General features: G+C 37.9%; 1 protein-coding gene, 1 long non-coding RNA gene and 1 pseudogene across 5 annotated transcripts; 1 reads left to right on the top strand and 2 right to left on the bottom strand.

Annotated features, from left to right (window-relative positions):
* Nucleotides 1–14,101: 14,101 nt before the first annotated feature.
* LOC311616666 (guanylate-binding protein 6-like) lies at nucleotides 14,102–59,948 on the bottom strand. Of its 3 annotated transcripts, XM_084872332.1 has the most exons (12): nucleotides 54,176–54,352; nucleotides 49,980–50,059; nucleotides 45,817–46,020; nucleotides 44,725–44,852; nucleotides 41,405–41,514; nucleotides 41,003–41,199; nucleotides 19,678–19,923; nucleotides 18,014–18,294; nucleotides 17,024–17,236; nucleotides 15,985–16,087; nucleotides 15,473–15,666; nucleotides 14,102–14,348 (listed from the first exon to the last, which is right to left on the bottom strand). In XM_084872332.1, the coding sequence occupies exons 2-12, from the start codon at nucleotides 50,053–50,055 to the stop codon at nucleotides 14,142–14,144; spliced, it is 1,959 nt and encodes a 652-aa protein (XP_084728458.1). In that variant the 5' UTR covers nucleotides 50,056–50,059; nucleotides 54,176–54,352; the 3' UTR covers nucleotides 14,102–14,141. The 3 variants fall into 3 exon arrangements, with proteins under 3 accessions (XP_084728458.1, XP_084728460.1, XP_084728459.1); XM_084872334.1 differs by lacking the exons at nucleotides 49,980–50,059; nucleotides 54,176–54,352 and adding an exon at nucleotides 59,527–59,948; XM_084872333.1 differs by lacking the exon at nucleotides 49,980–50,059 and having other exon boundaries at nucleotides 54,176–54,400.
* LOC311615692 (E3 ubiquitin-protein ligase RBX1-like) lies at nucleotides 56,455–56,810 on the top strand (annotated as a pseudogene). Its single transcript has one exon. The product of its transcript is annotated as an E3 ubiquitin-protein ligase RBX1-like (transcript).
* Nucleotides 59,949–68,643: 8,695 nt separating the features above from the next.
* On the bottom strand, nucleotides 68,644–70,697 carry LOC311616448. Its single transcript, XR_014793899.1, has 3 exons — nucleotides 70,628–70,697; nucleotides 70,476–70,528; nucleotides 68,644–69,497 (listed from the first exon to the last, which is right to left on the bottom strand). It is a non-coding gene; the product is annotated as an uncharacterized lncRNA (long non-coding RNA).
* Between the last annotated feature and the right edge of the window lie 1,392 nt (nucleotides 70,698–72,089).

Here is a 72,089-nt window from a genome sequence, read left to right as displayed (position 1 = left end):
ACCATCACTATTTGTCTTAGGTTTGCCTTTGATTGTTCTGTCATTCAAACAAAACCACTGTCTCTAAGTAAGAAATGTATATTGTAAACCCAAGGAACTTTTTAGGTTGTGCTAAAATTTGCTTTGTGTTTACATTAAGGATTTGGATTGTATTCTGAATTAAATTATTTACTTACTGTCATCCTATCTAATAAAAGAATAATGTGCAAATTAGCCATACCTCCGCAACACCCGCAAGTCAATCAGGAGCAAATATGAAAATAAACCCAACCGCTGTAGGTTCCTGGAAGATGGCAGCCAGGTAAACACTTGTATGGGCTGCCTCCCACAACCATATCAGTGCTGCCACAGGGGTTCTTACCTGAGACCTGAAAGGACCACAGCTGTGGAGCCCTGACCAGCGCGGACACACAGATTCCACAGAAAGGTTGGATTTTGCAGGGGATAATTTGGGGTGTCTGTGTCCCAACAGTGAAAGTGAAAGCGGCAGCTGCAGCAGCTACGGCAGCCGCAGAAGCAGCGGCTGCTGGGGCGGCAGAGAAAAAAGCGCACGCTGGGACCCCGGAAATCTGCGTCCACAGAAGCCCCCCACGGTTGGATCTGGCGTGATTCAACAGAATGGACGGGGGTCCCCAAGGTTGCTTCTGGTGGGGTTCTCTTGGGAGCAACCCATTCTGATCCGACATGGTGGGAGAACATAGGGGTTGGAAAGCAGTCTGTTTGTAAGTGCATGCAGACTTGCCCATCGCGCATCTAGGCTGGTTCCCCTGCAACCCTTTGCTTCTGATTACAAAGGAGAGATCACCCAGATCAGCTGGCCCTAAGAGACAGCAGGGGGAAACTGCTTTTCTGGAAACTGAGAAGCAGAGCAGGGACAAATCATCCAGGATTCAGCTCCGAGGCAAAAAAAAAAAAAAAAAATAATGAAACAAACAAACAAAAAAACCGATATTGAGTGCCACAGGAAAAAAAGGCCAGAACAGCCAAAAAGACAGGACATCAATCCACATACACTGCCACCTAGGGTCTGGAGTACAAATTGACTGTTTTTATTATTAGTTTTATTTGATCAAAAACCAAGATACTAAGGAATGCCACTGAGGTGCAGCAAAACTCAGGGAACTGCAATATGGTCTGGACTGAGAAACGGGTGTGTCAAGTAGAATAACAGAAGTGAATGGCCTTCACAACTGCACACTTTTTTTGCTAATTTTTTTTTTCATTTTTTGCATCTTTTCTTAAGAAAAATTTTTTTTCCTTTTTTCCTCACTAGATTTTAACTTTTTAATTATTACATTTTTAGGTTCAATAAGCATTTTTACTACTGCTATTTTAATTTTTTAAGTGCCATTTTATTTTCTCTTTATTTTACATTGGAATTATTGTTCTTAATTTTATTTTCATTTCTCCTTTAACATTGTTTAACCCTATCTCAACACAACCTTTACACCATCATTCTCTTTCTACCCTTCCCCCTTTTGCTATCTGTTTATCTTAACCCTTTCCTGCTTTAGATTCCCTTACTCTTTCTGTATCCCCCCTGCTAAAATTTCTATCCTACTCATTTATCTAATTTCCAATCCCCGGTGCCAAGAGCATACACACCCCTCTCTGAGCTGTATTAACTAGCAAAAAAAAAAAAAAAAAAAAAAAAAAAAAAAAAAAAAAATTGTTTTCCTCACTGTTCTTTTGATGCTGTTTGGGGGAATGATGATTATATTACATTTTTATGCTATTTAGTGAGAGTATTTTACTTATTCTTTTGTTGTTGCTGTTGCTTGGTATTTTCTTATTTGATTGGTTTTTGTTCGTTGTTATTTTATTACTTCTGTTTCCCTTCCTGTGCTGGAAATTAGGGGATGTTGTAGATTGTATTATTCTCCAGGTACTGCTGACAGCATTTGTTGGGGTTAGCGGTTGTTCAATTGAAATTCTCTCCCCATATATATAGTTTATTCCCCTTTTATCTCTTACTCTCTTTCTCCTCTCTCTCTCTTTCTCTCTCTCTTTCTCTCTCTCTCTCTCTCTCTCTCTCTCTCTCTCTCTCTCTCTCTCTCTGTCTCTCTCTCTCTCTCTCTTTCTCTCTCTATCTTTTCTTCTCCCTGTTTCCCAAATTCATTTTGACACTCTTTTTCCTATATTTTTCTTTTGCTCCCTCCCTCTTCTCTTTTTACTCTTCCTCTTTCTCTCCTATCCCCTAATTTGCCTTTCCCTAGTGGTTACCTTTATTGGAGGTTCTTAATATTGCAAATACATTTCTATTCAGTGCCTGTGTGTTGTACCTGGTTGTGTTGTATTTTGTGCCTTTAAATCAATGCAGGAGAGAGAAATCAACGCAAGAGAGAGACATCCTGAAAAGAGAGACCATGGAGAGACAAAGAGACAGCCCACAAATGAAGGAAAAGCAGGCATCACCAGAAAAGGAAGTAAAGGAGTTAGAGGCAAGCAACCTACCAGAGCAAGAATTCAGAGTAACGATCATCAGATGACTAAAAAGAATGGAAGACAAATATGACAATATAAGTAAGACCCAAGAGGAAATGAAGATGACTCAAGAAGAAATGAAAAATGACATCTCTACTATGAAAAACTCAATAGAAAGCATCAAGAGCAGACTAGAAGAAGCAGAGGACCGCATCAGTGAGCTAGAAGACAAGATGGAAAAAAATACCCAATTAGAACAGCTTCTAGAAAAAAAAAAACTTAAAAAGCAGGAGGAGAGCCTACGGGAGCTTTGACACAATACAAAACAAAACAATATTCGAATAATAGGGGTTCCCGAAGGAAAGGAAACTGAGGTAGACATGGAAAACGTATTTCAAGAAATAGTGACAGAAAACTTTCCCGAGATAGAGAAGAAAAAAACCCCCACACAAATCCAAGATGCTCGCAGAGTCCCAAGCAAAATGAATCCCAGAAGACCAACGCCAAGACACATTATAATTAAATTGGCAAACACCAATGACAAAGTAAGAAACTTAAAAGCAGCCAGAGAGAAAATTACATATAAAGGAACCCCCATCAGATTAACAACTGATTTCTCAACATAAACTTATCAGGCCAGAAGGAAATGGGATGAAATATACAAAGTCATGCAAAGGAAGGGTCTGAATCCAAGAATACTGTACCCAGCAAGGCTATCAATCAAAATTGAAGGTGAAATCAGGGGCATCACAGACAAAAAAAGACTAAAGGAATTTATCTCCACCAAACCAGCAATGCAAGAAATGCTAAAGGGTCTACTGTAAAAATAAAGAAATAGGAAGTGAAGAAGGAACACAGGGGTATAGAATAAAAATGGCGTCAAATGAGTACCTATCATTAATAAATTTAAAAGTAAATGGTTTAAATCCTCCAATCAAAAGACATAGGGTAACAGATTGGATAAGACAACAAGACCCATACATCTGTTGTCTACAAGAAACCCACCTCAGAAAAAAAGATGCACACAGACTGAGGGTGAAGGGATGAAAAAAGCTTTTCCAGGCAAATGGAAATGAAAAAAAAGCTGCGATAGCAGTACTTATATCTAACAAATTAGATCTCAGAGTGAAGGACATAACAAGAGATAATGAAGGCAACTTCATAATACTAAAGGGAACAATCCAAAAAGAAGAAATAACCCTGGTAAATATATATGCACCCAATATGGGAGCACCCAAATAAATTAAAAAAAAAAAAAAAAATTCTGCTGGAGGACATTAAGTGAGAGATTAATAGCAATACAATCATAGTAAGAGATTTTATTACCCCACTGTCATCCTTTGACAAATCATCAAAACAAAAAATCAGCAAAGAAATATTAATCCAAAATGACTCACTAGACCAGTTGTAATTAATTCACATCTTCAGAACATTCCACCCCAAAGCCACAGAATATACATTCTTCTCAAGTGCACATGGGACATTCTCAAATATAGACCACATTTTGGGACATAGGCAAAGTCTCTTCAAATTCAAGAAGATAGAAATCATATCAAGCATCTTCTCAGATCATAATGGCATAAAACTGGAAATCAACTACAATAAAAATAATCCAAAGAAATCAAACACATGGAGACTAAACAACATGCTATTAAAAAAGAACTGGGTTACCAGAAAAATCAAGAAAGAAATTAAAAACATCCTGGAAACAAATTACTATGAAAACACAACAATCCAAAATCTATGGGACACAGTAAAAAGCAGTTTTGAAAGGGAAGTTCATATCCCTACAAGCCAATTGCAAAAAAACTGGAAAAAATGGTAACAAATGATCTAACTCTACAACTCAAAGAGTTAGAAAAAGAGCAACAAGAAAAGCCCAGTGTGAGCAGAAGGAAGGAAATAACAAAAATTAAAGCAGAGATAAATGACATAGAGACCAAAGAAACAATAAACAAGATCAACAAAACCAAGAGCTGGTTCTTTGAAAGGATAAACAAGATAGATTAACCTCTATCCAGGCTAACCAAAAAACAAAGAGAGAGGACCCAAATAAACAAAATCAGAAACGAAAGAGGTGAAATAACAACAGACTCTGCCGAAATACAAAGGATTGTTAAAAATACTACGAACAACTCTATTCCAACAAACTGAACAACCTGGAGGAAATGGACATATTCCTAGAGAAATACAACCTTCCAAAACTCAATCAGGAAGAATCTATAAATCTCAATAGAACAGTAACTAGGGAAGAAATTGAAATAGTCATCAAAAAGCTTCCAGCAAACAAAAGCCCAGGGCCATATGGCTTCACAGGAGAGTTTTACCAAACATTCAAGGAAGAACTAAAACCTATCCTCCTCAGACTATTCCAAAAAATCCAAGAGGAAGGAACACTTCCAAACTCCTTCTATGAAGCCAGCATCACCCTAATACCAAAATCATATAAAGACAACTTAGTGAAAGAGAATTACAGTCCAATCCAATATCCCTCATGAACATAGATGACAAAATCCTCAACAAAATTCTAGCAAATCGGCTCCAGCAGAGCATCACAAAGATCATACACCACGACCAAGTAGGATTTATTCCAGGAATGCAAGGATGCTACAATATCCACAAATCAATAAACGTGATACATCACATAAACAAATTGAAAGATAAAAATCATATAATCATATCAATTGATGCAGAAAAAGCATTTGATAAAATCCAACACCCTTTCCTGATAAAAACTCTCAACAAGGTGGGAATACAAGGATCATACCTCAACATACTAAAAGCTATATATAATAAACCCACAGCCAACATCATACTCAATGGGCAAAAACTAAAACCATTCTCTCTAAGAACAGGAACAAGACAGGGTTGCCCACTCTCGCCACTCTTGTTTGACATAGTACTGGAAGTACGAGCCATTGCAATTAGGCAAGAAGAGGATATAAAAGGCATCCAAATTGGAAAAGAAGAAGTAAAGTTATCCTTATTTGCAGATGACATGATATTGTACATAAAAAAAAACCAAAAGACTCCATTAAAAAACTAATTGACTTAATAAATGAATTTGGCAATGTAGCAGGATACAAAATTAATGCCAAGAAATCTATGGCATTTCTATACACCAATAGTGAACTTGCAGAAACAGAGACAAAAAAGGCAATCCCATTTACCATAGCACCAAAAAAATTAAGATACCTTGGAATAAACTTAACTAAGGAGGTAAAATACATATTCATGGAAAACTATGCGACACTGAAAAAATGACAGAAATAATGACAGAAAACTTTCCCGAGATAGAGAAGAAAAAAACCCCCACACAAAAAAGAGATAGATGAAGATGTAAACAGATGGAAGAACATACCATGTTCATGGATTGGTAGAATCAACATCATCAAAATGTCCATACTTCCCAAAGCAATCTATAGGTTCAATGCACTCCCAATTAAAATACCAACGGCATACTTCACTGACCTAGAAAAAACTCTTCAAAGGTTCATTTGAAACAACAAAAGACCCAGAATTGCCACAGCAATCCTGAGAAAGAAGAGTAAAGTAGGAGGGATCTCAATACCAGACTTCAAGCTGTATTACAAAGCCACTGTTCTCAAAACAGCCTGGTACTGGCACAAGAACAGATATATAGGTCAATGGAATAGAATTGAGAACCCAGAAATCAACCCACATCACTATGTTCAGTTAATATTTGACAAAGGAGGCATGAACATACAATGGAGTCAAGACAGTCTCTTCAAATGGTGTTGGAAAAATTGGACAGATACAAGCAAAAGAATAAAACTGGATGACCAACTAATACCACACAAAAAATAAACTCAAAATGGATACAGGACTTAAACATCAGATGGGAAACCATAAAAATACTAGCGGCATCCACAGGCAGCAAAATCTCAGACATGCCAAAAGAACTTCTTCACTGATACTTCCCTTAGGGTAATGGAAGCTAAAGAGAAAATAAACAATTGGGATTACATCAAAATAAAAAGCTTTTTTACAGCAAAGGAAACCATCAATAAAACAACAAGAAAGCCCTCTGTATGGGAGAATATATTTGCAAATGTTATCACTGATAAAAGTTTAATATCCAACATCTACAGACAGCTTATACAACTTAATAAAAGGAAGATACATGACACAATTAAAAAATGGGCAATGGATCTAAATAGAAGCTAGAAACATCAATCAGAAAGGATATATGCACCCCTATGTTCATAGCAGCACAATTTACAATAGCTAGGATTTGGAAACAGCCTAGGTGCCCATCAGCAGATGATTGGATCCAAAAACAATGGTATATTTACACAATGGAATATTATGCTGCCATAAAAAAGAAAAAATTCTCATCGTTTGCAGCAACCTGGATGGAACTGGAGAGCATCATGCTGAGTGAAACAAGCCAGTCAATGAAAGAGAGACACCACATGACCTCACTTATTTATGGATGATAAAAAACATTTCAAACTGAAGAATCAAAAGATAGATAGAGAGAAAGTAAAGCAACAAGCAGACTGTCAAATTACAGAGGGTAGGTTGGGGAGATCTGGGAGAGATAAGAGATCAACCAAAGGACTTGTATACATGCATATAAGTACAACCAATGGACACAAAACTCTGGGGAGGGACGGTATGGACAGAAAGGGGGGGGGGGCATTAAGATATGTACAAAAAGAATAATTTAATAAAAAATATATATTAAAAAGAAAATAAACCCAACCAAGATGGTTGTGGCCACAGAGAGCAGGAGGGAGGAGTGGATTTCCCTGGGAAAGGAGGAAGCCAAGCTTTCTGACTGCCCTTCCTTGCCTAGGCCTCCACTTAATGCTACAAAGTTTCAATTATAGATCCAAACAGAAATGGCGGCAGCCAGGGAGCTAGAAGAGCAGGAGGCTAGGGTTGCCCTCAGCAATGGAGGAAGCCAAGCTTTTGCATCCCAGGCTTCCCTAGCCTCCACTCCAGGCTACAAAGTTTCAATTATTGAAGATACATATATTCCAACAGAAATGGCTGCTGCAACACAGCAAGCTGAAGACTTGGCTCCACTCCAGGCTACAAAGTTTTAATTGTGGAAGATAAATAAATCCCAAATACCAAGGCCTCTGCTCGGGTCCCCATGGGGCATGACCAGCCTGCAAACTACCACAGGCTCCTTGCCAAGACAGCCTCACAACTCAAGGGAACAATCCCTACCCTGATCCAAGACACCCTTGAGGGAAAACCAGATGGCCTCCACCCATGGACCAGGCCTCTATCCTATCTAATAAAAGAATTATATGCAGATAACAATCACTCCAACACACAAGATGGCTGCCCCATGTTATCAAAGATCCTGCCCCCAAGTGGACACAAAATGGCCACCATAAGATCTCCAGCAGAGGAGGGCAGTTGGGAGGGATCAGGCCTGCAAGGGAGGGCAGTTGGGGGCAATCAAGCCTGCAGAGGAGGGCAGTTTGGGGTGACCAGGCTGGCAGAGGGGAGAAGTGGGGGATAACCATGCCTTCAGGGAAGGAAAGTTGGAGGGGACCCATATCTGAAGGGGAGAGAAGTTGGGGGAACCACGCCTATAGGAAAGGGCAGTTAGGGGTGACCAGGCCTGCTGGGGAGGCCAGTTAAGGGGCACCAGGCCTGCAGGGAAGGGGAGTTACAGGGGACCAGGGCTGAAGGGGAGGGCATTTAGGGGCAAACAGGCTGACAGGGAGCAGTTAGCTATCAATCAGGTTGGCAGAGAGTGATTAGGGGGTGAACAGGCTGGCAGGCAGAAGCCATTAGGGGCAATCATGACGGCAGGCAGATGAGCAGTTGGAAGTCAGTAGTCCTGTATTCTGAGAGGGATGTCCGACTAAACAGGCAGTCAGACATCCTTCAAGGGGTCTCAGATTGGAGAGGATGCAGGCTGGGCTGAGGGACATCCCCTAACGTAAACCAGGCCTCTAATTCTAAATACAAAATTTTTTTTTTAAATGCCTTTGGCAGTTTTGCCTAGTGGATAGAACATTGGCCTGTAGACCAAAGGACCAGTTATTTTTCCAATTAAAGGCATTTGCTGGTTTGCATGCTCCTTCTTGGTGTGGGTTCTGGTCAGGGCTTGTGCAGAAGGAAGCAACCAATCAATGTGTTTCTCTCACATCAATGTTTCTTTCTGTCTTTCCCTCTCTCTAATACTCTCCATAAAATTTAATAGAAAAAAAATAGCCTCAAGTGAGGATTAACAACAAAAAACAATCATTAAAAATTTTAATGAAATAGCACATACTTCCTTACTCATTGATAAAGCCACAACAAAAACAGAACTGAGACCTGTTAAACTATAAGTGAGTCAGTGGTTTGGATGATGCTGCGTCTAGATTCTCCACAGAGAGTCAGGCAAGATAAACGTATTTTGAGATAAAAAGACATCTTCCTCAGGCATTGTTAAGTGGTCCCTTCTTCCATAGTTTTCTCAGTCCTTATGTCTATTTAGACTTTGGAATACCTATTATGAGACTGGAATGTGATTGAATAGAGACAGTTTTAATGATTCCAATCAATAGGTTCTAAAGGTGGTGATCTGACCCCAGCAGAAATTTAGTAATGACTAGAACATATTTGGTTATCACAACTGGGTTGTTTAGAAGTACAGATGCTGTGGCATCTTGTGGTTAGAGGCCAGGACTGCCTGTTAAACATCCTACAACGCCAGCTCCCTCACATTATTATATATGATATATATATAAAATCACATATATCATATATAATAATAGACAAGCATGTAAATTGACCATACCTCTGCAATGCCCACAGCCAATCAGAGTGAGTATGCAAATTAACCCAACAAAGATTGAGGTTAATTTGCAAACGTAGGTGCCCAGCAGCCTGGGTCCTAGGAACTTTCTCAGCACCCAGAGCACTTCGAGGTAGGCCTCACCTGGGTCCTAAGCAACATGGGAAGGGGCTCATGGGCAGGGTGTAGCCAGGTGATCAGAGGGAGCTGGGGGTCCCCTGTCCACGCCTCAAGCCCAGGCCAGAAGCTTGGGCTTGGGCAGGGCCAGACCCGGGAGATCAAAGGTGTTGGGCAGCCCCTGCCCAGGCCCAGAGGCTTTAGGGCTTGGCAGGGATGGAGCTGGCGATCAGAGGGAGCTGGAAAGCCCTGCCCAGATCTGGAGGCTTTAGGCCTTGGCAGAGGTGGACTCTGAGATCAGAAGTGATCAGTGTGAACTACAGAGGAAGCCACTTTTCTGACAGCTCATTGGCTAAGCACTCTATATGCCACTGGTAATATTAGTAACTTTGGTATAAGAAGCCAAAAAGATGTTCTAGGGTTTTTCCACCACACTCGTGGAGAAAAAATGAAGGTCTGCTGCTGGAGGGCTAAGAGATGTCATATCCTGCCCTAGCCAGTTTGGCTCAGTGGATAATGCCTTGGCCTGCTGACCACAGGGTTTGGTTCAATTCTGGTCAAGGGCATGTACCTAGGTTACAGAATCCTCCCTGGTGGGGGCCCAGTTCAGAACTCATTCAGGAGGCAACCAATCAAAGTGTTCCTCTCACTTGGATGATTCTGTCTTTCCCTTTCTCTTCCACATTCTCTAAAAATCAATGGAAACATATCCTCAGATTGGGGATTACAAAAAGAGAGAGAGAAAGAAAGAAATGTCATATCCTATGAAAGCCACATCTTGAAAATGCCTAAAGTTGTCATTTTTCCATAGGAAAGGGACTGGGGTCTGTATTGATGAAAACACCTCGATGTCAATGTTGACTAGCATTGGCTGCAGCAGCAGGGTGATGGGAATGGTGCCTTCCGCTGATCAGCCATGTCGCCTCAGTAGGACATCCACTGAGGGCTTCCAGTATGTGAGAGGGGCAGGCTGGGCTGAGAGACCCCTTACCAGTGCATGAATTTCGTGCACCAGGCCCCGTGTGTGTGTGTGTGTGTGTGTGTGTGTGTGTGTGTGTGTGTGTGTTTGTGTGTGTGTGTGTGTGTGTGCGCATGTGTGTGTGTATTTCCAGCCCAAAATGTCAAGAGTGCTAAGGTTGAGAAATGTTTGTGGAGCAATGAAGAGAATGAACTTCTGTTTGCAACAAGGATGACTGTCACAAACAAAACATTGAGCAAAAAACTCAGAAAAGAGTTTATGAAGTTGTGTTATATGAAGTAAAGACAGACTAAACTTTGCTTGGTGATAAAAGTCACAGTAGTAGTTAATTGTGGGTAAGAAGAAGTAGAAACATTACTGGGATTAAATTAATGCTTTATATTTTTATCATGATGGGAGTTTCAAGGATGCATTTATGTGTAAGTTATATTTTAGGTACCTCTATACTAAACTCTACAGTAGACTTAGAACTTCATCTGCAACTTTGGCTCTGCCTGGCCTTCAGACTAGAAATGGAACATCAGCTCTTCTGGGCTTGCTGGCCCACCTTGCAGGTTTTGTACTTGATAACCTCCATAATAATTTGAGCCAATTCCTTTCAATAAATTTCTTTCTACATATACACACATCCTATTGGTTCTCGGGGTTTTTTGTTTGTTTTGTTTGTTTCTTTGTAGAACCCTAACTACAACACATGGTCAAATTTTGGAATTAACAATAACATTTCTGCCCATGAAACTTGCCAATACAAATTTAATTCTTTGCTCATGACATTCTTTTTTGTATTGTGAGCCCTTCTTCTACAACCCTACATGAATGCTCTTGAACGTCAGTGGAGTATATATATCCATTGTTCTCACCACTTTTCACCTCTCCCATGTCCCTTAACTTTCTAAGATTCCTTGCTTCTAAATTTTATCCTCTTCTACAAACACATGTAATTCAGTGTTCAGTTCCATTGCCCAAAGTCTTGACTCTTCTTAGGGTGTTCATCATTCCATGACTGATCTCTTAAAAACATGGGAAAAGAAAGAACTACTGATTACCAGAGTTCTCCATTGAAATGGGTGAAGCAATTGTTAAGAATGTGGCTAATTTTCCCTTCCTTCCTTCCTAGTCTCATTTCAGTCCACATCCTTTCATAAATGCTCAACGGAGTAGTGTTCCATACAAATATTTTTCATACAAATTTCAGTTGTAGAATTTGCTTTCTACGGAATTCAACCAGCAGTAGATTGTACCCACAGAGGTCTGAAAAATAAGTTCCTATAAAGGGATTCTAGAACTAGGTAACTGCCTGCCTAGATGACAGGACCCCACCAGTAGTGGTTAGTGTGGCATACATAGACCATGGCACAAGGAAGGTATGCATATATTAATCTTTATACGGGTACTGTTTGCTGTTAGTGCCTCAGTTAGATCATCTTACAAGTCATTGTGCGTGTTTGTTGCTAAAAAGCTCACAGCTGCTCTTTTCTTTGGAAAATTTTCCTTAGCAGCACGGTGGCTGCTCTGCTCAAGATGGATAGCACCCACATAATGCCTGATGGGGTACAAGTATCTAGCATTTTGTTTCAAGGAAGAACAATTTCTCATGCTATTTGTGCTATGGAAACCCCAGTGTATTAGCTTGAAGCCATTTTTTGCCTGCAATCATAGCCTCCTTTCATTTCTATCTTCCTGCCCTCTCTTGCTTCCCTTAGGCCCCTTCTATTGAAAGCACACCGTCAAAAATCACATGATTTTGACCAGGGCTCGCCTTCTAGAGAATCTGACATAAGACAACTAATCCTGCTTTATGGTTTGGTACAGGTAAAATTCATCTGATGTTTCTTAGTGTGTTTTACAAAAAAATCATATTACACTATTGTTGGCTTTAGGGTTCTACATTCATACATTAGGCTTAGTTGATCATCATGTTTTCAAAATATTTTCTAACTTTACTTAACATTTTTCTTATTTTTCATTTTTTGTGGTTTCTTTTTTTTACTTATTGAGATGTATGAAAAACATTTTTATGTCTCCTAGTATAGAAAATGGAAACTTTCTCTGTTCTCTGATTACTGTATAAATGGCCGTCTTTAGACTTAAATCATGAAACCCAAAATTACTCACATTAGGCTTTAGTCTCTTCAAAAAAATTCAAGGTTCAAGTAATACTTGATTTATATCCAGACTCTTTGGGAATTATTTTATGTTAATTTTATCTGCTCTCTTTTAATCCCAGAGTACATTATTATTTTTTTTACACATTCAATATTTATTGTTTCACATATAGATTACAGTTTTGGATCTGCATCCACTTTTATAATGCAGACATTTTATTTAGGCTATCTTTATTTTTGCCTGAACTAAAATATTTAAAACATTTCAGACTTTTTCAAGAAAAATTATCCTCCAAATATATATTTTGCACCCATTTTTGAAAGTTATTTTTTGAAACCATAGGTTGACAACTATATTTCACTAATTTATTCCCTAGTTCTTGCCCTGCAGTTTGACTACCCTAATTATAAAGATCATGAAAACTCCTCGTGACCCTTTCCACCATGTGAAGACACAACAAGAAAGCAGCCCTCTGCAAATCAAGACGAGAATTCAGACCAAGCACACCCAATGCTGGCACACTGATTTCTAACAGCCTCCAGAACTAGAAGAAAGAAATGTTTGCTTTCAAAGACACACAATACATGGTAACTTTTTCTAGCAGCCTGAGCTAAGGCAAACCATGATACTGATGGCATATACTGCAAAATCTGGCTTCCATGTGACAAGGTTTATCCCCAACACCAGCAGACCAGCCAGTTCTGCAGTAGCGCATGTCTCTTTGGACCTTGACTAGAGCATAGAGGCCACCACTGCACTTTTTAGGATGACAGGATCTCTCTCACCAGACCATAGTCTTATGTTTGGTAATTTGTTTCTAACACCTTAGAAGTATAATTCAGGATGGAAATAGAAGTTACTCTAGCTGAGATTTCCAAGTGAAACTGGCAAGTGTATGTCTTCGTTTTGAAGCAAATATAATGATTGAGAACCAGACCTAAAAGGAAACAAGATGAGGATGCAAATTTTATACTTTGTATACTTTGACTTAAGATGAAACCCCTATTTTTGCAGGCTGGTGTCATTTCTAGAAGCAGTGAGAACTTTCATGATTCAATAGCCATTTTTTACATTTTCTTGTTATTATAATCATTATTTGTATTGTACTTTACATTTCTTTGTTATTTATTTATTTATGATTTTTTTTACATGATTCCAAAGAAAGAGTATATGCTGAAAAGCAAGGGACATGTTTATATTGATCCCACCCACTTCTCTTGAGTAGAAACTGATATTACTTCTATGAGGACTCCCATAGGTATTCAATGTGTGCACATACCTATGATTGCACACAGTATTTACATTTTTTCCAGTAAACACATTATACACTCCTTGTGTACCTCCTTTTTTCACTTTACAATGTATTTTCAACATTGTTGTATATTTATAAAAAATAGAGCTGAATTTAATGGCTGCATGTTATTCCAGCATGTGCACATGTTAAATTATATTACCAATTTATATAGATAAATGTTTTAGTAGTTTCCAATCTCTTGTCACTTAAAGTGGTAAGTCGATGAATTGTTTGTAAATATATTTATTTCGACATGCATATTTCATAAAGTAAACATACTATATCAAAGCATAGGAGCATTAATTCTGTCTAATGAGGGCTAGGAGTTGATATTCTTTAGTAGGCACTTTTTTTTTGTTTAAGACTTGGATGAATGAAATTAAAAAGAATACTCACTAAAAACAATCCATAGCATATATCCATAGTCTATAATTTATTTCAAAGGAGAATTATTTCTTTTTTCTAATGAGTGATTCAATGCCTCTCACAATAGGGTTACCAGGAATACACATTACTGAAAAGACTTCTAAGGCTTTTCCAATCCAGTGAGAAGCATCTTTTTTAGCATTATTAATCATATTTTTTAAATTACTGATCTCTGCATTCATCTCGTCTGCTTTCTTTTTAAATCCTTCATTAAGTAGATCTTCTTGAACCTAAAAAAAAGTGAGAAGGGATATAAAACATTTTAAATTCCCGTGTTTTTCAAGAATTTAATTTTTGCCTGAACCGGTTTAGCTCAGTGGATAGAGCGTCGGCCTGCGGACTTAAAGGTCCTGGGTTCGATTCCGGTCAAGGACATGTACCTTGGTTGCGGGCACATCCCCAGTGGGGGGTGTGCAAGAGGCAGCTGACCGATGATTCTTTCTCATCGATGTTTCTAACTCTCTGTCCCTCTCAATTCCTCTCTCTGTAAAATCAATAAAATATATTTTTAAAAAATAAAAAATAAAAAATAAAATTGTTCTCTCTTACACAATCAAGGATAATTTTCCAAAAAGGAATAATTCTGTCTTAGACCTAAACTTTGAAAGAAAGATTAGTTTACATTCTTACAAATATTCACACATATATAGGGTTTTGATAGGATGCTAAGACTAGCCTGTGTGCTAGTCACGATATCAGTTGAGCAGTAACCTTGGTCTGCTGGCATTAATTCTCAATCCCGCTTAGGATAATATTGCCAACCAAATGTAGAAATAATGGGAAATTATACATTGCTCTAGAAAGCTATTATAAACATGATCAGATAGTCAATCAGGAATTTTTCCTTTGCCATCAGATCTCTTGGGTAGATTCTCCATATATGGGAACCAGCAAGTTTGAAGCTGTCATACCCCTATATTTTTAATCTGGACATTTCTGATAGTTTATTGTCAGCATAGATCTACCTTAGAGTCTTTGGGTGGTAGCAGGGTTTCTAATAATAGGCAATGATCTTGGTAAAATAAGCCAGTTGGTAGTCACAATAAATACATGTGTTTCAAAATAAGTCATTTTAAAATGACCTAAAATCACAGCTCAGAACCTATTTATATTGTCTAAGTATTCAGAGATGAGATGCTTGTCCTGACCACTCAAGAGTCTATGCCCAGAGTGTATTTCAAAATTAATTTTTTTACAAAGAAAGGGAACAAGGGGAAGATTCAATACTTTAGCAAATCACAAGTAGTAAATGGCAATGGTATTGGCTCCATGGTCTTGATGTAACATTCTCCATCCCACCTGACGTTCCAGGACAATGACGATGGAGCACTACTGAGGCCATGGCAGGACTTACCTTCAATTTATGCTCCAACATCATAGTCTGCTCTTTTATTATATTCTCTCTTTCCTTCTCCATCTTCTCCTTCAGTTGCAATATATTTTCCTCGAGACTTTTCTTCTGTGCCTCCATCTGTTGCTGCTGCTCCTGTAGTTTCTGTTTCATCAGCTCCTGTTCCTTCTCAGCTGCCTCCTTCTTGGCCCGCTCCGCTACCCCAGGGAGGTTTGAGAGAGGCAAGAAAATTAGGTGAGGACTGACCTCAACCCTCCTGAGCTCTGAGAACAAGCCAAACTGGAAGGGGAGGTGGAAGAATCTGAATTGCTTCCTTTGCCACACCATCAGGAGGACATTTCAGAATGTGATGGGAAAGGCCCTGACTAGCTGAGGTGCCTTGGTGTTTTCAGAGTTAGAGAGTATGTCCCACAGAAGGACAGAAAGCTTCTTGTTTCCGAAGGTTTTGTTCTCACAACTGTCAAAGGACACTGCAGGTTCCTGCCACCCATTGTGAGCCCAGCCATGCCACTTACCTGCCATGGCCTTCTCCCCATCTGTGAGCGCTTTGTCTGCCTGCAGGATGGAATTCTCTATTGCTGCCTGCGACTGCAGGAACCTCTGGAGAACCTCATTTGCCTAAGGAGACAAGAAGGAACAAAGAACTTTGATTTCCACTGGGAAGAACAGGCTTCAAAATAACTGTGTCTATGTAATTTTTCCTGCCTGATTAAAACTGAATCATATCTCCATGGTTTCCAATCTCATTAGAGAGATCAGAAGCTCTTCATACCCCCTGAACTCTCTCTCCTAGTGCTCCATTCTTCTATTCATTCTACATTCCAGCCAGTGAGAACCATTTTCAGTGCTGCAAAACGACTGGCTCTGGTGCTTTTGTATATTTACCTTCCAGGGAGATATGTTTTCTCCAATTAGTGTTGCTGTTCTCCTCTGACACTTGCTGGATGTACCTTTAAGCAAGTCATTTTAATCCGTCTCTGCCTCTCAGTTCAGATGTGTGAAATGTTTACAAAATGTATAGATGCCTGTTAATGCTACTTGAAGGATAAAATTAAAATTCTAGGAAAAGTACTCAACATTAGGTCTTAACATTAAGATTTCAATAAACATTAATTGCATTATTATCATTATTATTTTAATATTATTAATTGGTACCACCATCTATATAGACAACTATCTCAGATTCATAAGTATTTGAATGCTGTATGCAATTATGTGCATGATTGAATTCCTTTCTTCTTTTGATAAGTTTTGAATACAAAAATCTAATTTTAACTTGTAAATTGTTTGCCCTTGACTCACTGAATGTTATATTGTTGATGGAAAATGATTATTTCTCTTTCGAATTTTATGGATTTCAGAAATCCATATTCTTTTTTGAGATTTGACACTGTGGATTTCCTTAGGAAGAAAGACCAAATTATGGGCCTTTAACGTTAAAACAGTCATGATATCCCCATGCTCTCATTTTACCCACAACCAGTGCTGTGACCAATTTCCAGGAGACCCTCTTGACTTTAATCTATAGGATCCTATGCTCCCCTTATTCCTCACCTTCACTCCTTTCTTGGGCACTTGCCAGTAGTCCTGTTCAATCTTTCCCTTTGTTTCCATGTAGAGCTTGTGACCACCAGGAACAGAGAACATGCCTGCTGAAATAGCTTCCATTAGGGACTTGGAAAGCTGCTCAAGTTGATCCTGACAGTATTTAACAGATGCATCTTCATTCTGCAGCAAGAACTTGTCCTGCTTATCCTTTATGATTTCCTGCAAGGGAAATATAGAGGGCTGTCACCAGGAGAAAGGACCAGAAGATAAAAAATTCCAAAGAATCTGGTGGAAGCAAGTCTAGCTGTAGTCCTCATGAGAAAAGCATTCTGTTGGGGAAGGACGTGGAATAAAGCAGGAATTACAAGGCTTCCTTTACCCACATGGTAGGTAATTCCATGTGAGCCAGGGAAAAGCTTCCAACCTTCTTGGATCTCAGGTTCCTCATAAAAAATATTGGTGTTGAACTTTCTTATCTCTATAGCTCCCTGCAGCTATAACTTTTGTTAATTCCATCTTCAATGGCAGTTAGTTAGATATTAACAAGAGACTAGGTGCCTAATGGAATAAAACACCTGCTAAACCCTGATTAAATAGATACATCAAGGAGCCAAAGGAGTTGAAAATAGCCTCGTATGGAGGGTCTGTTTAGAGACATTTGGTTCCTGAGAGTAGGAGAGTTCCTCACGAAAGTGACTAGCTGCGGAATGACTTTTGGGTGTTCAGGGCAGGCTTGAATTCAATATAAGTATTCATTTCTGAAAGACATCTATACTGAATATGCATCAGGGACCAGAGAAATTTTTACATAAAGTGCCTGAGGTTTGGTGAAGAGAGGAAGAAGAAAATGCAGTCCCTTGAAACTCTGTCCTTCATAAGAATCCAGACCACTCAATCAATGGAGTGAGAGAGGAGGACTCAGGTCAGAAAAGCTCTTCTAGGCTTCATTTTTCAAGGAAAAGACACAAAGGGTAAATGAATACTAAGACAAAGTACCATAAGATGCTTCAGGAACTCCTGGTTTTCATCCTTGAAGGAGTTCTCCATGAAGATCGCAATGGCTTCTCTCTCACAGGCTGCATGCAGGTTCAGCAGCTCCTGCAGGGTTTCTGTGGGGAAGCTCACTCTCTGGGCCATCTGCTCACTGTAGTGGTCGGCTGCCTTCTGCACAGCCGCTGAGTTCTCAAGCTGGGCCAGAGTTGTCACAGCATTCTCCAAACAAGGCACTGCTCCACTATTGATGGCATCCACATAAGTCACCACTAGAGTCCTTAGACCTAATAAGCCAGGAAATTTAAGGGATATCACTAAACGTGATCTATGATTCAAAGACTACATTTCTAAATCTCTCTGTCTGTCTGTCTGTCTTTCACAACCAAACACATACATATGTGCACACATATACACACGCACAAATGCACGTGCATGTGCGTGCGTGCACACACACACACACACACACACACACACACACACACTACTTCCATCTACTATGATTGTTCTACGCAGATAAGTAAATATTAACAAGAGACTAGGGGCCTAATGGAATGAGTCATCTGATAAAACCTGATTAAATAGGAAAAAATAGTCTTACAAACATCTTGGGGAGTCCACCCAACTAACGAGGATGGGAGAAAATGATGCAGAAAAAATTCCTCTACTAAGTACCTGCACAATAGGAGCCAAATGACCAAGCAGAAGTATGAAGCATGTGCAATAGGAGCTAAATTTGGACCATATGTGGGGGAGGGTACAAGCCTGAAAAAATCTAGGGGAAAAGATTGCATAGGGGAAGGGCACAAGCCTTAAAGAAAACAGGAAAGAGATTGGATCATTTTAAAAATAAAACCCTGCTCTTTCCCAAACCCAAATATGGGGAAGCTTAACAAAAATGTCAGGGCAGTAGCTGCTCTCTAGTCTGCCATCTCCCTATCTTCCTAAGAGTGTACATTGCTTTTCCCTTTAATAACCCTTGCTATTATCACATAAAATTCCTCCTACATCAAGGGTCCCTTAAATTCCTTTCACACAACACCACAGGAGAACATATTTCCTCCAGTAACACTAGTGTCCCATTGACTATTAATTTTTATGTTTCTTTAGACCACAAGGTTAACATAATTCAATATATTCCTTTATCCAACATACAAAAGGGTATCTGGAAAACATAATTTCCCATTGAAAATCTTAGAAACAAATTGTTCACATAGGTAGACAAGATGAGGCAGCGTAAATGTGATGCTATATTTTTCTGAATTCTGAAGCTTCCAGTAAATTATCAGAGCTTTATGTGCTTAGGTGCATTGTTAAATTTCTCTAAACCTCCAAAATATCTTTTGTATTCTTCTTGCAAATCTCATTCATTATAAATGACTTCAATTAAAGAAATAGGATATTCTGCTTTTACACCCAGTTAGTGATTCATTATTAGTAGAACACTTTTTACATGTATAGATGTTATAGATTTTTGCTGTCAATGGTTGTAATTTTGGAGAGAAATTTATAAACATCCAAAAGCAGGATAAGTATGCCTGTGTATTCGTGGAGTATGAATATCTGTGGACCCATAATTCTATGTAGAATCAAAAATAAATCCTGGAGAACACATCCTATAATATAGTCAACAATTATTAGGCCCCACAAAATGTGAAATTGAGACTCACGTTTCCCAGTGATTGTGATTCTCTCCCTGAGGGTCTTGGCCCTCGCCTGGGTGAGGATGTAAGAACAGAAATTCTTTGTTTGTTCCTGGAATTTAGGATCCAGTTGGTATTCTGCAACCTTCTCAATATTGGCTAGGAGTTCTTTGTCATTTATTGGTCGGTCAAAGACAAAACACTTTCGTTTTGGAAAGAAATTCCGGATGCACTCTCTGGGGAGATTGGATATTTGGGCTTTGGGATTCCTGCCTGAAAGATAAGACAAACAAAAACAGGTATTACAGTAGGTGCAGTCTGAGGACAAGGGATCTGAAGATTTTTATGACAGAGAATTGTGTATCTTTGCCATATATAACTTCTGGTTATAACTCCTTTGGATGGACATACAAATGCTTCTTTAACATCAAATTTACGGATGATACAACTTTGGGGAAAATTTTGGAAGTGATTAAATATGCTTAAAAAACAACTACAGCAACCTATTACTGTTGTCGGACCTAAAATGGTAGAGTAATGTTTATATTGTCAATATTAACTGCTGAATGAATAACAGAAAGTTGGATCAAATATAAGTTTTTGGTCTACTTGATCCCATGGGAAAATGAAGCTGTGGATCAAAATGAAGAGCTCAAACAATACTTAATGAAGCAATGTTGGAAATAACACCAGATTATCTAAACTGTTAACCATATCTAACTGTTAACCGTATTTTCTGGTGTATAAGATAACTTTTAAAATGAAAAAAAGACAACTGAAAATCAGGGGTTGTTTTATACACCAAGTATATCCCGAAAAACGTCTCCATATGCCACTGAACGAATTTTCCAACTCGATCCCGCACCAATCACTGCAAGGCTGCTCGGACTGCCTCTCTAACTCAGCCAATCCAAGCAGGCTTTTTATGCATGCAAATTATACACGTTCTGTACCCGAAGCTACAATGTGTTCTAGTAAAAAGCCTGCTCAGATTGGCCTGAGTCAGAGAGGCTGTGATTATAAACTTTGAACCTTTGCTTATTGTGATTGGCTCACCGTGGTACATACAGTTGCAGCATAGGAACGTTCTGTGTAGCCAAAGCTGCTGTATCAGGACACATACAGTGAGTTAAAAGGTACCGTAATAGAACATTCTGTGTGTAGCTGAAGCTACAGTACTGTATAACCCCTGCCTAAAAGATTAGTGGGTGTACAACAAATGGCTGGTAGAAAAGGACCCATCATGGCTCCAGCAAGAAGAAGGAAATTTGAAGCCAGTTTCAAACTGAAAGTTGTAAACTTTGCCAAGGAACACAATAACTGTGCTGCGGCAAGACAATATGGAGTAACAGAAAAGATAGTCCGAGACTGGAAAGCAAATGAAGTTGCATTAAAAAGTAGACCAAGGAGTAAGTGTGCATTAAGAAGAGGCACCCCTTATTGGCCAGAACTCAAAAAACATGTAGCAGACATGGTTCTTGAGCATCATCAAAATGGTTATATAGTGACACGAAACAAAATATGTATGTTTGCACTTCAGTGGGCCAAATCTAACCCAGATTTAAGACCACCATATCCTGGAGTACTAGGTTCTTGGAAAGGCACAATCTGGTTCTGAGACAAAAGACCAAAATTGCACAAAAATTACCTGCAGATCTTGATGGCAAAGTAAGTCTTTTCCATCAATATGTAATACAACAGCGCAAGAAACATGGCTATGCATTAAGTCAGATTGGAAATATGAATGAAACTTCTATGAATTTCGATATGGTTGGAAATAAAACTGTTAATCCGAAAGGTGCAAAACAGTGTTAATTAAAACAACAGGACATGAGAAGTCCAGTTTTGCAGTGGTACTAGCATGTACAGCTTGATGGTGCCAAACTAAGATCAATGATTATTTTTAAAAGAAAAACAATGCCGAAAATCAAGTTCCCTGTTGGAGTTTTTGTACATGTGAATGAAAAATGGATGGATGGATGAAGAAGGGGTAAAGCTATGGCTTGGTAATATATGGAGTAGGTGACCAGGTGGACTTCGTCAAGAACGTAGCCTACTGGTGTGGGATATGTTCAGGGCTCATTTAACTACCAGCACAAAGAACAGGCTGGCAAGAATAAACACAGATGTGGCAGTTATTCCTGGAGGATTGACATCATTGGTACAGCCACTGGATGTGTGCCTAAACAAGCCATTAAAGATCGCATTAGAGAACAGTGGAATGAGTGGATGATTAGCGGCGAAAAGTTATTCACAAAAGGAGGAAACATGCGTGCGCCACAATTGGATGTTTTGTGCAACTTTATCATAAAAGCCTGGAATGATATTACTGAAGAAACAGTAGTCAGGTCTTTCAAGATGTGTGGCATATCAAATTCTTTGGACTGTATGGAGGATGACTTCCTGTGGCAAGATGAAGAGGAAGCCGAAGCTGAAGCCACACCATCTGATTCGGAATTTGATCCATATGATGACTGTCTTACAAATGTACCACAAGAGGCCATTGATGAACTTATGATGTCAGAAGAAGAACACGATGAGGATTTTGAAGGATTTTAAGCTCACAATGCTCCTCTGCCTAGAAAAACCCCTTATCATCCCAGTCAGTCATAAACAAGCGTTTTCTGCGAGTTCTTCATGTAATTTTCTTTCCAGATGACGCCATCATTGTTAATGGTCTCTTTTGGATTTCTTGTTTCTCGGTCAAGTTCATGGCATTGCCATTTGTGAAGAGACCTTCCATTTATCGTATCAATGTACGGTATATTACCGTATGTTCGAAAAATGTCATTCATTAAAAATTTAATTAAAAAAAGAACTGGTGTTGCCTCGGAAGTGGGAAATAGTCTTATACAGCGAATATAGGCATAAACCTATGTTTTAACTGTAAAATTAGGGGGACGTCTTATACGCCGGAAAATATAGTAGATGCTAAAAATAATGTGTACAGCATTAGCTTTAAAAAAAAAATACTCTGAAGAGTGAAGTGCAAATGTAGTTAAAACATAATTTTAAGATATCACCATTAGTCTCTAAACTCTTTAAGGTAAAGAATATTTATTTCATAGTTTTGCTGTTCTATGTAGCCCATTGCTCATTGTTTTGAGAAATTATAAATACAAACATGAAATCAAGAGTGTATAAATCAGAAGTGGAATTTCTTTCAAGGGTTCATCAGATATCTACATGCCTATGTAAATGTAACCCATTCAAATATTTTTATTATTTTGAAATTGTAGCATGGGTAAATATGGGGAAATTGGAAAAAAAAATCTATGATACAGATAGAAAGAATTAACATAATTAAAATGTCTATAATGCCCAGAGAAATCCATAAATTCAACACAATCTATCTCAAAATACCAATGGTGTTTTTCACATAATTACAATAAATAATCCAAAAAATGTACATGAAACCATAAAAGACCCTGAATAGTCACAGACATACTGAGAAAGAATAAAGTTGGAAGTATTATGCTACCTGATACCAAACTATAATACAATACTGTGGTAATCTAAGCAGCATAGTGCTGGAATAAAAATACACATACAGATCAATTGAAACATAAGGGTGCCCAGAAATAAACCCATGCAAATACAATCAATTAATAGATGACAAAAGAGGTAAAATAACAACAACATACAATGGGGTAAAGGCAGCCTAGTTCGTGCATGGTGTTGGGAAATTGAACAAATATGTGCAAAAGAAGTGAAACTACACCACCTTCTTACACCATATATAAGAATAAACTCAAAATAGATTGAAGACTTAAATGTAGGACTCAAAACCATACATCTACTAGAATAAAACATGGACAGTATAATCTCCAACATGAAGGCCAATACACATATGAAAAGATGTTCAACATTGCTAATCATCAGAGAAATGCAAGTTTAAACAACAATGAGATATCACCTCATACCTGTCCGAATGGCACTCATTAATAAATAAACAAGCAATAAGGGTTGCTGAGGATATGGAAAATAGGGAGCCATTGTGCACTGTGGTTGTAATGCAGATTTGTGCAGTTACTATGGAAAAGAGAATGGAGGTTTCAAAAGAATTAAAAAGAGAGCTATCTTATGGCCCAGTGACTTCAGTTCTGGTTATATATTTGAAGAAATCCAAAACACGAATTCAAAAAGAATATGTGACTCCTATATTCATTGCAGCATTATTTACAATAGCCAATATATGGAAGTAACCTAAGTGCCCCAAAATAGACAAGAAGATAAAATATAGGTAGTAATATACACAATGGACTACTACTCAGTCATAATAAAGAATGAAATCATACCATTTGAGATAGCATGGATGAATCTAGAGAGTACTGTGCTCAGTGAAATAAGTTAGACAGAGAAAGACAAATATCATATGACTTCACTTATTTGTGGATTCTAAAAAAACAAGCTATAACAAAATTAATACAGACTAATACATATAGAGAAAAAAATTACGGCTGCATGAGGAGATTGGGGGTGAAAAAAGTGAAGGCATTAACAAATACAAGTTGGTATTTAGGAAATATTCATGGAGATGTAAAAAACAGTATACAGAATATAGTTAATAATATTGTAATATCTATGTATGGTACCAGGTGGGTACTTGAAATATAAGGGGAAATCTAATTATAAAGTATGTGCTATCTAACTATTGTGCTATATATTTGAAAATAATACAAAATGATATTGAGTGTAAACTAAAATTGAAAATAGGTGTCAGTGAGTGAGGGACAATTAAATCCAGCAGAAATATCAGAGGCTGGCAGACCAGGCTCTCCTGGACAGGGAGCACCTACTATCACCAGCAACACTCCCTGGGCTGTGGGACTTGGACACAGAGCCCTTGCCATCTTGAAGAGGAGAGCAGCCTCTTCAAGGAACTCATCAGCACCACCACCCAGACTGGCCTTGAACACTGCCCGTGACCCTGCAGTCATTCTAGTCAAAATCCTGCTGTCCTGGCCACAGACCTGCAGATCCTTAGGACTTCTGCCTCCAAGGGTGCACAGCTCCCACAGCAATAAGTGTGACTTCCCTCTCCCTGGCTGTCAACCTCCAGACACCACAGTTGTGTCTTTCCATTGTGCAAGTCTCCTGAGCCCACCACCTCAAAAGTGACTTTTCAGTGCCAGTGTGAACCCCCACCGGGTGCACTTTAATCAAACGAGGGAACATGAGCTAGCAATAGAAATTGGAGCTCCCTCCTTCCTGGCTGTCTGCCCACAGGCACAGGAGGTAACACAGCTTCAACGCCATGATCCATCAGAGTGCTCTTCCATGGCAAAGGACCACCAGGTGCCTCTGTGAGCCACTGATGGGCTTGTGAATCCAATCAAGGGCACAGGGGCACAAGGGCACAGCAGCAAAAACTGAGTCTTCCCAATCCATAGCTGCCAACCACCAGACACCACAGTCATGTCTATCCAATGCACAGGAAAAGGCAGCTGTGTACACCAGTAACTTGACTCTCAGCACTCACATGCTGGGACTTTGTTTCTCATTGGATGCACATGGGAACCCTAATTCTCAATGTTTGCAAACTGAGTTCCAGTGACTCCAGTTCTTGGCACACATACACACAGGGACCCTGATTCTCGGCGCAAAGTCACACTAATGACAGAGACTCCAATACTCAATTCTCGGCATGTACATAAGGTGACTCTGACTCCTGGCATATGCCAGAGGACTCTGATTTTCAGTGCATAACTACAGAGCCTTAATTTTTTCAATGCGGTGCATGTGGGATCCCAATTCTAGGTGCAGGCATGAGGTTGCACAGAGCACCAGTAACTCTGAAACTTGGCACACACATCACCAACTGACCCATGGCATCCACAGGTCTTGGTGTCAGAGCTCTTCATTGACACGCTGGCGGTGTGACATTCCCACTGCACATGGCTCAGGCCACCTACATCTTAGCATTTGAACCTTCTGATGATAGTTAGAATGGATAGAAAATGAAACAATCCCAGAAGAAAGAAAATGAGGAATCGCCAAGCAAGGAAATAAGTGAAACAGAGACATGCAATATGACAGAAAAAGAATTCAGAGTAATGGTCATACAGTTCATAAAGCAGATGGATGAGAAAATCAACAACCCATGCAAAAATCAGGAAGAAATCAAAAGTGATATAGCTACAATCAAAAATGTTATGGAAGGTTTCAATGGTAAACCAGAAGAATCAGATGACTGAATTAGTGAGTTAGAAGATAAGGTAGAGAAACAAGCCCAATCTGAACTCCACCTGGAGAGAAAAATTTTTTTTAAACAGAAGGAGAGCATAAGGAAATTTTGGGACAATACAAAATGAAGTAACATACACATAACAGGGGCAACAGAAGGATAAGAAGAGGAGCAATGACTGGAGAATCAATTTGAAGAAATTATGACAGAAAACTTCCCAAATATGGGGAAGAAAAAAAGTCACACAAGTATAGAGATTCCCAAGCAACATGAATCCAAAATAGACCCACACCAAGACACGTCATAATTACAATTACAAATGTTAATGACAAAGAGAGAATTTTAAAGGCTGCAAGACGGAGACAGACAGTTACTTACAAAAGGATTCCCCATCAGATTATCAAATGATTTCTCCACAGAAACACACCAAACTAGAAGGTAATGGAATGATGTATACAAAGTTTTGCAAAGCAAAGGACTGAATCCAAGAATACTCTATCCAGCAAGACTATCAATCAGAATTGAAAGGGAAATCAGGAGCTTTGCAGACAAAAAAAAAAAAAAATGCTAACAGAGTTTATCACTAGCAATCCAGAAATGTAAAAAAGCTAAGAGGAATGCTGTGAAAAGAAGAAATAGACAGGGAAGAACACACAGGCATAAAGTCCAGAAATGTCTACAAACAAGTACCAATCAATAATATCATTAAACTTAAATGGATTAAATGCTCCAATCAAAAGACATGGAGTGACTGAATGGATAAGAAAATATGACCCATATATATGCTGTCTTCAGGAGACCCACCTCAGAACAAGGGACTCACACAGACTGAAAGTGAAGGGTTGAAAATATATTTATCAGGGAAATGGAAATGAAAAATATACTGGGGAAGCAATACTTATATCTGACAAAATAGACCTCAAAATGAAGTCCATAACAAGAGAAAAGGTAGGCCACTTTATAATTCTAAAAAGATCGATAAAATTAGGGATATAAGTCTGGTAAATATGATATATATGCAACCAATACAGGAGCAACTTAATAAATAAATTTTAAAAAAAACTTCTGTAAGATATTAGAGGAGAGATTGATAGTAATACACAATGTAGGAGAATTTAACACTGGATAAATTCTCTAGACAAAAAATTAGCAAGGAGACAGCAATCCTAAATGACTCACTAGATCAGATAAACTTAATCAACATCTTTAAAACATTCCACCCCAAAAATCACAGAATACATATTTCCAAATATATACCACATATTGGGACACAGGCAAAGCCTCTCCAAATCCAAAATGATTGAAATCATATCAAGCTTATTCTCAGATCAGAATGCCATAAAATTGGAAATCAACTACAATAAAAACAATAAAAAAATTCAAACACTTTGACACTGAATAGCATACTACTAAACTATGAGTGGGTTGCCAAAAAGAAGAAATAAAAGCATCCTGGGAAAAATACAACAATGAAAATTCAATCCAAAATCTTTGGGACATACTAAAAGCAATCTTGAGGGGGAAGTGTATAGCATTTCAGGCCTACTTTGAAATACTGGCAATAAACCATTAACTCTGAAACTTGAAGAATTAGAAAAAGAGTAATAAGAAAATCCCAGAGTGAGCAGAAGGAAGGAAATAATAAAGATCAGAGCAAAACTAAAATACAAAAGATCAATGAAACTAAGAACTGGTTCTTTGAAGGGATAAACAAGATTGCTGAACCTCTAGCCAGGCTCACCAAGAAGCAAAAAGAGAGGACCCAAGTAGACAAAATCAGAAATGAAAGAGGTGAAGTAACAACAGACCCCATAGAAATAAGAAGGATTACAAAAAAATAAAATAAAATAAAATAAAATAAAAAAAAATATATATATATATATATATATATATATATATATATATATATATATATATATATATATATATAAAACTGGTCAAATAGAAGAAATGTACAACCTTCCAACACTCAACCAGGAGGAATAAAAAAAAAACACTAAATAAGCTGATAACTATGGAGGAAATTGAAGCAGTAATCAAAAAAATCCCAATAATAAAAAGCCCTGAACCAGAGGACTTCAGAGGGGACTTTTATCAAACACTCAGAGAAGAAATAAAACCTATCTTCCTCAAGAACTATTATTGAATAGTTCAAATAATTCAAGAGGAAGGAACTATTCAAAAAATTCAAGAGGAAGAAACACTTTCAAGCTATTTCAAAGAAGCCAATATTACCCTAATCCCCAAAACAGGTAAGAAGAAAGAAAGAAAGAAAAGAAAGAAAAGAAAAGAAGGAAGGAAAGAAAGAAAGAAAGAAAGAAAGAAAGAAAGAAAGAAAGAAAGAAAGAAAGAAAGAAAGAAAAGAAAGAAAGTAAGAAGAAAGAATTATGGGCCAATATCCCTCATGAATATAGATGCCAACATTATCAAAAAATTCTAGCAATTACATTAGAAAGGTCATACACCATGACCAAGTGGGATTTATTACAAGGATGCAAGGATGGTTCAATATCTGCAAATCAATAAATGTTATACATCACGTAAACAAACTGAGAGATAAAACCCATATAATCATATCCCTTTATGCAGAAAAAGCATTTGACAAAATCCAACACCCTTTCTTGATAAAAATGGTCAGCAAGGTGGGATAAAAGGATGATATTCAATAGGCAAAAAATGAAAACATTTTCCCTAAAAACAGGAACAAGACAGGGATGCCCACTCTAACCACTCCTGTTTAACATAGTACTGGAAGTGCTAGCCATTACTATTAGATAAGAAGAAGAAATAAAAGGCATCGAAACTAGAAAAGGAGAAGTAAAATTGTCCTTATTCACAGATGACAATGATATTGTACACAGAAAACCCCAAAGACTCCATCAAAAAACTACTAGATTTAATAAATGAATTCAGCAAAGTAGCAGGATACAAAATTAGCACCAAGAAGTATATGGCTTTTCTATACACAACTAATGAACTCACAGCAAGAGAAACTAAAAGAGCAATCAAATTTACCATTGCAACATAAAAATTAAGATACCTAGGAATAAATTTAACCAAGGAGATAAAGGGCCTGTACTCAGAAAATTTTAGGACACTGAAAAAAGAGATACAGGAAGACATAAACAAATGGAAGAATATACCATGTTCATGGATTTGGTAGAATCAACATTAAAATGACCATACTACTCAAAGCAATCTATAAATTCAATGCAATCCTCATTAAAATACCAACTACATATTTCAAAGTCCTAGGACATATAGATATTCAAGATACATTTTAAAACATGCTCAAAGACCCCAAATAGCCTCAACAATCTTGAGAAACAAGAACAATGTTGGAAGGATCTCAATAGCAGGTATCAGGCTATACTACAAAGCCACTGTTTTCAAAATTGCCTAGTACTCACACAAGAACAGACAGTTGAAAGGAACAGAGAACACAGAAATTGACACAAGTCACTATGCTCAACTAATATTTGACAAAGGAGGTAAGAACATACAATGGAGTCAAGATAGTCTCTTCAATAAACGATGTTGGGAAAATTGGACAGATACATGCAAAATAATTAAATTAGTTCTCCAATTTAAGCCATACACAAAAATAATCTGAAAATGGATAAAGGTCTTAAACATAAGATGGGGAATCACAAAAATCTTAAAAAATCCTTAGGCACTAAAGTAGAAGACATTTGTTGTAGCAATATCTTTATTGATAGAGCTCCTATAGCAATAGAAATTAATGAGAAAATAAACAACTGGGACTACATCAAAATAAACAGCTTCTGCACAGCAAAATAAACCACCAATAAAACAACAAGAAAGCCCACTGCATGGGAGAACATATTTGCCTATGTTATCTCTGATTTAAGAGTTTAATCTCCAACATTTGCAGGGAACTCATATAACTTAACAAAAGGAAGGTAAACAATCCAATCAAAAATGGGCAAAGGACGTAAATAGGTACTTTTTGAAAGAGGACATATACAAAGTTGAGACATATGAAAACATGCTCAAAGTCACTAATCATCAGAGAGATGCAAATCAAAACAAGAATGAGGTACTATCTCACACCTACCAGAATGGCTATCATCAAAAAATCAACAAATGACAAGTGCTGGCTAGGATGCAGAAAAATGACAAGTGCTGAGGGGATGCAGACTGAAACAGCCACTGTGAAAAAGAGTATGGCATTTCTTCAAAAAATTAAATGGAACTCGCATTTGGCCCAGTAATAACACTTCTAGGAATATAATCCCAAGAAAGCAGAAACACCAATCAGAAAGGATATATGCACCCCTATGTTTATAGCAGCACAATTCACAATAGCTAAGATTTGGAAACAGCCTTTATGCCCATCAGCAGATAAGTGGATTAAAAAACGGTGGTACATCTACATAATGGAATATTATGCTCCTATAAAAAAGAAGAAACTCTTACCATTTACAACAGCATGCTTGGAATGGGAGAGCATTATGCTAAGCAAAATAAGCCAGTCAGTGAAAGATAAATATAGTATGATCTCACTCATTTGTGGAATATAAATAACATTATAAACTCACTAGAGGCCCAATTTGCGAAATTTGTACATGGGGTGGGGATTCCTCAGCTCAGCCTGCACTCTGTCCAATCTGGGACCCCTTGAGGGATGTCTGACTACCAGGACTGCTGGCTCCAAACATACACCTGCATCTGCCTGATAGCCCCTAACCACTTCTGCCTGCCAGCTTAATCAACCCCTAACCATTCCTCTGCCAGCCTGATCAATGCCTAACTGCTCATTGGCCTGCCCAATTGCCCCTAACTGGAATTTCCAACAGGCCTGATCACCACCAACTGTCCTCGCCTGCTGACCAGGTTACCCCTAACTGCCCTCTCCTGCTAGGCTGCTCACCCCCAACTTTCCTCCCCTGCAGACCTGGGTCCTCCCCGCAACTGTCCTCCTCTGTAGGCCTGGTCCCCACCCAACTGCCCTCTATTCCAGGCCTGGTCCCCCTGTAATTGCCCTCCCTTGCAGGCCTGGTCTCCCCCAACTTCTCTCCCCTGCAGGCCTGGTCTCCCCCAGCTGCCCTCCTCTGCTGGTCTGTCAACCCTAACTGCTCACAACTGTCCTCCCCTGCTGGCCATCTTGTGTCCACATGGGGACAGCTTTCTTTGACCACATGGGGCCAGCATCTTGTGTCTTGGAGTGATGGTCAATTTGAATATTACTCTTTTATTAGATAGGATGAACAAAAATAGATACAAAGGCAAAGCAGCATCCAACACACTGTTAAACTACATCAGGAAGGCAGGGTAGGGTTGCAGGAGAGAGATAAGAGCCCAACTGAAGGACTTTTATGCATGCATATAAGCATAACCAATGGACACAAGATACTCTGTGTGAGGATGAAGGCATGTGCCAGAAGATAGCGGAGGCTAGGGGGAGGTCAGTGAGGGGGAAAAGGAGATATAAGTACTACTATTTGTAATACTTTAAATAAAATAAAATTTTTAAAAATTAAATTATTTAAAAATAAAAAAAAATATTTAGAGAGAAAAGATGGCATCTGGCAAGACAGAGCTGAGAGTGAGGAAGTGAGTGAGTGAGGGTATGGAAGGAGTATATGTGGATGTGTGTGGGATGTATGTGATTGAGTGAGGGAAAATTAAATCTCTCAGGAGCAGCACAGGCTGGCAGACAGCCTTTTGTTGACAAAGAGAGACTACCACCACTGTGGACACTCCAAGGACTGCGGGACTTCAGCACAGAGCTTACACCATTTTGAAGCAGGGAACGGCCCTTTGTAGAAACCCATCAATACCACCAAGACAGGCCTTGGAACTGCCCAATGACCCAGCAAACCACCCCAACCAATATCCTGCTACCCCAGCTGCAGACCTGCAAACTTTGGGACCTCCACCTCCAAAGAAACAACATTCCGCAGCTGTAAGTGCAACAGCCCTTCCCCAGCAGTAGAACCCTAGGTTCACACATGTGCACGTGTTCGTGCGTGTGCTTACAACCCTGTTGGTAAGCCTGGACACTTTACTTTGGGTTTGCATGTGTCTCTTTTGAAAGCACTTGGGAAACACTGAGAGCATCCAAGGGTGTGGTTCTGTGCAGATGGGGGGGGGGGAAGGGGGGGGGGCGGCGCAGCCCTGCAGTGAAAATTCTGAATTCTCTATTCCTGGAGGGTTGCCCACGTTCACTCCAACTACTCAACCATGGAGCAGGGATCCCTAGAAGTATATTGGAGCTCTGTGCCCAGAGAGTGGATCTTTGCAGATGCGAGGTTCCAGCAGCCGGACACACTGAGCCCAACTAACCACAGGGCGCTAGTGGAAGCCACTGTGAGCTCTCCTTCGGTGCGATCTTGAACAACAGGGGGCACACTCCTCTCCAGAAATAGAAGCTTTGGATTCATTTAGCCTGGATACTGGCCCACAGGCACTTCAATTGTGCAGCTACACTGCCAGGGCCCTTCAGAGTCCTTCAGTGTGCCTCACTGGCAAAAGTACCAAAGGTGCTCCAGTGAACTGCTGCTGGGAGTAAGCGCCTATCCACCACAGGTACAACAGCAAAAGCTGGGTCTCCCAACCTCATGACTGCAGAACCCTGGGCACCAGAATCAAGCCTTTCCAAAGACCTTTTCCCTGAGAGCCAACATCCCAACAGATGGTTCCAGGTTGTCCCTGCTAGGCACATGTGATTACAATTCAGTGTGCAAGGCAGCAAAGATTAGGATATTCCAGTCCACAGTGGCTGAATTCTAGACACCACAGTTGTGCCTTCAATGCTCGCAGGCCTACATCAAGAGAACCCAAATAGCTCTAGTAGAGAGCTACACTAGATAAACAAGCCCAGGAGAGTTGAGAGATTGCTCCAGCAGCACCATCCCCAAAAGAACCTTGGCAGAAGAGCCATTGCATCTACAATAAAAACATTACAGGAAAACATGGGAAGACAACAAAAGCAAAGCCCAAAGTAAAGAGAAAGAGGAATCACCAGAAAGGGAGTTAAATGAATTCAAGACTAGCAGCTTATCAAAGATAGAATTCAGACTAATGGTTATAAGGGTGTTTAAATGGCTGAATGACAAATACACACAGCTCAATGACAACTGCACACAACTCAATGAGAACTATAAGGAGCTGAATGAGAATGTCACAACATGAAAAGAAAACAAGAATAGATGAAAAATGACATAGCTTCAATAAAGAACAAAATGGAAGGCTTAAACAGTTGACTAGAAGAGGCTGAGGACCACATCAGCAAATTAGAAGACAAGGTAGGAAAAAAAAAACAAAAAAAAACCACACACAAACACAGCAGCATCTAAAAAGAAGACTTAAAAAGCCAGAGGAGAGCCTACGGGAGCTTTTGGAGAACACAAAACAAAATAACATTCATTTAATAAGGATATCAGAAAGAGAGGAAGAGAAGCAAAGTATAGAAAACCTGTTTGAAGAAATAATGACAGAAAACTTCCCTGATATTGGCAAGAAAAAAACTATCCAAGCCCAAGAAGTCCATAGAGATCCAAACAAGTTGAACCACAGAAGACCCACACCAAGACAAATCATAATTAAATTGGTGATCACCAACAACAAAATAAGAATCTAAAAGGCTGCAAGAGAGATACAAAAGTTACTTACAAGGGATTTCCTATTAAAATACCAACTGATTTCTCAACAGAAATACAACATGCCAGAAGAGAATGGAATGAACTATACAATGTGATGCAAAACAAGGGACTGAATCCAAGAATACTATTACCAGCAAGGCTATCATTCAAAATTGAAGGTGGAATCAGAAGCTTCACAGAAAAAAAAGGGCTAAGAGGGTTTATCACTAACAAGCCAGCAATGCAAGAAATGCTAAAGGGACTGTTATAAAAAGAAGAAAGAGAAAGGTAAGAAGAAACATAAACACTAAGGAAAAACATGACAACAAACAGGTACTTATCAATAATAACATTAAATGTCAATGGATTAAATGCAACAATCAAAAGACATAGGGTAGCTGAATGGATAAGAAAATATGGACCATATATTTGCTGTCTACAAGAGACCAACTTTAGAGCAAAGGATTCACACATATTGAGAATGAATGCATGGAAAAACAATTTTCAGGCAAACGAAAATGAGAAAAAGCTGGGCTGTGATACTTATGTCAGAAAAAATAGGCCTCAAAGTAAAGGCCGTAATAAAAGATAAGGAAGGCCACTACATAATACTATAGGGAACAATTCAATAAGAAGATATAACTCTGGTAAACATCTATGCATCCAATGCAGGAGCACCCAAATACATAAAAAGTCTCCTGAAAGATATCAAAGGAGAGAACAACATCAATACAATCATAGTAGGGGACTTTAATACACCACTGACATCACTGGATAAATCCTCTAGAGTCTAGACAAAAAAAAAAAAAAAAATCAACAAAGAAACAGCAATTCTAAATGACACACTAGATCAGATGGACCTAATTGACATCTTCAGAGCATTTCACCCCAAAGCCACAGAATATACGTTCCTCTCAAATGCACAGGGGACATTTTCAAAAATGGACCACATATTGGGTCACAAGTAAAGTCTCCCCAAATTAAAAAGATTTAAATCATATCAAGCATTTTCTCATATCACAATGGCATAGTATTAGAAATAAACTACAATAAAAGATTCCAAAGAATTCAAACACTTGGTAGCTGAATAGCATGATACTAAACAATGATTCAGTTATCAATGAGATCAAAGAAGAAATTAAAAATATCCCTGAGACTAATGACAATAAAAACACAACATTGCAAATCCTTTGGGACACAATGGAAGCAGTCCAGAGAGGGAAGTTTATAGCTCTCCAGGGCTAACTCAAAAAACAAGAAAAATGGTAATAAATCATCTAAGTCAACAACTCAAAGAATTAGAAAGGGAGAATCAAGAAAAAACCAAGGTGAGTTGAAGAAAGGAAATAATAAAAATCAGCGCAAAAATGAATGACATTGAGACCAAAAAAGCAATTACAAAGATCAACAAAACCAAGAGCTGGTTCTTCAAAAGGATAAACAAGATTGATGAACCTCTAGCCAGGCTCACCAAGAAGCAAAGAGAAAGGACCCAACTAAACAAAATCAGAAATGAAAGAGGTGAAGTAACAACAGACCCCACAGAAATACAAAGGATTGTTAAAAAAAAGAATACTATGAACAACTAGACAACCTGGAGGAAATGGACACATTCCTAAAAAAACACAACCTTTCAAAAGTTATTCAGGAAGATTCTAAGACTCACAATAGGCTGATAACTATGGACGAAATTGAAGCAGTCATCAAAAAGCTTCCAGATAATAGATCAACCAATGGACTTGTATACATACATATAAGTACAACCAATGGACATAAAATTCTTTGTGGAGGTTATGTATGGGAGGGAGGGGGGCAAAAAAAATCAATAAAATATATTTAAAAAATTAAAAAATAAATTAAAAAAATAAAAAAAAAGCTTCCAGCAAACAAAAGCCCAGGGCCAGACAGCTTCACAGGGCAGTTGCACCAAACATTCAAGGAAGAAATAAAACATATTCTCCTCAGAATATTCCAGAAAATTCAAGAGGAAGGAACATTACCAAGTTCCTTCTATGAAGCCAGCATCACCCTAATACCAAAACAAGATAATGATAACACAATGAAAGAGAATTACAGGCCAATATCCTTCATGAACATATATGCCAAAATCCTCAACAAAATTCTAGCATATAGGATCCAGCAGTACATCAGAAAAATCATAAACCACAATCAGCTAGGATTTATCCTGGGGATGCAAGGATGGTACAATATTTGCATATCAATAAAGTTGATACATCACATAAACAAATTGAGAAATAAAAACCATATAATGATATAAATTGATGCAGAAAAAGCATTTGACAAAATCCAACACCATTTCTTGATGAAAACTCTCAGCAAGGTGGGAATAGAAGGATTATACCTCAACATAATAAAAGCTATATATGATAAACCCACAGCCAATATCATACTCAAAAACTTAAACCATTTCCTCTAAGAACAGGAACAAGATGGGGATGCCCACTCTCACCGCTCCTGTTCAACATAGTGCGGTAAATACTAGCCATAGTGATCAGTAAAGAAGATTACATAAAAGGAATCCAAACTGGAAAAGAAGAAGTAAAATTGTCCATATTTGTAGATGATATGATACTGTACATAGAAAACCCTAAAGACTCCATCAAAAAATATTAGACTTAATAAATTAATTCTGCAAGGTAGCAGGATACAAAAGCAATGCCAACAAATCGGTGGCATTTCTGTACACCAATAATGAGCTTACAGAAAGAGAGACTTAAAAAACAATCCCATTTACCATTGCACACAAAAAATTAAGATACCTAGGAAAAAGGAAGTAAAAGACTTATAGATGGAAAACAAAAGGACACTGAAAAAAGAGATAGAGTAGAAACCAAGATGGGGGCATACGGTAGACACCTGAATGGAGCCTACCACAACAATTTTGAATTTAGAGCTGGAAAACAGAGGAAACATCGCCTTGAATCACTGGATGGCTGGTTGAGAGGAGGCTCTACCATCCGGGAAGGAGAGAGAAGGCACGCTGAACATCGAGAACTGTAAAGGTGCAGAGATCTGTGCTTGAGAAAAGGAGGTCACATGAGTTCACTACTGGCTTACTTGCAGCATGGAAAGGGGCGGGCTGAGTTCATGGCTAGCTTACTCCAGACACACAGAGAGGGCAGACAGCTAATACGTGGCTGGATTTCTTGTTCGGGAGGTAAATAGAACTACCCTATTGCTCTGATAAATGGCCCCAGTCAGGGAGAGGTCACATTGTTAGGCAATGGGCAGAGATCTCTCAGAGGTGTGTGAAGCCAGCGGCCATTACTGAGGGTCTCAGGGAAGGGCTGATGAGAAACCAAAGCTTGTGGGCACCACCCTGAGACTCCGTCCCATTCAAGTGGAACACAAAAGATCTCCCGGAAGCTGGCTTTCTCGTTACCTGCAAACTGGACTCTCTTGAGGAGGGACGAATCCTAAGCTTCTCTGTGCCTATACCAAAGAGGTGTGTGCGTCTGCAACCAATCTTGTGGGAATCACCAAAGCTAGTCTGTGCCACTCTGAGACGCTGCCCCATCCAAGAGAAGTTCAGAAGCCCTCCTAGCTGAGACACTGCTGATCCTCACAGCCAATTGGCTTAGAGATCAATACTTCCCAGTGATACCATCAACAAGCAAGGCTTAACAACAACACTGCACACACAGCCCACAAAGGGATACGCCAACACTGTCCACCTCAGGAGACTGGTAAGGCTGTGCTACTGGGCTCTACCAGAACACCTAGCACACAAAAGGAATCCAAAGAGGACTACACCAAGACACATTATAATTAAAATTCCAAGAGAAAAAGACAAAGAGAGAATATTAAAAGCAGAAAAAAAAAAAAAAAGAAAAAAAAAAGCAGGTAGTTACCTATAAAGGAGCAACCATACGATTGTCAGCTGATTTCTCAACAGAAACCATGCAGACCAGTGGGGAATGGCAAGAAATATTCAAGGTGATGAATAGCAAGAACCTAGAACCTACAGCCAAAAATACTCTACCCAGCAAAGCTATAACTCAGAATTGAAGGCCAGATAAAGAGCTTCACAAATACAAAAAAAAAAGCTAAAGGAGTTCATCACCACGAAACTAGAATTATATGAATTGCTGAAAGGGGTTTTTTAGTAAGAGGAATAAGATAAAGATAAAAATTATGAACAACAAATACGTAACTATCAGCAAGTGAAACTAAAAACCAAGGGAATTATAAAATGTGATGAACAATATTAACGGGTGAATATAATAGAATCAGAGATATGGAAGGGGATTGGACTGATGATTCTCAGGGTAAAGGGGAGAGGGGGGTGCGGAAAGAGACTTGCTCCTGGGAGAGGTACAGAAAATGTAACTAAGACCTTGTCTATACAAAAAGAAATTGACAGCCAGTTTGAAATGGAATTGCCATGGCCTAGAGCAAAGAATATCCTTACATGATATTATTCTATAATGTCATTACAATTCTCCCCAGATTTGTATTACCCTCATTACCTATAATAGTACCTCACACCCTTCGGAATCAATAAAAAATAATAATCTTTTTGGTGCTTTGAAACAAAGGTAACACATCTCTTGATAGTTTTGAATTAAAACAGCATAATGTACAATTATCTTAAACAAACTTACAAAACAATTCTTTGAATGTCTAGCAGTAATTTAAAAATTACATGAAAGGATTTAATCACTTCCACTGTATAGAGATCCCCCTGGGAATGCATCAGAGCATTTTATATTGTCCCCCTCTTGCCCTTTTGGCCAAAAGGGACCCTCTTCTCATGGTCCAGTTGCCCAGAGCTGTTGCCTGAGCTTTCAGTTCATGCCAATGTTGAAGCATCATGTACCATGGATCTGTCTCTTGCCCAGTAGGGTGAGCTGGGCCCTCCCTGGAGAAGAAACCTGGATTCCCCAAGATATATGATCAGTGCCAGGGCCTCTACAGCAGGCAAGGGGATCTCAAGGCATGTGCTGGGTGTGGAGGCCACAGGGGCATAGGCTATCAAGGAGACAGAACTGGCCAAGACCAGTTTGGCTCAGTGGATAGAGCATCTCCCTGCGGACTGAAAAGTCCCAGATTCGATTCCGGTCAAAGGCATGTACATTGGTTGCAGGCACATTCCTGGTAGGGCTTGTGCAGGAGGCAGCTGATCGATTTTTCTCTTTCATAAATATTTCTAGCTCTCTATCCCTCTCACTTATTTAAAAAAAAAAAAAAAAAAAAAAAAAAAAAAAAAAAAGGAGAGAACTGAACCTCACATCACCCTGCTTGGCCCTGGAGGATGGCTGGTTACCCAGAGATGGTTAAGATTCCTCAGGGATGGAACAACCTAAGACAGGCACAGTCACAGAGGGGGCAGCAGGAGAGAACTTGAGGGTCAACAAAGGTGGGGCACAGACCTTTACCCCCCCACCCAACTTTGCAAGGGCCTGAACCTTCACCCCTTCTGATGGAGGTCTCCTGCCCCCATGGCTGTTTCACTTCCCATACACAGCTCAAATTGGGACCGAGTTAACAGACAGAGACTTGGCCAACAGCAGCTTCCTCTCACTGCAACAAGACTTGTTTAAGATGTCTTGTACCTATGGTGTGGGGAAGTGGGTTTTTGATATCCAAATGCAGCCTAGTACCAGGAATACTCAGGGCCTACTCAAAAAGGCAAATAATACGTTCCACTAATATACACAGGGTAAAATAAGATTGTTGTTAGAGTGTTGAGTTTGACAATAGAATAGTAGTCAAATTTTCAGAGTAATTTAAATTGGCTAGTTGAAATAAGCAAATATTCTAGAAAAAAATTATTGTACTGCACAAAAAGCTGTTTCTAAAGTGTTAACAAAAAATTTTATTGGCAGTTCATCTCATGATAAAATTGCATAACATGTAATGAACTTAAAGCAGTCATATTTTAGAGCAAATAATTAAAATGTAAAAGCTATCAAGACTACATTATAAAATTTCCAAAAGCCTCCTAATATTTAAATTAAAAAAGGGCATAATAGTAGAAGAATATCATGTAAGGAAAAATATCCTGTGAGTAAATTACATCTATAAAATTTGTACTTTAGAAAATTCACTTTCATTTGTAATGCTAACACCAGGAAACCATGACATGAAACACGGACATGGTGTCAAAATAAGCCAGAGGAAAGTCATTTGGGCAAAAAATGAAAAAGGATTCCAAGTCAAATTTATAGAAAATATTCCTTTATTAACATTTGATCGAGGATATGTTTGTATATTTTCAGAAAACAACTCTGAGACCATGTGGATTCCTGCAACAGAGAGGAATTGACATGACTGCTCCAGTCATGGTGACAAAAGAGAAGCAGTCCAGAGATGGAAGAAACTGACAACACCTTGCCATACTAACAGACAGCAGCTGTGCATCACTGAAGGATGCCCAGGACCAATTGAGGGACGGTCGGACCTGCGACACCACCATTTGTCCACCAACCAGATCTGAAATACCGTGGCTGACATGTACACATACGGAACTGTATGACATTGAAATTGGGACTCAAAAGAACTGTTGGCCTAGAAAGGAACTCACTACAGACTGATTCATTTGCCTCTCAGCATAACCATTATGGCTTGTCTCATTTTTGGTTCATATAAGTGTATTTCTGTATCACATGATCTCACGCAACTAGGGAAAATAATGAGCAACATAAACTGAAGAACAAAAACAGACCCAGAGACAAGGAAGCATCAATCAGACTGTCAAATCTAAGAGGGAAGATAGGGGAAAGTGGGGGAAAGGAGAAGAGATCAACCAAAGGACTTGTATACATACATATAAGCCTAACCAGTGATCAGAAACAACAGGAGGGTGGGGGCATGTGTGGGGAGGAGTTTGGGATGAGAATGGGGGAAATAAGACAATTATGTGATACCATAATCAATAAAGGAATTTTTTAAATAATAAATAAATAAAATAATGCTTTATGTTAAATTATTATATCTATTGGATTCAGTTCATTGATGAGTTATTTTTTTAATAAAATGCATTACAATGGGGGAAAAATCTTTTATATAGAAGTTAAAATTATATTCTGATAATTATCAAAAATTACACCAATGGGTAGATTGAAAAACAAAATATACTACTTCAGGTTTATGAGACCATAGTCATTTTTATAAATAACGTTCATATAAAGATATTAGAAAATTATATGCTCATTGTAGAAGAATTATGTCTAATTACATGAAAGACATTTTTTCATTAATGGGATTTTCTTTGTAAATTTATGCCTAGAAGGAGACAAAATAATAAAAATAAGTGCCTGCTTTTTAGAAGATTTTAGCACCACCATTTTAAAACTTACAATTGGATTCTAAATTACAATGTGTAAAGAACAAATTGGTTATGAATAGTTTTACTCTACTTTAGGCTCCACTTTTCTTATGTGAACTTAAACTCCAGTCCATAGAGCTTTTCAACTCATTCCCAGCCACCATTTCTGCAGACTTCTAGTCTCAAGTACAAATGCAACTCCAGACATGATGTTTAGTACCTCCCACCCTGTATTGGACCATCCACTGCCCAGCCATGCTTTGTTACCTGGAATCAGCTTCAAGGCATTCTCCAGGTATTCATCTTCTGTGATAGGGAGACCATTTAACTTCAGCTCCAGAGTGAAATCCCGTACGGTCCAGATAAAGTCTGGAAAGAAACTCACAAACTCTGCTGAATCTTCTATTTCATCAGGTGTAAGGGAGGACTTTGCCCTGATGAGTTCTGTAAGCTCTGTCACATAACTAGAACCTGGCTAAGGAAAATGAACTTTCTACCCACAATTCCCATATTTCTCTCATTAAAAAAAATAGTATTACAAACACTCTCCTTTACTCTGGTTCCTTTGGGTCCACCAAAGGCAACTAAGTGAGAGGAAAAGAAAAATTGACTGGATCTCCATTACCACAGCCTCCATGACACATGGAGGTTGGGTTCCTGAAAGGATACTGCAGCTGCTCCAGGGCCTGGTGGTTGATGGTGTTCATGCTATTGTAGACAAAGCTGCTACATAGCAGCACAGCCAGGGCAAAGATCCACGAGTCATTCTTAGGATCACCCTGAAAGTACATTAGGGCAAGATAGTCAGAGATTTACCCTATAGAAATCCATTCAGACACTAAGTCTAACAGACCTTCCTTTTATTTCAGGTAATGTACTCACCATGCAATCAAGTAAGTTTGACGATGGAAATAAATATACATATGAGCTTTACAATTACAAAAATATTACTTGTGAATGTGATTTTTGTCTTCACAGGGATTTCTTTTTAATGAATTGGATGAAATAAGTAACATATTTCATCCAATTCATTAAAAAAATATAACATATAAAGTAATTTAGTGCAGCACCTGGTATGCTGTTATGTTAAACTAGAGGCCCAGTGAACAAAATTCATGCACAAAGGGTGGTGTTCCTCAGCCCAGCCTGCACCCTCTCCAATCTGGGATCCCTCTCACAATGCAGGACTGCTGGCTCCCAAATGCTCACCTGCCTGCCTTCCTGATTGCCCCTAACTGCTTCTGCCTCCCAGCCTGATCACCCCCTAACTATTCCCATGCCAGCCTGACTGATGCCTAACTGCTCCCCTGTGAGCCTGTTTGCCCCTAACTATCCTTCCCTTCAGGCCTGGTCACTCCTAACTGCCCTCCCCTGCAGGGTTGATCATCCCCAACTGCCCACCTTTGCAGGCCTGATGCTCACCAACTACCCTACCTTGCTTGCCTGATCACACACAACTGCCATCCCTTGCAGACCTGTTGTCTCCCAACTGCCCTCCCCTGCTGGCCATCTTGTGGTGGTCTTTTTGTGTCCACATAGGGACAGGATCTTTGACCTCAGGGGGATGGCCATATTGTTTGCTAGAGTGACAGTCAATCTGCATATTACTCTTTTTTTTAAATAGGCTAGAGGCCTGGTGCATGGGTGAGGGCCAGCTGGTTTGCCCTGAAGGGTGTCCCGGATCAGGGTGGGGGTTCCCTTGGGGCTTGGGGTGGCCTGAGAGAGGTGCCTGTGATGGTTTGCAGACCGGCCATGCCCCCTGGTGACCCAAGTGGAGGCCCTGTTATCTGGAATTTATTTACCTTTTACAATTGAAACTTTGTAGGCTGGAGCAGAGCCAAGCCTTTTAGTTGCTCAGTGGCAGCAGCCATTTCTGTTTGGATTTGTTTACTTTCTATAATTGAAACTCAGTGGCGTTGAGTGGAGGCTTAAGCTGGCAAGGGCAGGTGAATAGCTTGGCTTCTTCTATTGCTGGGAAACCCAAGCCTCCCACCTGCTCTCTGTGGCTGCAGCCATCTTGGTTGGTGTTAATTTGCATGCTTGCTCTGAATGGCTGGTGGGTGTGGCTGTTGGGCGTGTCTGGTGGAATACTTAATCTGTATATTACTCTCTTATTATGTAGAATAAACAGGTTAGTACGTATTTATTCTACATATATTTGTTGGTCATGGGCTATATAAAATACCCCATAGTTAAATAACTGGGGATATATCCAAGAAGTGCTTATGATAAACTACTGAATATGTCCACTATTGTTAAAATAGAAATCAGTTTAAAATGACAAATATTACTTTCAAAGTGACTATTTCAAAACCATGATGAACATCTGTAACAAGGAATATAACAAAGATAATATCTGTAGGTTGATACATCAAAATAATGTATATAAGCATTGGAACCTGTAGCTCTAATAGTAAATTAAGGGGTTTGGGGGAAGGAGAGATAATATCAACCAAAGAACTTATATACATATATGCACAAAACATGGACACTGACAATAGTATGCTGAAGGTCTGCAGAGGGGATAGATGTGAGGAAGACTTGGTCAATAAGATAGGAAGAAGGAAAAAATATGTAATACTTTCAATAATGAATATAAATTTTAAGAAGTATTAAATTAAAATTCACAAGTCTAGCATGTAAGAACCAGAGCTCTGAAAGTTGGAAAATTTTACATAAGGTAAAGTCTTTCTCAGCATCTTGATTGAAAATTAAAGACTTAGCAAAGTGTGAATTTGAATAAGTGAAGGTATCCTGCAGATAGAAAGACCCACAGAAGCAAAAAGTGGACATGGCCACATACTGGAGTCTGGCAAACAGGTGAAGGATCTTAAAGGAAGGGTTAATTTTTTGAATAAATACAGCTGATCTAAATAACAGCACAATACAGAATTTTCATTCTATTATAAACACTATCTAAAATTTCACCAGAGCAAAAGTGAAAAATACCTAGAAAAATTTGGAGGGAAATGTTGATTTGTACATTTATACTCCAAGACCCAATTTAAAAAAAAAATGATTACAATAAGAAGTGGCTCTTATGACAAACAATAGGTTATACAGACAGCAAGACTGATATATACATAAAAATAAACACAAAATTTCTGACTCTTCTTTGGGTAGAAATAGGAAGTTGTAGACATTTAGATACTATCTACATTATAAAAGCCTAAGTGACCATTACAGCTGAATGATCAGAATGACTGGCCCCTATGATGCACACTGACCACCAAGGAGCAGACGCTCAATGTAAGAGCTGTCCTCTGGTGGACAGTTCGCTCCCATAGGGGAAGTGCTGCTCAATCAAAAGCCGGGCTCACAGCTGGCGAATGCAGCAGCAGTGGCAGAAGCCCTTCTTGCCTCTGCAGCAGCTCTAAGGAGCAGCAAGCCAAGCAGTAAGAAGCAATGGCAATGGTAAGAAGCAAAGGGTCCCAGACTACAAAAGGGACACCACCCCAGTGCATGAATTATGTGCACCAGGCCTCTAGTTTCAAAATAAGTCTCAAACTAAAGAAGAAAATGAGAAATCATTCAATTCATCCTTTAGTAGAAAACTAAAATATCTAAGACACATCTTAAAATGTTGTAGGACAAACACATGCTTTTATAGAACCATCTCATTCAGAGCTATCTCAAAGTCTTCCAGAAAGTCTTCCAGAATGCTTGGTGAGTACATGATGAACTTCACCAGAGAACTGCAGACTTTTTGAGAGCAGGGCTTTTACATGGGTATCTACAATACTAACTTAGAGACCCAGGAATATGGTGCTCAGCAATTGAATCAAATTAGTCATGGATTGCTGAGAAATAGAAAAAATTTACTCAATTTACCATGATGCCTTACCTAGAAATAAGAGTCAAACAAGTGTGCATTTGCCTGATATGTAATTGGATTTCTAGATTTCACAAAAGATCAAGCAGTTAAATTAAAAAGTTCATTATGAAAATATCCAGGTTGAATACATTTTATTTGTCACTCTCTGCCTTACCTTCTCCACATCTCCCAGGCCCTCCGTGTCTAGAAGGACCAGAGTGCAATTACGCTTATAGGGGTGAGGCACACACCACATCCAGATGCCCTTGGTTTCAGACTGCACCGTAGAGCCCAGAGGGAAACCTATAAATGAAGGGGAGACCAAACACACAGTGACAATAGACAAACTAAGCAGCCAAGGGACTACAAAATCAGACTTTTTGGAATGGAAGTACCCCAGAATAGAAGATGGTGCTTTCTCTATTTTGTAAGAATTCTTTTCTTTGTATGTCATCTGTTCAAAGGAGGAGATGAATGTTAACTGTGAAAATGATACCCAGCAAGAGCTCAAAATGGAGGTGAAGTGCATCCATAAATCAGACATAATAAATGTCACTGAATACCACAATAAGAGCATTTTAAAGAATGGTCCATTAAAGGCCAAATAGAAGTGGATAGAAGAGAGACATCTAAAGAAAAAGAAATTCAGATAATATTTTTCCAATAAAAGGGATAAAAATAAAACTGGCAAATGGTGTGGGAGAGGTTAACAACAATGGGATGTGAACTCACAAAAATCTTTAAACATGGTGATAGATATGCAATTATCTTTATATGTTCATAGGAAAAGCAAAATTTTATAGAGAGAGTAAAACATATTATGTGCAAGAGAGAAGGCATAATTTCAACATCTCTGTCTTGGCACTAGTAAAATAAAAAGAGTTTATGGATTACTAGAAGGAATTTTCCTTAACTCCTTAACATAAGTAAAACTATAAATATGGCAATAAAATATGTTAAAGTAATAATTTAGTGATGAAAATTAGACTTAAAAGTTTGCTTTATTGAGAGGAGTTCAGTTCTCTCTTCATGTAATCAGGGAAGAAAACTAATGAGTTGTGTTTTAGTTAGAGTAACAAAATTGGCCCTGGCCTGAGATAACACCAATTAAGGTCATAATTTATCTGAAAGAATTAGAATTAGAAGGTTGTTTATTGAAAGGAATTTAGCACTTTTTTTTCATGTGCCTAGTGAAGAAAACTAAGAAACTGTGATATAGCTAGAGTCAAAGAATTGTCCTCTGCCTGAGATCTGAGATACCACTCACCGTGATTCTGTCCTGCAAGCCGATTCATCAAGTAGGATTTTCCTGTACGATACAGTCCTACAATGGCCACAACCACCACTGGCTGAGAAATCTGGTCAAGAATCTCTAGAGCTTTCTGATTCACTGACAGACGCTCATTGATGTTTTCCACCAGGCAAATGGGGGCCATCATGTTCGGTGAAGATGCCATAGCAACCTGCAAACCTAGAAGAACATCCCAGTAGAAATAAGATTACAATGCTATTCTCTGAAGCAGAGTTGTACAAAGCACCCACCATCTCAGAGCAGTATGAGTGTTCTACTTTGTTCCTGTCATAGTAAGCATAAGCCAGGACCTGCAATGAAAAATTGATCTACTTTTGGCTCTATAATTGCATTGAATCTCTGCAAGGGCCAAAGTGTTCCCAATGCTGTGAGGACTTCTAACTGAATGTTATTGCTGGCGCTGGGCAGCAACATCTTACAATGCTGTAGAGTGGCCCTACCCTATGCCAGAATCACCACTGAGAAGCAAAGCCACCACCTCATGTGAATATCCTCTCCCCAAATATAAGGCTTAACCAGCTTCTAAGAGGATAGTGAGAGGCAGATACTGAGGAAGGACCTGCCTGGGACCAGAGCAACCTGGGGACAAAGTTGAGGTATTTTAAACCACAGGTTTCATGCATCTCTGTGTTTCATAGTCCTAGTTGTTGAGATCAGCTATAAAACTAGTCATGAGTATCACTAGTATGCATCACAATCTGAGGTTTTAGGATGACGATTTAGTTTGACATATGACAGACCAATAAAATGTAATATCTATGGCTCCATTTATTATACTGAAAGGACTGGAGGAGTTTGGGACTCCAGAAGAAAAATGGCTTTTGGTTTTTCTCCTTTCTTACAAGTTGTCTAAATCATTTAGGCCATAAAGTTTAACAGTCATTCTCTGTTTAGACAAATTGAGTGGTGTGATATCTATTTTGTTTTTCAAAATGAAGTGTGCATCAAAATTTGAAAATAGATTGATGTTATAAGCCAATAAAAAGTGTATATTAATAAAACTGTCAATAAGGAATAACAAGAACTCCTCCCAATTTTTGCATCCTCCATGTCCTGTTAAAAATATCCTTGTGATTGAAAAAAAAAATCAACAACTTATCTAAGACTCTAGAAGAAATTAAGAGCGATATAGCTGCAATAAAATATAAAAAAAATAAAAACACCGTGGAAAGTTTCAGTAGACTAGGAGAAGCAGAGTTGTGAATTAGTGAATTAGAAGATAGGGCAGCAAAACACACCCAAACAATTGAAGATAAAAATTAAAGGCAAGGAGGAGAGCCTAAGAGAGCTTTGGGGCAACATGAAACAGAGCAGCATATAAATAATAGGGGTGCCAGAACAACAAAAAGAGGATAAAAGGGTTAGAAAATTTTTTGAAGTAATGAAGTAATAATGTCAGAAAACTTCCCTGATTTGGGGAAGAAAAAGGTCACACAAGCACAGAGAATTCAAAAGAAGATAAACCCAGAAAGACTCACACCAACACTCAACTTAAGTACAATGGCAAATGTTCAAGAGAAAGAGAGAATCTTAAAGGCTGCAAGAGAGAGACAGAAAGTTACAAAGGATCCCCCATTAGACTATCAAATGATTTCTCAACAGAAACACATCAGGCCAGAAAGGAATGGAAGGAAGTTTACAAAGTGATTCAAAGTAGGGGACAGAATCTAAGAATACTCTGTCTAGCAAAGCTATCATTCAAAATTGAAGGGGAAATAGGAAGCTTCACAGACAAAAAAAATGCTAAGGGGGTTTATCACTACCAAACCAGCAATGCAAGAAATGTCAAAGGCCTGGTATAAAAAAAAAAGAAATAAAAAAGGAAGAAGGAACAGAGGCACAAAAAAATGAAAAATGGCTACAAACATGTACCTTATAATAATAACTTTAAATGTAAACAGACTACTCCAATCAAAAGACATTGAGTGGCTGTATGGTTAAGAAAACATGACCAGCAGTAATTGGTTTGGCTCAGTGGATAAGCATAGACCTGTGGACTAAAGAGTCCCAGGTTCGATTCCTGTCAAGGGCATGTACCTTGGTTGCAGGCACATACCCAACAGGGAGTATGCAGAAGGCAGTTGATCAATGTTTATCTCTCATCGATGTTTCTAATTCTCTATCCCTCTCCCTTCCTCTCTGTAAAAAGTTAATAAAATATATTTTTTAAAAGAAAACATGACCCATATATTGTATATGCTGCCTACTAGAGAACCACCTCAGAACAAGGGACTCACGCCGACTGAAAGCAGGAAAAATATATTTCAGGCAAATGGAAATGAGAAAAAAGCTGGGGTAGTAATACTTATACCTGACAAATAGACCTCAAAGTGAAGGTCATAACAAGAGATAGGGAAGGTCACTTCATAATACTAAAGGGATTGACATAGCAAGAGGATAAAACCCTGGTAAACATATATGCACCCAATGCAGGAGTACCCAAATACATAAAAAAAAAAAAAAAAAAAAAAAAAACCTCCTGGAAGACATCAAGGAAGAGATCAACAATACAATCATAGTAGGGGACATTAATACCCCACTGACATCACTGAATAAGTCCTCTAGACAAAAAAATCAGCAAAGAAACATCAATCCTAAATTACTCACTAGATCAGATAGAATTAATTGACATCTTCAAAACATTTCACCCCAAAGCCATGGAATATATTGTACATTCTTCTCAATGCACATGAGACATTTTCAAAGATAGACCACATAGTTGGTCACAAGCAAAGTCTCTCCAAATTCAAGAAGATTTAAATAGATCAAGCACCTTCACAGACCATAATAGCATAATATTAGAAATAAACTACAATAAAAACAACCAAAAATTTTCAAATACTTGGAGCTTGAATAATATTAAACAATGATTGGGTTACCAAAGACATCAAAGAAGAAATTTAAAAAGAAACATCCTCGAAACAAATGACAATGAAAACACAACAACCCAAAATCTATGGACACAGAGAAAGCAGACATGAGAGGAAAGGTTATAGCTCTACAGACCTACCTAAAAATAAATAAATGAATAAATAAATAAATAAATAAATAATAGATAAATAAATAAAACATGTAAAACTGTTAATAAATTATCTAACTCCACAACTTAAAGAATTAGAAAGAGAGCAACAAGAAAAGCCCAGAGTGAGCAGAAGGAAGGCTCAGAGCAAAAATGAATGACATAGAGACCAAAAAATGGCAATACAAATGATCAATGAAAACAAGAGCTGGTTCTTTGAAAGGATAAATAAGATTGATGAAACTTTAGCCAGGCTCACGAAGAAGCAAAGAGAGAGGACCCAAATTAACAAAATCAGAAATGAAACAGGCAAAATAACAACAGACCCCAAAGAAATTCAAAGGATCACAAAAAAAATACTATGAACAACTCTATTCCAAAAACCTAGACAATCTAGAGGAAATGGACATATTCTAGAAAGATGCAACCTTCCAAAACTCAATCAGGAAGAATCTAAAAATCTCAATAGACCATTAATTATGAAGGAAATTGAAGTAGTTATCAAAAACTTCTAGCAAATAAAAGCACTGGACCAGACAGCTTCACAAGAGAATTTTACCAAACATTCAAAGAAGAAATAAAACCTATGCTAATCAAATTATTTGAAACAATTCAAGAGGAAGGAATACTTCCAAGCTCATTCTATGAAGCCAGCATTTTCCTAATACCAAAACCAGATAAAGACAATGCAAAGAAAGATAATTACAAGCCAATATCCCTCATGAACATAGATGCCAAAATCCTCAACAGAATTATAGCAAATCAAATCAGGCAGTACATCAGAAATATCATACACCATGACCAAGTAAAATTCATCTCGGGGATGCAAGGATGGCACAATATCTGAAAATTGATAAAAATGATATATCATATAAACAAATTGAGAAATAAAATCACACAATCCTATCAATTGATTCAGAAAAGGCATTTGACAAAATCCAAGACTCTTTCTTGATAAAAACTCTCACTGAAGAGAATAGAGGAATCATACCTCAACCTAATAAAAGCATTATATGACAAACCTACAGCCAATATTATACTCGATGGGCAAAAATTAAAACTATTTCACCTAAGAACAGGAAAAGATAGGGATGCCCACATTCACCACTCCTCTTCAACATAGTGCTGGAAGCGCTAGCCATAGCCATCAGTGGAGAAGATGAAATAAAAGGCATCCAACTTGGAAAAGAAGTAAAACTGTCATTATTCGAAGATGAAATGATACTGTACTAGAAAAACTGAAAGACTCCATCAAAAATTTTAGACTTAATCAATGAATTCAGCAATGTAGCAAGATGCAAAATTAACACCCAAAATTCATTGCATTTTTATACAACAATAGTGAACTTACAGGAATAGAGGTTATAAAAACAATTCCATTTACCATTGCACCAACAAAATTAAGATACCTTGGAATAAAGTTAACTAAGGAGGGAAAAGAGCTATACTCAGAAAACTACAGAACACTGAATAAAGAGACAGAGGAAGACATAGATGGAACATGAAGGCATTTGTATCATGTTCATGGATTGATAGAATCAACATCATTAACATGTTCATACTACCCAATGCACTCCCCATTAAAGTACCAATGTCATATTTCACAGACCTAGAACAAATTATTCATTTAGAATAAAATAAAACCCTGAAAGCTGCAGCAATCCTGAGAAAGAAGAACAAACTAAGAGGGCTCTCAATACCAGATATCAAGCTATATTACAAAGCCACTGTTCTCAAAATGGCCTTGTACTAGCACAAGAACAGACATATAAACCAATGAAATAGAATAGAGAACACGGAAATTTACCCAAACCACTATGCTCAATTATATATGTATGACAAAGAGCCAAGAACATACAATGGAGTCAAGATAGTCACTTCAATAAATTGTGTTGGGAAAATTGGGCAGAATCATGCAAAAAAATTAAACTATAATAGACCACCAAATTATACCATACACAAAAATAAATGCAAAATAGATAAAGGACTTAAACATAAGATGGGAAATCATAAAATGTTAGAGAAATCCATAGGCAGCAAAATGTCAGACATATGGCCAAGCATTATCTTCACAGATGCAACTCTTAGGATAATGGAAACTTAGGGGAAAATAAACAAATGGGACTACATCAAAATAAAAAGCTTCTGCACAGCAAAAGAAACCATCAATAAAACAACAACAAAGCCCACTGCATGGGAGAACATATTTGCCAATGTTATCACCGATAAGCGTTTAATATCCAACATTTACAGGGAACTCATACAACTCAGCAAAGGGAAGATAAACAATCCAATCAAAAAATGGGCATCAGAACTAAATAGAAACTTTTCAAAAGAGGGCATACAGGACGCGAGGAGATATATGAAAACATGCTCAAAGTCACCAATCATTTGAGTGATGCAATTCAAAATGACAATGAGATATCATCTCACACCTGTCAGAATGGCTATCATCAACAAATCAACAAATGACAAATGCTGGCAAGGATGCAAAGAATAAGGAACCCTCATGTACTGCTGGTAGGAATGCAGACTGGTGCAGCCACTGTAGAGAATAGTATGGAGTTTTCTCAAAAAACTAAAAATGGAACTCCCATTTGACCCAGTAATACCACTTCTAGGAATATATTCCAAGAAAACAGAAACACCAGTCAGAAAAGATATATGCACCCCTATGTTCATAGCAGCACAATTTACAATAGCTAACATTTGGAAACAGCCTAAGTGCCCATCAGCCGATGAGTGGATTAAAAAACTGTGGTACAGCTACACAATGGAACACTATGACGCTTTTAAAAAGGAGGAATTTTTATCCTTTATAACAACATGGATGGAACAGGAGGGCAGTATACTAAGCAAAATAAACCTGTCGAGAAAGTTAAATAACACATGACCTCATTCATATGTAGGATATAATGATCAACATAATTTGATGAACAAGAATAGATCGATAGAGAAAAATGGTAGGGGAGAGGGTGTTAGAAAGCAACCAAAGGACTTGTATGCATGCATATTAGCATAACCAATGGACTCAGACACTGGGGCGATGGGGGCTTGCCTGGGTTGGAAGGGATGGAGGAGGGGGTCAATGGGGGAAAAGGAGACATATGTAAAACTTTAGAAAAAAACGTGGCACATCTACACAATGGAATTCTATGCTGCTGTAAAAAGGAAGGAACTCCTACCATTTACAATAGCATGGATAGAACTGGAGAGCATTATGTTAAGCAAAATAAGTCAGTCAGAGAAAGATAAATATAACATGATCTCAATCATTTGTGGAATATAATGAACAACATAAACTGATGAACAAAAATAGATCCAGAGACAGAGAAGCATTGATCAGACCATCAAACCTCAGAGGGAACGTAGGGGACAGAGGGTATAAGAGGAAGAGATCAATCAAAGGACTGTATGCATGCATATAAGCCTAACCAATGGACACAGACAACAGGTGGGTGAGGGCATGAGTGTGGGGGTGAGGAGGTGGCAATTGGAGGATAAGGACACATAGTAATACCTTAATTAATAAAGAAAAAAGATAAATAAAACAAACTATAAATAAATAAAAACTATGCATGTGAAAATATCAAGTGGGTCTGCATAATTCCTGGACATGTCTGACTTAGGACTTTGTTAGGGCAGAGAAAGTAATTTTTATATTCAAGAAAGTGCTGTGCTGGTCCTTCCTAATTTTCAGAACATACCAAGAATGAAGCTGAACCAGGCAGTGTTCTAAGCAAGTTTGGGCCTGAGCAGTGAATTATAGCCTTGTCAGGGGACAGCATGCTCTTTATCTAACCTTTAAGGATGTGACTGGGAGCTGAGGTTGAGGCCACAATCATAATGCAGCCCATCTGTGTCTGGCCCCTTTTCTCGCTCTCTCTCTCTCTCTCTCTCTCTCTCTCTCTCTCTTTCCTCCTTCCTCTTTTCCTCCCTTCCTCTCTTTTTCCAATAAATAAAGGCACTCTAGAGCTCTCTGAGCCAAGTCTGCACTTGAGGGGGGGAAAAATTAACTAAAAAAATGTAAATTTTTAAATGCTGTGTACGTGGTGAATCTAAGGTGGAATTAGAATTAGACCATAAGTCCAAACTAGTGCACATTACAATGAGGAACACTGAGCTCATGCATGAAGAAGCTGTCTCCATGCCCCACCCCTTCCCTTTAAGCAGCCAGGAGAACACCCGAATCTCTCATCTCTCCATGCACCCACCTTCTCTTCTCCACCATCTACTATCCCGGTTATGTGAAGTCCTACTAAACTGCCACCTCACAACTACCACTGCCCCTGATGGGGAAGCTAAAGCCAGCAGCTGAGCCCTACAGTCTAGGCTACCAGGCTACTGGTGTCCCTACCTCTCCATTCCTCAGTCCATTCTGAATCAGAAAGTGAGAGGTTTAAGCTCAGGACCAAGTTGCTTACAAAAGAAAGTTGAATTCCCACTTCTGACCCTCAGCTCCTCAAGTCAGAGTGTCCCAGAACAAGCTCCCAGGTCCTTCTCACTCCTCCTTTCTCCCTCTCCTCCTCCCACTTTTCTGTTGCTAGTTTACAGAAGTTTGAAAAATAAAAAATAAAAAGCTGAGGAATTTTTATTTTCATTCTTACAGAGGACTCAGCAAAACAACTGAACCTAAAAACAATAATTGATGTAAATTTTTGGTAGGGTCTAAACATTTGTAAACTACAGAATAAAAACCTGGCTTAGACCTTACAGATAGTTTTAATAGTTGAATAAAATATGTTAAAATAAAGTATTTCATCTAAATACCACTTTATAGAATCTTTGGGATACTAAATACAGTTAATGCAATAAAGTATGTTTTCATGTTTAAATTGTATGTTAAGGATCATCTTCCCTCTGTTTTTTCAATGTCCCACAGACACCAGGGAAATGTCTGAGATGGGGAGGGGAAGATGGAGGAAGTGACTGCAACCAGGGCTTCTTAGGAAAGGACAGGTTTGGTTCCTCAGTCACAGAAAGGACTTCAAGCAGGTGATGTAGGGTTCACCCCTCCTGCTCCCGGTTAGGGCTCTTTTTGCAGCCTGGGAGGGTGCCCAAAAAGGAGCTGGGCATCCCAGGAACAAGCTGTGCCTGCTGCCCTGCAACAGCCTTCCATCCAAACAGCTTATAGCCCTGGGGGCCCATCTTTCCTCTGCCCAAACCATCAGCCAGAGCTGACAGTGGAGACTCTTGCCTCCAGAGCCAGGTGTGCTGCCCTGGAGCATGCATTGTTCTTGTTGATGTTACTTAATGAACACGTGCATGGAAATCCAAGTCTCTGAGGGAATTTACCTGTCTCCTAAGCTGCAGACAATAGATAAATCCTTGCCTCTTGCTGCCTTGCTCCTCCTGAGTCTGGCTCCGCAGGGTGTTCACAGTTTTCTTTAGAAGCTGATAATGAAGCCGAATATCACAGCGAAGCTGTTTTCAGTGTGGTTGAGAAGAACCGAAATCAAAATCGAAAGGACACATCCTTTTCTGGGAAGTTACGTGTTGGACCTTCACCCCCTCTCTCCCTCTTCCCCGCCTCCGAGGAAATGCAGGGTGGTTGAAGTATCTTCCACACCAGCTTGGAAATCCTTGTCTGGCACTTCCCCCTCAGGGGGGCTTGTGTTTCTGACCCCACAGGAACACAGAGCTGCAGGGCTGAATGTGAGCCAGTAACAGCAGGCTGACAGGTCTGCAGTGACCCTCTCAGAAGTACTTTGGAAAGGCAATGAGGTTTTTCTTATTGTTGTAATTTTATGCTAAGACAGCCTTTTCATTTCTGGCTTTTTTTTTAAACTTATAATTAATTTATCCTTCTTCATCGTCAATAACTGTGTGCATAAAACTCCAATTTTCCCTATCAAGAGATAGACCCTAGTATTTTGTAGCATATTCTCCCACTTACTGTTGTTTTTTGTTTTTCTTTGTGGAGGCTCTGTGGGGGAGTGTAAGGGTCCTGAGTTTATATTTCGAGTGTTTCTTTCAGTGAAATAATATAAAAATACAAACTAACTCAAAACTGGACATTCAAAATGAACAAAGAAGTCATAACCATCAACAAGTTATTTAAAGTTGACAAGTGCCACAGATATTATCTGTTTTCTGTTTTGTTTAGTTGTGTTTGTTTGTTTTTTGTCTATTAAGTTTCATTCCATATTTGCATTTTCATCTGAATAACAATTCAGAAAAAAAATATGTGATTATAAAGGATTCCACTCTGTTAGACTATTTTTAAAAAACTGTGTAATCAAAGTATTTTTTGTTAACACCTATTGTCTCCTGGATGGATATAAGTGGGAGTTGTGTTATTAGAACAACTTTAGGTTAGTTTCATTGCCTATTTTTCTCTGCCTAGATTATTCTGAGTTGGTTTCAAAACATTAAAACATTAATTCCACTTTCACCAATATGTTTGATATTTTGCTGCCTATAGATCCTTCTAAGATTTTTATAGTTTCATGGCTTACATTTAAGTCTTTTTTCTATTTTGAATTTATTTTTGTGTATGGTGTAAGTTGGTGGTCTAGTTTCACTGTTTTTTGGGGTTTTTTTGCATGTATTTGTCCAATTTGCCCAACATCATTTATTAAAGAGACTGTCTTGACTCCATTGTGTGCTCTTGACTCCTTTGTCAAATATTAATTGAGCATAATGGCTTTGATTGATTTCTGGTTTCTCTGTTATATTCCATAGGTCTATATGTCTGTTCTTATGCGGGTACCAGGCAGTTTTGACAACAGTGACTTGATAAAATAGCTTAATAGCTGGTACGTATTGTGATCCTCCAATTTTGTTAGGTTGTATTTTTCTAGGAATATGTCCATTTCTTCTAGGTTGACCAGTTTTGTTGGAATAGAGTTGTTCATGGTATTTTTTTTTTTTTTTTTTTTTTTTTACAATCCTTTGTATTTATGTGGGATCTGTTGTTATTTTGCCTCTTTCATTTCTGATTTTGTTCATTTGGGTCCTCTCTGCTTCTTGGTGAGCCTGGCTAGAGGTTCATCAATCCTTGTTCATCCTTTTAAAGAACCAGCTCTTGTTTTCATTGATTTTTTTTTTTTTATTTTGTCTCTATGGCATTTATTTCCACTCTGATCTTTACTATTTCCTTCTTTATGCTCACTCTAGGCTTTTCTTATTGCTCTCATTCTAACTCTTTAAGTTGTAGATTTAAATAATTTTTACCAGTTTTCTTGTGTTTTGAGGTAGGCCAGTAATGCAATGATCTTCCTTCTCAGGGAGAGTCTTTCTTATCAACTGGATCCAAGAGCATGCCCTTCTGTTCTCTCTCTTTTTTTTTCTTTATTGTTATGCTTCTTATTTGTTCCAGGAGGCTATAATAATAAAATATAAGTCTAGACTTTCAAGAATATAGTTCTAGATAATTCGTTTAGCCTTAGAGTTAATATTTTATCGTTGTTGTTATTTTAGTGTTATTTATCATATTTGAGGCTTATTAACTTATTTTTAATTCATTATAATTATTACCATTGAAGAAAAATACATTTGGAGTCTTTTCTAAGCTTCCATGGTGGGAAATAAATTGCAAGAAAAAAGTTTTGGACAGACCATGTGTTTCCAACATGTCAACAACTATGGGAGTGGACACTTTGAGTGGCACCCACAGCACACCAGTAAGAAGTGCTTTGAAGTGAAAAAGTGGAATATGGTAGCCCTCTGGGCTTGGGATACTGTGGTTGATAACTGTGCCATCTGCAGGATGATCTTTACACAGGGGATCTTTGCACAGAATGCAGGCTCACCAAGCCTCTGCCTCTTCTGAAGAGTGTACCCATGCGTGGAGAGACTGTCATCATGCTTTTCACCTCCACTACATCTCTCTGAGCTCAAAACATGGCACGTGCGTCCACTGGACAACAAAGAGTGGGAATTCCAAAAGTATGGGCACTATAAAAACAATATTCTTCCATCAAGCTGAACTATGTTGTTATTCATTTAATAACTTGCCATCCTGTTACTTAATAGCAAGTTAGATAGAACCGGCTCTTTTCTGCTTTGCCTTTTTAATTTTCTATTCCTGCAGTCCTGTTTTAAAAAGTGTATTTAAAAAATATATCCTATAATTATAATTCACAAAAGTATAATATTGGTAAAGGAAGAATTATTAAAATGAGTTCTTAAACTGATGGAGGTTAATTAGAGTTGATTTAACTGAAATGAAATTTTTGCTTGTTTTATTATTTTTAACTCCAGAAAAAATGACCAATCACTTTGTTGTTGAAAGTGTGTTTATTTGGCACCAAGTGTACTCAGCTTGGTGGACTAGTGGAAATTCTTAGACAAGAAAAGTCTCATTTAATTTCATCTTTATTGTTTAGAGTATTACAATGTCCCCCTTTCCCTTCCATTGCCCCAGCCACTTAGTTCCTGCCCCAACTCTGACCTTCACCACCCTATTATTGATGTCCATATAAGATCTTTGATTAAACTAGTCCCACATCCCCCTAACCCCTCTCTGGAGTTAAAATAATAAAACATGCAAAAATTTCATTTCAGTTAAATCAACTCTTATTAACCTCCATCAATTTAAGAACTCATTTTAATAATTCTTCCTTTACCAATATTACACTTTTGTGACATAATTATAGAATATATTTTTAAAATTTACTTTAAAAATAGAATCCAACTGGCTTTTATTTGACACAGAACACAATAGGACTACAGGAATAGAAAATTAAAAAGGCAAAGCAGAAAAGAACCGGTTCTACCTAACTTGCTATTAAGTAGCAGGAAGGCATGTTATTTAATGAATAACAACACACACAGATCATGGTATAACATGAAAATTGGAACTAAAAACAAAGATGATACCTAAGCTTAAACAATAGTATTGTATTCCAGCCTGAACCTGAACCTGAACCACACAGGACATGGCTGGGACATTTGCAGGTCTTATTTTGTTGGTCAATTTCTTTTGTTCATTAGATTTCACAAATAAGTGAGATCATGTGATATTTGTCTTCCACAGTTTGGATTATTTCACTTAGCATAATATTTTCCAGGTCCATTTATCCTATTCCAAAGGATAAGAGATCCCTGTTTTTTACAGCTGCATAGTGTTTCATAGTGTAAATGTCCCCCGGCGCTTCCTGAGAATTCATTATTGGTGTAAAAAATGCTATCAATTTGTGGACGTTGATTTTGTAACCTGCCATCTTGCAAAATTCATTTATTAAATCATTTATACTCCATTGAGTATTATGTTGGCAGTAAGTTTATCATGAAGCCCATTGAGTATTATGTTGGCTGTAGGTTTGTCATATACCAGGTATGGCCTTTATTATGTTCAGTTATAATACCTCTATTCCCACTAAAATGAGAGGGTTGTTTTTGTTTTGTTTTGTTTTGTTTTGTTTTGTTTTGTTTTGTTTTGTTTTATCAAAAAATGGTGCTGGCCCCATCTGAGGAGCAGCAGCTGCATGAGCATCTTTTCCCCCCAACTCCAGCAGGAGGAACACCACTGATGAGAGCAGAGCTCATCAGAGGAGCCACCACCAACTAAGGAGCAGCCGCTGCCATGACTTCCCAAAGAGTAGCTTCTGCGTGAGGAACCAATGCCACGTGAGGAGCAGCCCCCACATGATACAACACTTAGACCAGTGGTTCTCAACCTTTCTAATGCTGCAACCCTTTAATACAATTCCTCATGTTGTGGTGACTCCAAACCATAAAATTATTTATGTTGCTACTTCATAACTGTAATTTTGCTACTGTAAACCTGTGGGTTGAGAACTGCTGCTGTAGAGCCTAAGACCATCAGAAAACACAAATATTTACATTAGATTCATAACAGTAGCAAAATTACAGTTATGAAGTAGCAATAAAAATAATTTTATGGTTGGGAGTCACCACAACATGAGGAACTGTATTAAAGGATCGTGGCATTAAAAAGGTTAAGAACCACTGACCTAGATCTTTCGGTGAGAGCAAAAATGGGGAGACAAAGGAACTCCCAAAGAAAAGAGAAGGAGGAATTGCCAGAAAAGTAGATAAGTGAAATAGAGGCATGCAAAATGTCAGGGGGAAAATTTTAGAATAAGGGTCATAAAGTTCATAAACCAAATGCATGAAAAAAAAAAAAAAAAACTCTTATGTAGGAATCAAGAAGAAATGAAGAGTGGTATAGCTGCAATAAAAAAATAAATAAATAAATAAATAAATAAATAAATAAATAAAAAACGCCATGGAAAATTTCAACAGATTAGGAAAAGCGGATGACTGGATTAGCAGCAAAAAGTTACATACAAGGGAACTCCCATTAGATAATCAAATGATTTCTCAATAGAAACACATCAGGCCAGAAAGGAATGGAAGGAAACTTACACAGTAATGCGAAGCAAGATATTGAATCCAAGAATACTCTATCCAAGGGAAATGAAAAGCTTCACAGACAAAATAAAGTTAAGGGAGTTTATCAATGCAAGAAATGCTAAAGGGATTGTTGTAAAAAGAAGAAATAGATAGGGAAGAAAGAAAACACACACACACACACACACAATGGCTACAAACAAGTATATATCAATAATAACATTAGATGTAAATGAACTAAATGCTCCAATCAAAAGATATTGAGTGGCTGAATGGATAAAAACAAAAAAGCATGTCCCATATATATGCTATCTACAAAGACTCACCTCAGAAGATGTGTGATATGATTTCAATCTTCTTGAATTTGGAGAGACTTTGCTTGTGACCCAATATGTGGCACTTACAGAGACTAAAAGTGAAGGGATGGAAAAATAATTTTCAGGCAAATTGAAATGAAAAAAAAGTTGGGGTAGAAATATTATATCTAACAAAATAGACTTTAAATTGAAGGCCATAACAAAGATAAAGAAGGCCACTTCATAATACTGAAGGGATAGATACAAGAAGAGGATATAACCCTGGTAAATATATACATACCGAAAGCAGGAGCACCCAAAAACATAAAAAATACTTCTGGAAGATATCAAAATAAGAGATCAACAACCATAGTGGGGGATCTTAATATTCAACTGACATCACTGGATAAATCCTCTAGACAAAAAAAGGGAAAAGAAACAGCAATCCTAAATAACTACTAGATCAGAAGGACTAATTAACATCTTCAGAACATTTATTTCACTCTAAAGCCACGGAATATGCATTCTTCTCAAGTGCACATGGGACATTTTAAAAGGTAGTGATCCACATATTAGGTCACAAGTAAAGTCTCTCCAAATTCAAGAAGATTGAAATCATATCACACATCTTCTCAGACCACAATGGCCTAATGTTAGAAATAAACTACAATAAAAACAACAACAAAAAATTCTAACACTTGGAAGCTGAATAGCATGCTATTAAACAATGATTGGGTTACCAAATAGATAAAAGATGAAATGAAAAACATCATAGAAATGAATGACAGGTGGAAAAACATACCGTGTTCATGGATTGGTAGAATCAACATCATTAAAATGTCCATACTATCCAAAGCAATCTATAGATTCATTGCACTCCCCATACAATACCAATGGCACATTTTACAGACCTAGAAATAACTCTCCAAATATTCATCTGGAATTTTAAAAATATCCCAAATAGCCACAGCAATCCTGAGAAAAAAAGAACAAAGTAGGTGGGAACTCAATAACAGATTTCAAATTGTATTACAAAGCCACTGTTCTCAAAATGGCCTGGTACTGGCATAAGAACAGATATACAGACCAATGGAATATAATAGAGAGCCAAGATATCGACCCAAACCACTATGCTCAATTAATATTTGACAAAGGAGGCATGAACATTCAATGGAGTCAAGACAGTCTCTTCAATAAATGGTGTTGGGAAAATTGGACAGATACATGCAAAAAAAGAAAGAAACTAGTCCACCAACTTACACCATGCACAAAAATAAACCTAAGATGGATAAAGGACTTAACCATAACACAGGAAACCATAAAAATACTAGAGGAATCCACAGGCAGAAAAATCTCAGACATATGCCAAAATAATTTCTTCACAGATACAGCTCCTAGGGCAATGGAAACTAAAGACAAAATAAACAAATGAGACTACATCAAAATAAAAAGCATTTGCACAGCAAAAGAAACCATCAACAAAACAACAAGAAGCCCACTTCATGGGAGAACATGTTTGTAAATTTTATCACTGATAAAGGTTCAATCTCTAACATTTGCAGGCAACTCATATAACTTAATAATAGACTCAATTAAAAAAAAAAAAAGGACAATGGACCTAAATAGATACTTTTTTAAAGAAGACAGAAGATAAGGCCAAGAAACATATGAAAACATGCTCAAAGTCACTAATCATCTGAGAGATGCAAATCAAAACAACAATGTGATACCATATCACACCTGTGAGAATGGCTATCATTTAACAAATGAACAAAGACAAGTGCTGGTGAGAATGCAGAGAAAAAGGAAGTCTAGTGCACTCACTGCTGGTGGGAATGCAGACTGGTGCAGCCACTGTGGAGAATAGTATGGAGTCCTAAAAAAAAAAAAAAAAAACCTAAAAATAGAATTCCCATTTGACCCAGTGATCTCACTTCTAGGAATATATTCCAAGAAACTAGAAACACCAATCAGAAAGAATATATGTGCCCCTATGTTCATAGCAGCACAATTTACAATAGCTAAGATTTGGAAATAGCCTATGTATCCATCACCAGATGAGTAAATTTAAAAACTGTGGTAAATCTACACAATGGAATTACTACACTGTTGTATAAAAGAAGAATTCTTACCATTTGCAACAGCATGGATAGAATTGGAGAGCATTATGCTAAGTGAAGTAAGCCAGTAAGAGAAAGATAAATATAACATGATCTCATTCATTTGTGTAATATAATGAATAACATAAGTTGATGAACAAAACAGATCCAGAAACAGAGAAGCATCAATCAGACCATCAAACCTCAGAGGGAAAGTAGGGGACAGAGGATGTAAGAGGAAGAGATCAATCAAAGGACTGTATGCATGCATATAAGCCTACCGTATTTTCCGGCTTATAAGACGGCCCCCCTAATTTTTTACAGTTAAAACGTAGGTTTAGGCCTATATTCCCTGTATAAGACTACCCCCCACTTCAAAGAAAAGACTTACTTTGCCGTCAAGATCTGCAGGTAATTTTTGTGCAATTTTGGTCTTTTGCCCCCAATTTTCTGTTGACTTTTTTTTGTTTCAAAAGTCATCTTATGTAACCAATGGACACAGACAACAGGTGGGTGAGGGCATGAGTGGGGCTGTGGAGGTGGCAATTGGGGGATAAGGACATATAATAATATCTTAATCAATCAAGAGAGAAAAGGGTGCTGGATTTTGTTGAATGTTTTTTTTCTGTATCTATTGATATGATCATGTGGTTTTTATCTTTCAGTTCATTTATGTGATATATCACATTTATTGATTTGCAAATATTGTGCCATCCTTGGAAAAAAATCCAATTGATCATGACATGTACTCTTTTTAATGTATTGCTGGATCTTATTTGCTAAAAGTTTGTTGATGGTTTTAGCATTTGTGTCCATCAGGGATATTGGCCTGTAATTCTCTTTCTATGTAGTATCTTTATCTGGTTTTGGAATTAGGGTAATTCTGACTTCCTAAAAAGAGCTTAGAAGTATTCCTTTCTCTTGAATTTTTTTTGAATAGTTTGAGGAGGATGGGTGTTAGTTCTTCTTTGAATATTTGGTAAAATTCACCTGTAAATCCATCCAGTTCAGGACTTTTGTTTGCTGGAAGATTTTTAATTATTGCTTCCATTTCATCAATTGTTATTGACCTATTCAGGTTTCCTGATACTTCCTGATTGAATCAGAAAGAATTCAGAAAGAATTTTGGAAGATTGTACCTTTATAAAAATTTATCCATTTCACCCAGCTTGTCCAGTTTGTTGGCATATAGTTGTTTATAGTATTTGCTTACAATCTTTTGTATTTGTGTGGTATCAGTTATATTATCTTTTTCATTTTCAATTTTATTTATTTGGTTCCTCTCTATGTTTCTTGATTTGTATTTTCTTTATGTCTATGATGACTCTCTCTGTTATTTTCTTCTTCTTAAAGCAGTCCCTTTAACATTTCTTGCATTGCTGATTTGGAGGTAATGTACCCCTTTAATGCTTTCATGTCTGAAAAGCTTTTTACTTCACCTTCAATTTTAAATGATAGCCTCGTTGGATACAGTAGTCTTGGATTTAGGCCCTTGCTTTCAATTACTTAGAATACTTCATACCACTCCCTTCAGGCCTGAAGTTTTTCTCTGGATAAGTTAGTTGACATTCTAATGGGAACTGCTGTTCCTTGCTCATCTTCTTCCCCACCTGTTATTCCTAAAATACAGATTTTGTTATGTTTTATGTTATCCCAGAAGCCCCTTTAGCTATCTTCCTGCTTTTTCATGCAATTTTCTTTTTGCTGCTCTAATTGGGTATTTATTTCTACCTTGTTTCCAAATCACTGATTCAGTCCTCTTCTTCACTCAATCTACTTTTAATCCCTTTCACTGTGTCCTTCATGTCAGATATGTCATTCTTGATTTCTGTATGGTTTATGTCAATGGCCTTTAATTCCCTTTTCATACTGTTGTGATTTGCACTATGTTTCTCAAGCACCTTTATAACCATTGTTGTGAACTCTATGTCTTATAAGTTTCTTGCTTCTATCTCATTTAGTTCTTTCTCTGTAGATTCCTATTTTCTCTCATTGGGGATTGTTTCTTTGTCTCCCCATTTTAGCTCTCTTTCTCTGATACTTGTTTCCATGTATAAAACAGAACTGCTAAGCCTCCCAGTCTTTGTAGGATGGTCTTATATATGTGTTTTGAGGGGGTCAGTGATGTGGTCTTTTTGTTCATCTGAGCTGGATGCTCTAGGAATGCCCTGTGTGTATGGTTTTGGCTGTCCTGTTATAATTGGGACTTTATTGTTGATGTCCCATTTGTGGCATGATTGTCCCCTTTGACTTGCTGCCAGTGAGGTTCAATCCCAATATCATTGTGCCAGTTGTCAAGTACTCATAGACTCCCTATCCCAGAGGCTGAGTCTGCCTTGAATCTTACACTTTGATTGGCCCTGTTCTGAGCTATACTTCCTTTCCCGATGGAGCTGGTCCCATAGATGTCAGCTACAGGTGTTTGGGGTCCCACTGGCTTTCATTCACTGAACAGTCTAGGATAGTGTTTGTGGCAAGGACCCAAACTGATGTTTCTGACTAATTAGATCAGGCAAAGCCTCAAAGCCTCTAGAGAACTACCTCTGCCTACAGAATGATTGGATTCGTCTAGAGTAGCCTCAAGCAATCATCCACAGTTTGGATGATAGTTTTTCCAACAGGAAGGAACAACTGCTTCTACCTGGATATTAATTATTATTCACAGTCTTTTAATGCTCCCCAGAAACCACAGGGTGGAGCAATGGATTTTTCAATAGGATAAGTCAACTGTCTTCCCCCTAGACAAAAATGGTAGAATAGTAAAAGTTTACCTGAGAAAGATGATCTCTATAGCATGAGGGAATGACTCAACACATGAAACCAGGATGTCTGCCTTCTGAATGCTGTATATTGGCCCTTTAAGAGGTTGCCTGCATTTCCAGCCAACTTTCCTTGGCAGAGAGCAATCCTGCTGTTTTTCACAGCCAGATATTATGTGGGCACCTTTCTCAATATTGGTGCTCTCTGATGGGAGGGCCCAGCTTGGGGATTTGACCCCAGAGTTCTCAGTGGCAAACCCCCACAGTTGAAACAACTCTCTGTAACTTCAGTTGCTGTTTGTGGAAGCCAGTTCAGCTCTTTCATGCCTCCACTTTCCTATCAGTCTCTATGTGATGTCCACTTTCTGTCCTTCATTATCAGATTTCTCTCCAGGTAGTCTTCTGTTGATTATTCTGGGTGGGGTTTTTGTGTTTGGTTGTTGTTGTTTTGTGTTTGTTTGTTGTGGGGGGTTTTTTGTTTTGTTTTGTTTTAGTTTTTTGTTGTTGTTGTTGTTGTTGTTGTTGTTTTTAGGGGGGGCGGGGGTTGTATTAGTTGTAATTCAAGTTTGGTCCTGGGAGCAGATCTGTGTGAATTTCCACTGACATTTTATGTATCCTCTGCAATGGAATTAGATTGTCAAAACCAGGCTCAAGGATTGTTCCTACAGAAAAGCAGCTGATTTTTTGGAAATAAGCCTGTGATAAAAGTAGCTCTTCCCTGCTTTCAGTTTCATCTGATTATGTTTCCAGGAAATGCCATTTTCAGTGGCCTTAATTGACTTACAAGATTGCTCTTTCTGGCTGGGAAACCTTTAGATTATATCATTTTAAAACCTAATTACTGTTCACCATATACTGGTGTAATTATATATATATATATATATATATATATATATATATATATATATAGTCAATTATATTTTACTAAAGCTGAGGGAGGGAGAATGACAATAAAGGGGGGAATTGGAAGGGAGGAAGAAAAAAATTATTATTTAAGAGTTCCAACAACTTTCATTGTCATTTTTGGAGCAAATGTATGGTACTTTGTTATTATTTATCTATGTATACATGTATGTATTATTTATTTATTTATTTGTTTTCAGCATTATAAATCTTTAACAAACAGGCTAGTGATATTAAGAAGCTGCCAGTTGGCCTGTTTTTATGTCCAAATGCATGGCCAGGAATAATCAGTTTTGGCAGTCCTAATTCATATTTACACAGTAGTCACAATGAGTTTATTAAAACAATTTGTTCTGTCACTTTTTCTACACAGTCCTAAAGCATTAAAAGCTTGCATTCTTCATACCATGGCTGCAAGATCCTACATATTCTGACTCCTGCCTGCCCCTCTCTTCATCATATGTTATCTCAGCTTCAGATACCAAACACACCCAACACTTCACCAAGTAGGTCTTTTGTACACAAACTTGTCTCTGTCTAAAACTCTCTTCCCTCACATTTTTCCCAGTTGTGTTTAACCAAAAATTTATCTTAACCTTACTTTTTCAAGGAAGGATTACTGAATTAGTACTCCAAATTCTGTCTCCTTTCTACACTTACGCATAGTGCTCTGTATAATTCCTTTATAATGCCTTTTAGACATTCAAATATTACACTTATTTGTATAATTTGTTTTAATATTTTCCTTCTGAAATAAAAATAATGCATGAGCACAGGGACCATGTTTGCTGTGCATATCATAGAATCCTCAATGCCTCCTCAATGCTAAGCCATGGTCAGTGGTCAGTACATATGCATTGAGTGATTGATGCATTCATGTGTAAAAGTACCTATTTGATGTCATCCAAGATTATATTTGAGGTTTTTTGGGTTTTTTTCTGCATTGTAACCTTGCAAATATATCAAAATTTATCAACAATACAGATAACATGAACTGATGAAGGTGAGCTCCAGTTCATACTATACTGTTTCCATCATCCTTGTTATCACAATTATCATTATAATTATCATCAACATCACCATCTGTGTTACGTTTGCCTTTGATTGTTCTGTCATTCAAACAAAGACACTATCTCTAAGTAAGAAATGTATTAGCAAAATCAAGGAATTTTTTAGGTTGTGCTAAAATTTGCTTTGTGTTAACATTGAGGATTTGGAACTTACTCTGAATTAAATTATTTACTTACTATCATTCTAAATAAAAATTAAAAAATTGCCCTTAGCAGTTTGGCTCAGTGGATAGAACATTGGACTACCAGATTCAATTCTGATAAAGTCTACTTTCTGGGTTTCAGGCTCCTCCCTGGCCCAGGTCCGGGTCAGGACTCCTGCAGGAGACAACCAATCCATGTGTTTCCCTCGCATCAATGTTTCTTTCTGTCTTTCCCTTTCTTGTCCACTCTTCCTAAAAAATCAATGGGGGAAAAAAAATAACCTCAGGAGAGGATTAACAACAAAATAAAAAAAAACATTAAAAATTTTAATAAAGTAGTACATACTTTCATACTCATTAATAAAGATACAACAACTGATAAAGTATAAGTGAGTCACTGGTTTGGATCATGCTGCTTTTTGAAATATGGTAGCAACCATACTTGGATAAAAACTGCATTCAGCTTCCAGGTGGAGACCTGGAGGCTAAAGCAATTTTCTTGTGCCTGGGACCATAAATACAGGAGATTGATTCCTGTATTTATGGTCCCAAGCACCATGGCTTCAGGGGTAGAAACTATAGATAACCTTTAGAAATTAACCTCTGAGTTCTGCTTCTGAATTATTGGCAAGATAGGGCCACATTCCAATGTTCCCAGCCTTTAGAATTTAGAACAAAGGAAAATTCCTGTGGTTTGAACCTTTAAAAAGACTGCTTACACCTGGAACTGTGGACTCCACCTGCGTGTGGTGCTCTTGCAGCCGTCCTGGCCAGTTTTTCATTAAATCCTTGCCTGCTTTTTTTAAATCAATCATCAGCCTCTGGTGGTCTTATTTTGAACCCAGGGTTCAACCCCACAACACTTTTAACTTTTCTAAGAGTTTAAACTGTTTTGAGATAAAGAAGACATCTTCCTTAGGCATTGTTGAGTGAGCCCTTCTTCTATACTTTTCTCAGCCTTTGTGTCTGCTTAGACTCTGAAGTACCAATTATGAGATTGGGATGTGACAGAATAGAGACAGTTTTAATGATTCCAGATCAATAGCTCCTAAAGGTGGTGATTTGGCCCCAGCTGACATTTAATAATGACTGGAAACATATTTGGTTGTCACAACTGGGTTGTTTAGAAGTACTGTATAGATGTTGCCAGAACCAGTTTGGCTCAATGGATAGAGCGTCAGCTTGGGGACTGAAGGGCCCGGGGTTCGATTCCAGTCAAGGGCATGTACCTTGGTTGCGGGCATATCCCCATTGGGGGGTGTGCAAGAGGCAGCTGATCAATGACTCTTTCTCATTGATGTTTCTAACTCTCTATCTCTCTCCCTTCCTCTCTGTACAAAAATCAATTATATATATATATATATATATATATATATATATATATATATATATATATATATATATATTTTTTTTTTTTTAAGTACAGATGTTGTGGCATCTTGTATTTAGAGGTTGTTGTTGTTTTGTGTTTAATAGGTTGTTGCTGCCTGTTAAACATCCTACAATACCCAAGATAGCCCCACACACAGAAATATTGCAGCCCAAAATGCCAAGTATGATGGGGTTGAGAAATGTTTTGTGGAGCAATTAAGAGAATGAACTTTTGCATGCAACAGGGATGACTGTCACAAACAAAACATATGTTATATAAAGTTAAGACAGACTAAACTTTGCTTGGAGATAGAAATCAGAGTAGTAATTAATTGTGGGTAAGAAGAAGTAGAAAAAATATTGGGATTCAAGTAATGCTTTATATTTTTATCTAGATGGGAGTTTCAAGGTTGCATTTATTTGTAAACAATTAGTACCTCTATACTAAAATCTCCAGTAGATTTTGAACTTCATATGCAACTTTGGCTCTTCCTGTCCTTCAGACTAGTGATGGAACATCAGTTCTCCTGGGCTTGCTGGCCCTCCTTGCAGGTTTTGGACTTGATAACTTCTATAATTATTTGAACCAATTTCTTTCACCACTTTTTACCTTTCCCATGTCCCTTAATTTTCTTTGTAGTTTAGATTCATTGGTTCTAAACTACATCCTCTCCTACAAACACATGTAACTCAATTTTCAGCTCTCTTCTAAATTGTGCCATGCCAGAATGGCCAAGGGTGGACCTGAGCAGGGGCAGTGAATGATTAAAGAAGACAGACAAGAGAATACAGCTTGGGCTCAGGGGGTCTGCTGTGCCTGAATGAGGACACAGAAACATGTCAGCCTGCAAGCCGAGGCTTTATTTTAGAGTCAAAGCAAAACAAGGAAGTGGTCAACATGATTACAATGTTCTTGTGAGTTTCACCTTGTTTTGGCAGCACTTGTTGCACCTCTCACAGCCCATTAGCTACCTAGGAAGGAACTATTGCAGGCTATAAATTAAACTTAAATATGCTAAGAGGGCTCTGCCTTCCAAGATGGGACTTGTTTGTGACCCTACCATAGGTCAGTCTGAGGCTTGATCTTATATGTGCTCCCTACATCTTCCCCCTGTTTGTTTTTAAGCTACTATAATAAAAGTAAAACTCAAACATCAAGAGCAAAGCTCTGGTTATTAAAACAATAACAAAACAATGCCGATGCAACAACAACAACAACAAAAAAAAAAACGATAAACATATTAACATTTTAAAACTTGAATGTCAAGAACAAAACTCTGGCTATTAAAATAATAACAAAACAATGCCAATGCAACATAGCAACAAGAGAGAAATCAAACTACAGTCATGTTAACATTTACATCTACAAAATGAAAGTTTCTTTTGCTGCTGGTGTTTATTTACTCAGAGTCCTCAGACTTGGCTGAGCAAAACTTTCCAGAAGATTGGCAGCTAAGCAATACTAGCATAGCTAGAAACATGGTTGAGGGAGTAGCTTCCACTTCTTTCTTTTCTACCATCTGTTGGGCTTCATTGTTAACTTTTTCATCTGCCCTCATGTTGGCACCTTGGCACCTTGAGTAGCCTTCATTTTCTTCTTCTTCTGCATTATCCCAAACGGCTTGGCATTTATATCTTTTAAATGGTTGCAAACTGCTATTACATGAGAGACACAAAATTAGAAAAAAAATGATTCTGTAGGTCTTTGCAGACACTTCATAAGAACTTTCTTAGGATTCCTAAGTACATTGAATAAATTTTTCATTTCTCCCATAGAGATTTTTAGATAAGGTCTTAACTAATTAATGTCCTTTAATAATTTCTAAAAGTCATTTAAGGTCTTGAGTCAATCCTTCGGTATTTCTACCTTTTGAGGCCTAATACATTGATTTTTGTATAAATATTTGAAGGGAATTTCCCACTGTATTTTTTCCCAGAGCAATCTCTAAGCCACATTTAGGGAGTTTCTCTTAAAATTTTTACTTTCTTTTAAACAGAACAACCAACTTGGTTGCTTTTCAGAAAAGCTAGTAGAAGAGAAATATGTTGGCCAATACTGAAATGCATACATTTCAAGTAAAAGTAACTTTCTTTTTCTTTGTGGTATCCCATTAATGGAGAGATTTAATGCCCAAATAATAACTTTTTACTTTACTTTGTAAATAGTAGGGGAGATATTTTAAAATTTCTCCTTTTTAAGCTTACATTTTTAATTTTAGACAGAATTCTTTTTGACTAATGCTTATGTGCATATGTATGCAAATTTTACTTTAGAGTTTATATAAGACTTTGATTATATTGTGACAAGCTAAAAAAGTATTCAGCAACCTTGTCCTGCCAAACTTAGAGGTTGAAACCTTTATAACATTTAAAGTATATATATTTAAATAGAAGACAGTTATTAATTTTTATTTTATAAAGCTTCCAATGTGATTTCGAGTATATCAGATCAGCCTAATTTAGTTTTAAAATATTTATTTTAAGAAGAGAGAATAAATCCTTAAATAATTCCAGAGCCCTTAAAATTTCCCAAAGCTATCTCTTGGTTAAAGTCTTTAAATTTAACTTGGAAAGTATAAAATATAAATAAACCAAAGATTTTATTATATATTGTGAAGGAAAAGAGCCACATACGAACTTGACAAGCTCAGGGGAGGCTTTCATGGCAGTCTTGCAAACTCAGAGACCTAAAATAACCACAAAAGATGGTTTGAAAATTAAATAACTAACTACAAATGTTGAAAATTAAATAACTAACTGCAAATTCTATAACAGAGATAACTTACTGACTTTCAGTGGGGTCGAATCCTGGGTTCAAAATAAGACCAGCGGAGGCTGATGATTAATTAAAAAAACCAGGCAAGGATTTATTGAAATATCTGGCCAGGACAGCCGCAAGAGCACCACACGCAGGTGGTCTCTATACGACTGTACCATTTCAGGGGTAGGCACTCCCTTTTAAAGGTTCAAACCACAGGAATTTTCCTTTGTTCTAAATTCTAAATCCTAAAGAACATGTTCTAAAGACTGGGGTCAGCCCGCAGGGTCATTGCTAGTCACATCCTGCTGGACATTGGAATGTGGCCCTATCTTGCGGTAGCCGATAACACAGAAGCAGAGCTCAGGGGTTAGTCTCTAAAGGTTATCTACAGTTTCTATCCCTGAAGCTACTGAGTCAGTGGGAATCAATCTCCTATGGTGCTGGTCCCAGGCAAGGGAAAATTGCCCTAGCCTCCAGGTCTCCACCTGGAAGCTGAAGTAAGTATTTCGTGTTTAATCAGGCAGGAGCCAGACTTAGCAGGGTTAAAATTCAAACAGCAGTCTTTACCAAAGTATGGTTGCCACTATATTTCAGAAACAGGTTATAGTGGGTAATCATTTCCTAGACCGATATTTCACCTAACAAAGATCAACTTAGATCTTCTTTACAGAGCCCATTTGCTTTCTGGCCTCTAAGATAACATATCCATGAGATGTCTGGGTAACTTGTAACTTCCCTTTTTTCTGGAGCCCTTTCCTCCAACAGAGAGTACAGCCAGTCTCCTCTTGAATAACTAAACTTTTAATGTTAATACATTTATAATTATTACTGGAAAAGCTTTATTACAAATTCATTCATTTTAGTTATGCATACTTTGCCTTAACAACTTTGAGATTTTAAAGCTAATTATTATTATCCAAGGCATTTTCTTTGGCAAATTCTGTAACAGAGATAACTTACTGACTTTCAGTGGCTTTAATCTTAAAGTATTATTTTATTTTCCTTTATAAAAACAAGATTGCCTCAGGACCTGTGAGGCAACCTTGGAATGTGGTCTATTATTTTTCAAGAACTAACCATTATTATGGAAACACTAATTTTGTTGCCTAAACCCAGACTGTATATTTTCCTTGTGTCATTTTGGCCATCTTTTAAAGAAAAAATAGTCTTAGATTTATTCAACTGCATTTGTGAAGAGATAGGGTTCAGTCCAAGAGCCATCCAAAATTGGATGGGGCATGTCTTCTTTTAAGCTAGTCTTTTTCTCTTCATGGATACAGAAATCCCAGACACATCCCTAAATTGTGAGAAATGCCTCACCTATCCAAATTTCAAAAAATGGACTGGGAAATAAAAACATAGTAAAAATGAGACTTTTAATAACACTCATTTTTCAGGATCACCAAAAGACCTATAAATTAATGGGCTGGGGCCTTTTTTAGTTACTTCCTTCTGTCTAGGGAATTTTCTTAGAACCTGTGTTATCA

The sequence above is a fragment of the Pipistrellus hanaki genome (genome assembly GCF_964339955.1).
Source record: "Pipistrellus hanaki genome assembly, chromosome: 2".
Taxonomy (NCBI): domain Eukaryota; kingdom Metazoa; phylum Chordata; class Mammalia; order Chiroptera; family Vespertilionidae; genus Pipistrellus; species Pipistrellus hanaki.
Note: the sequence above shows the minus strand (reverse complement) of the source record. Positions and strands in the feature narration are given on the sequence as shown.

Bases quoted from the DNA above. Each gene is read 5' to 3' on its own strand.
- LOC311616666 (XM_084872332.1), bottom strand. From the start codon at position 50,055: ATGCCTTTTATTTCATCTTCTCCACTGATGGCTATGGCTAGCGCTTCC. The intron at 41,515-44,724 runs GTAAGGCAGAGA...ATGTACTTTCAG, and splicing joins GCCTGGGAGATGTGGAGAAG to GGTGATCCTAAGAATGACTC. The intron at 41,200-41,404 runs GTATCCTTTCAG...GCCAGGTTCTAG, and splicing joins CAGGCCCTGGAGCAGCTGCA to TTATGTGACAGAGCTTACAG.